Source organism: Chiroxiphia lanceolata, chromosome 4, assembly GCF_009829145.1.
Source record: "Chiroxiphia lanceolata isolate bChiLan1 chromosome 4, bChiLan1.pri, whole genome shotgun sequence".
In the NCBI taxonomy this organism is placed as follows: domain Eukaryota; kingdom Metazoa; phylum Chordata; class Aves; order Passeriformes; family Pipridae; genus Chiroxiphia; species Chiroxiphia lanceolata.
The window spans coordinates 48630188-48702276 of record NC_045640.1 but is presented as its reverse complement, the minus strand read 5'-3'; the positions used below and the strand labels follow the sequence as shown (position 1 = coordinate 48702276).

Sequence of the window (72089 nt, the reverse complement as noted above, 5' to 3'; positions counted from 1 at the left end):
ATGGCAAACTAAATTCACAATAATATTACTTTCTCTTTTGATATTACTTTTCTCTTTTCTTTGTATTTTAAATTTATCCTTACTTGACTTCAGTGTTAAACCAAACTTGAGGTGTACTGCTAGCTTCAGATTGCACGTGAACAGCATTATCCGTGGATATTTTTCCAGAGCATGCTCTCAGATCTTGAGTGACCTGTCCTGGTTTCTCACTGATTGGTTTAAAGAAGAATACTGCTTGGTGTATCTTGTTCTCTAGCATAGAAGTGACATGGTGGAGAGATTTCCTTCTTGGTGAAGTAGGAATGTGAAAACAGGAATCAGAACACTCTTGCTTGTTCTGAGCATCATGCTTCATAGCTGAGGATCAGAGAAAATAATATTCAGAATTTAATTTGCCATGCTCTATAGCTAGCTGCTTGCCATACTCTTATATTATCCTCTTTCTCCTTCTGTGATTTAATTTCCACATGAACTTAAGCACTGCATCTTGCAATTGTGGTGTTTGCCATTGTCTCTAGATTGCATCAGTATCCCCAAAGCTCTCAATTCTTGGAGTTCTATGTCAATCATTCTGAGTTCAGCCAAAAATCTGAGCATAGCATTTTTCAGTAGAGAAGATTGTGCAAAATTACTTCTCAGCATTAGGAGAGGAACTCTCTAGAATGGCAGAGGCATATTTTCATGCACAAAAGTGCTACTTATTTGTTCCTTAGCTTACTTGAGCATTCTTTACTCTTTGACAGAGGAGCAGACATTCCCTTTGGATCGGGTAATCAGGAGCAGAAACAATGCAAACAACGTTTTTCTCAAGCCAGAAAAATAACGGTCTTTGTTCTTGTCAGGCACAGTGATTGAATAGACATTATGTCCAGTAGCTATATGAACTATTTCTTTCAAACTGTAACAGGGACTTCATGAGGAGAGGTAACTAATAAAGTCCCTTGTTTATTGATAGATAAAAGTGACATTTTTCTCATGTCTTTGTCAATGACTTAACTCTAGAGTTTGTCTGAATGTGAATTGATATAGACAAAAGTTTGGCCTGTCACAAGATGATTAAGTTTTCAATTTCTCAGTACTGGAGATTCATGTAGAAATGAAATCTGAATCAAATGACATGAGAGAAAAAATGGTCATTCGTAGAGCTCATTGACCATCATAAGGAAACTAGAAGAATGGTAATGAAAGTTCTTTTAAGGGGTGATCAGCCAAAAAATATGCCAAAAAAAGAAATAATGGTTAAACAATTGCTCTTTTTAAAATAAAAGACTGGAGAAGCCCAGAATCAGCAGATGAACATTTACAAAGGTGGTTGCTACAAGCAGAACATAAATGATAATTTGGTGGTTGGAACAAGAAAGAATAAATTTTAGTGTAACTATCTGTGTGCAAGTCTGCTTTGAAAGAGAGCACTAACTTGGCACCTGATCAAACACAGATTCTAAACTAAGGAAAAGGCTGTGGTGGAGGGGAATGCAGGAGTAACAAAGAAGAAATTCCTGCAGAAAACCTGCAAATAAGATTAAGTAAAACTTTCCTGAACAGTGCACAGTTCCGTGAGTGGAAGGAACTCATTCACTATCCTTGGGCTTATAAAATCATGGGTAAGAACTGCAAGCAGAAAGAATAGTGACAATTGCCCTGTTCCAATAATGGATCCAGGAAAGATCTTCAGTAGAGTTTAGAGAAATCTAGTCTGGGGGACAAAAGACTGTATTGTTGTACATGATTTTTTCCATTATATTTGATATTAATTCAGAAGGTGAGGTAACTGCTTTGCAACAAGATGGGATGGGAAAAAACTAGACTTAGGCTGAAGGAAGGAAAAAGATCGGCTTTCTGAGTCTGATGAGTCTACACAGGAAAGAAGCCACTGGATTGACACCTTTGCCATTAACGGATGCTAACTGAACTGTAAAAGTTAGATGGGCCACATATTAAATGGGAAAAGCTAGAACAGAATTTGATGACAGGTGCCAACTAGAAATGTAGTTGGAGTGAACTTGGACAGCACTGCCTAAATGATTTTCAGTCTTACTGAGTAGAACACTGAAACAGAAGAGAGAAATAAGATGTGTAGGTGATGTACTTTTATTGGATCTGTTATACTCAAAACATATCCTTGCATGTCTTTCTGATTCTTCCCAGTTATAGTAAGCTCTGGGCAGAATGAGTTGACAAAACTTTCGCTATAGGAAGCCCATTACAGTACAAATAACTTGTGATTCACCAAAAGGGCAGGGGGACAGGCCTGGAGGAAGTTGAAGTCAAATGTCACCACCTAAAAATATAACTGAAATGATGAGATTTCTTCCTCTGAATGTCTGGAGTAAATTCCACAAAAGGCCATGCTCTTTATGAACTGCATGATGCCAACCTTGTGTGGGCTGGGGATAAAAACATAGGAATAGGTTCTGAAAAGATGCTCTAAAAGATTTATTGACCACATCTTGGGAACTGACATTTGACAGTGTTTCTGAGCCCACAGCCATTTCAGCAAATGCCAATAGCTCAAGGTTTAGTGGGGTAGTACTCCAGTTACAGTGAGATGAATCCTGTCACACGTTGTTTCAGGCAGTGTTCAGACACCAAGAATAAGTTTGCATAAATAGCGAGAGTGTCTGGTGAGAGGTTGGGAATGCAAGAGATTCAGAAGATGCTTCCACATCTTGATAATTTCAGCAGTGTGACAGGTAGATCATAAGCCACTTGTGGTATTGAGAAAATAGTAATAGACAAAGTGCCCTTTATTAATGTTTTGAATCTATCCCAAAAAATATTATACCAGAAAAGTCTGTAAGGCTGACTGACTGTCTTCAGAAAACCATAGATGACTGAGATTTTCAGCATAGTAAAGGAGCCTCTGGAGATGCAACTGAATGGTCTCCTTTTGTCACTGTACGAATCAGGTGTGTATAAGTAACCACTGATGACCACAGACAAATGAAAACTATCCATGAATTTTTTGAATTGGCCTCAGTAGCCATCAGGGACCTATGTTCTGCCCAGCACTTTTCTGCAAGAGAGAGGAGCTTTTTGTCTATGTGCAGGAGTTTCATAGCAGTTCCACCATCCTCAAAGTTCAGCAGTTTATGAGAAACAGCCCTGCCAGCTGCCATAAAGTCTCCAGTCACAGAACTTAACATATACACTGCCTAAGTAATGATGCTGCAGAAAGCAAAAGTGACTGTCATTCACAAGGTAGCATAACAATTCCTTCTTTGGTGCTGGCTGACTCCTTTTTCTAGTTGTGTAGAAATACTGCTTCTTGGTAACTCTGCAATTCAACTGGTCACAGAAAATTGCTTTGGGTCCAGCGCTCCAATCTCAAGAGTGTTACTTCAAGCCCTAACCACATTGTCTGAGTACTGACTTCCAAGAGCTTTGCTGTATCAAAAAGATTTTTTTTTTCCCCCTAAGCTACTGAATAGTGACATTACTCATATGAAAACTTCAGTGGGTCAGTTGGGAGAAATCTGGACAACTTTGGAGGTAAGTTCTCATGGTAAATTAATCTATATTAAACACATGAAGCTAAGATATGGCAGTATTTTCCTGCTTGCGTGTTTGTCTGAATTAAACAGTATGTTTAAGCTGATGGATCCTGGTAAAACCAGAGTGATGTGAAAGGAGAATGTTGTCATTTATTTGTAGTGGGTGCAGCTGTAGCAAAAATTCTCAATAGCCATGCAGCAGTATAGGCAAACCATTCAGCCTTAAATGCTTATAACACTTTCCTCTCTCGAATTGTTCTGCACTTAATAGATTGTTTTTCATCTTATTACAAGAGCATTAGTAGTAGCTGAATTCTTGATCCACAGAACATTATGACTTGAAGAATCTTTAGTAACTGAATATTTTTGAAGGTATAATTTCTTTGTTGATACTAGTGGACAGATGCCTGTTCTTGGCAGCAGCAGAGAAGGAAAGCTAATGTCAATTGCTAGTTAATGTTTGCTGCTGGAACCTCTTGTAGACTTTAGATTGAGAAAAGAAATGTCCATGTCATATGCTCACGCAGTGGCAACTTATGTTTGGGACAGGTGTAGAAGTGCACGGCATGAAAACCATATCCTGAAGCCTTAATCAGATTGTCCTCTTATTTTGCTGTTGCGTTTACTAATGTTTTCTGAGATCTTAGAAATATTTTTTATTTTTTCTCTTATTTCTTAGTATCAGACCTAATTTAAATTATATATGTTTTAAAAAAATACTTAAGTAGGCCCTGGAGAGCCTATGATAGAGATATTCTTTTACCAAAGGACCTAATCTCTTTTGATTTCTGTGGGATAAAAAAGAAATATACTTATTTAAGCTGTGTTGATTGTTAAGACAAGAATCTGTCATTTCCTTAAGATAGGCCTAGTCCAATGTTTTTCATGTAGTCAACGGAGTTTGATACTGACTTCAGTGAGTTCAGGATCAGTTCCTCCTTCATGTATGGAAGCAAAGAGTTGTTACTCTGGGTATTTCATCCTGGAATGTGAAGATAAGCCTGTGATGCAGCAACATTTCAGGAGAGTCCCTGCCCTTGGTTTTGCAGCAATTAATGTCTGTGAGCATTGAGAAGATATGCAGGAATGAGTGTCTTTGACTTCTGTGCCAACATACATGAGATAGGTTCTTCTGTAAGTCTCTCTAGAGATATATAGATTGTATTAGAATTTTACTGTTTGCCCCAGATATTTTAGATAGTTAGGTTTATTCTTATGACATGTTCTGCCTTGCTTGCCAGCCCAGTTCTAAATAAGGCAGTCAAACGCAAACATGCAAATGGAGAAGTCTCTTTACCATTGGGAAACACATGCAGACTCTCAGAATAGATTTCCTGTGCCCCTCTCCGCTTACTAGAGTCTTATTTCATTTTGGAAAACTGGGCACCTCTGGCTAATTTTCAAAGCACTGCCCAGGAGGTACATTAAACCCTCTCCCACGGGCATTGCTGAGGAGGATTTGGGTGGATGCTCCTTTTTAGAATTTTTTCCTAATGCCCAGTTGTAATATTATACAGAATGGCCCTGAAATACTCTATTTTTAAATAAAGATGCTATAATGGGGATGTGTGTGCATCTCATAGATGGTGATTTTGGATTAGCTACTGTGTTCGTTATTATCGTGATTTTAGTTTGGTAACTTGTGAAGTGACGAGAGTGTGAAGCATTTTTTATATAGTGTATCGGTCAGTGAGCCTCAGAAATGCTCTCTTATTACTTTAAGCTAGCTGGTGTATTCCTACTGATGGTGGACTCTAGTTCTAGTAAAGTCACAGAAGCCTTCTCTGTATTTTATCACCTACCACTAATAGGAATTTTATTATAAAAAACTTAGCTTGCACTTTGAAAAATAAAAGTTTCTACAGTATAGTTCAATGAGTTTTGGCATAAAAGCAGTAAAAATATTAACATATCTCCTTTGAAGGAAACATATTTTTACTGTACCTTCCTGTATAGAAATAAACATATGTTTCATTTTGAGAATAACAAATGATACTTAAAAGTTTCCAGTGCTTTGCGACACCACATGGGAAGAAGATTGGGGTTTTATTTCCAATGCAACCAGTGTACACTTCCAGATAATTTTCTTTTTTCCTTCTATTTTGTGACCTAATTTTTTCTCTCTATGTGATCTTAGCAGGAATAAATTAACAATCACTTTGCAATTTTGAATATGACCTTACATCCAAGAGTCTCAGTACACTTTATAACAGCTATTAAATTAAATAACCCTCCTTTATGCAATAGGAACTATTGGCCCTTTTGTGCTGTATGCCAAGGTCATGCAGGAGATCTGTACCAGGGATATAGATGGAATGAAGTAATCTTATAATACACTGTGCATATGGCTACAGCATCCACAGAATTTGTCTATGCATTCGTAAACATTTTATTTTACAAGTCTAATCACTGTTGCTTTTCCTAGCCTAGTGTAAGGCAAAGGCTACGCCAGCCAATACGTGCCGGCAACTCCAAAGGAGGTAGCTATAGTTTCCAGGAATCTGTTCATTCACCCTTCAGCTGGGCAGACATTACTTGCTGCAAGCAGCCAAGGCGACATTTTGTAAGAATGTATGTGAGCATTAGTGAGCACTTTGCTCGCTGTTTGTTTGTTGGTTATACAATCACTTCTGTGCTGCTCTGTTACAAAGTGGTTTTCCCTCGTCTTTAATGCTTAATGCACTTCCCTGATCAGTCCCTGGGAACAACCCTTAGTTAGGTCATTCTGTTTTCTTCGAAACTACCATAGGAATAATACTGTTTCTGACTCCTGCAGGTAATCTCAGGGGATTCCTGTAAAGCAGTAGTGTTTTACAGGGCTGCAGAGGCAAAATGATTGCTGCAAGAAACTGTTTCTCCCCTTTCTGAAATAACCACTGTCAGCTGAATCTGACCTGAGCCTCTGTATTCACCAGCAATATGGGATCAATTTTAAGCTTTGAAGCATTATCTAAAAGCTAAACATAATTTGGGCTATTACTTGTGCTTAGTACGCCTGCCTTTTCCCCTACTGCTCTTCTCTCCTTGTCCCTGTTTACATGGAGAATTGACAGCTGTGGCCTCAAGCAGGGTGTGTTTGGTAGCTGCAAGGTTTGGATGCCAAGTTCTGGGATATCACTCACAGTGGCATTTGGGTCTGTGATAGGCTCTGGCATTGCACTGCCTGCAGCTGTGAGGCTCTCTGAGGTGGTGTCAGGTCAAGCTGCCTCCTCCATGGCAGAACCCCCTGCTGATCACTTACCACTTTCTGTGCCAAATGCTTCCTGATACGGTATAAGAAATCCACACTCAGGATTCTTATGGCCACTGTGGGTGGGGTCTGACCTGCATATATTGTTTTGCTTTAGTTCTGTACTACACCTGTAAAATTGCCTCACACCGGAAATGACATTGCGTCAAAAATCTTGCACTTCCAGTGCAAGCTTACTTTCACAGGGCTCTGAGCAAATTGTTCAGGAGATCCTCAATGCTCAAATATATTTTAATCAGGACAGACTTGCTTCTGGAGATCTCTTGAATCTGTTCTACAAATTGTAGGAAAATGAACATTCCCAGCAGTTTGCCATGTATTTTATTACACCTGCTCTTGGTTGCCCACCAAGTTATTGACGAATCCCTCTGGCACCAACTGCACGGTTACGTACAGGAAAATAACAAACTTCCACAAAGAAAATGTAGCTTACAACGTGCTCAGGAGATCATCACCTCCTTCAGAGTGTTTGAGTCTGGCAGCAACTGGGAGCATCCTGCAGCCTGCTTGCAGGAGCTCAGTACTGGGCACTGAAAACACCTCTGGTAATTCTAGACTTTTGAGTTCACCTCAGGTGATTTTGCTGTGGAAAGCTGACTATAATAATGCCTGTTTCTTCTTCTACTTCTATTTATTGTCCACCTTTTTGATTCTGCCTTTGAGATAAGCTTATGCAGATATGTGTTTCTGTAGGTATGCCATGCTGGTGTAATAGATGCATCAGGTGAAACGTGGTTAACTGGACAAAGTGAATTGAATTGGTAAATGCCGTGATTCTCTTCCATATAGCCAGCAAAACAGCTATAAAACAAAACCATAAAATATTTTTCTTGGTGTTTATTTTCTAAAGAGCATCATGGTCACAAGAAGAATGAAATCTGAAAAGGTCTGTGATGAGGAGAAAAAAGGTGACTGAAAAAGTAATTTTAATTATTCACCTTCCCAGACTAAAACTAACAGGATAAAAAAAGTAAAAATTACAATATCTGTTATAGATGAATTTCAAATAAGAACCCGTGGACTAACAGATAAATTCCTAATCTTTTACTGGTATCTGTGTAAATGGTGACTGCTCAGGAACTCTAAAAAGCAGTGAAATCAGATTTCCCTTTGTTCTGCTAGAGCAGCTGTTCTAGAACATGCACTAGAAATCATTTTGCTGTGAGGGAAACAGAGCTACTCTTGGGATGGAAACAGTGAAAAGAGATAGGGAATATACATTTTTTGGCCCTGATAGTGAAGTAATGTTACTAAGATCCTTTCTTAAATGTTCTCACATAGCAAGCTGCAAAGACCTTATTAATGGTAACAAATGACTAGCTTTATCACCAGTTTTATCTCCACTTCAGAGAACCAACTGACTGTTCCAACATGCTATTTTAGCTACTCCTTTGTGTCTGTTAACATAGAGGCTTAATGTAGTCATCTAACATTGATAAATGTCATAAGTCAGTAATGTGTTATGTGGCTTCCCCAGAATGTTTCGCTCTTGTTCTGGCTATCTGGATACAAGGGAGAGCATATCTAACTTTCTTTCTGGATCTTTCTGTGGATTGCAGTGTGGTCTAGCTGATGAAATAAGTGTTCACTGTATAGCAGCTGGTGAACGGTGCCTGTTAAAATGTTAAATTTAAAACTGCTTAAAAAAGATAGTATCAGGTATGATTAAAAGTATGGTTTAAACATGGATTTTTTTTCTTTTTCTTTTACTTAAGATCAGTTTGCAATAGGAAAAAAAAAGGTAACTGTTGCTGGAAATAATATGGGACTCAGACTACCAAAAAAACCCCCCATGGATGTTTGTTGTAATTGCTGCTGTGAAACAAACAGACAACTGGAAAGAGATTACTTACAATAACACTAGGTTTTCAAAAAGCTTTCATGATTTAAAGCCCCACTCTTTGGTTAATTTTACTAATAAATTAAATTAAAACATTCTGCTAGCCAAGTATCATCTCCAAACTGTTGAAGTGATGAGTCACATCCTTGAGGACAAAGCTAGAATGGCCATCATTCCTCAGGAGGAGATTTCAGGCATTCCTGGCTTTGAGAGACCACTGGAATATGCCACTCTCTCATGCTGTACCTTGCCCTGCTTGGTCTGACAGGCAATTTAGTATTGCATAATGTCTCCTTCATCAGAATTATAAACGATGCAGGCTGAACCTGCTGAAATTATGTTAACAGTACTGAATCAAGCACTGTCCTGTCACAGGAAGTACGGTGATCAGTCAGTTATCCCGACATCAACCCTCAGATCAGGCTTCAGGAAGTAGGTGTAAGGCATGACATTCACCAATGCTGGGGTTTATTTTCCCAAAGGCTGTCAGAAATCCGCAGGATCATCTCAGAAGGTGCTTATGTTGATCAGCTACTGCTCTGGTGGTGACGCTTTTTCTGTCAGAATGACATATACATCAGCATGTAGTCCCAGGGGCTGGCAGATTTTCTTGGGCCATAGGAGAGGTTCTGGAAGCTGTTTTGTGGGATCTGAGTGTTCCTCTCTGTCTGTGCAATTTGCACTAGAGATAGCCACCACACATTTCCTTTGCTATATCAGTGAACTCTCACATTTAATGATTAACCTGTATTGGTGGTAATTGGGATTATGATGACTATAAATATAACTTTAACCAGATTAGAACATGCCTAAGGCCAGAATTAGACTTTCAGAGGCTGACAGAAAAAGGAGTCCAAGTGCTGACAAGCTAGTGTAATGTGTAGTAAACAAGTTTAAAAACAAAAACATGATTTAAAGAATGTGCTAATTAATACAATATAGATACTGAAAACCATGGGAAACTGTGAGAGGGCTCTGTTTCCTTCAAAGTTTAGAAGCAGCCAGAATATACTATCCTTGAACTAGATAACAGCAAGGTAGGGGAGAAGACCCGCTCCATTTGAATCACGAGCTGGTCTTTACCATCTTAGGCAAAGAAAGCCTTCCAAAGCTAGCCTAGATAGTGTTAAATCCAAAAGAAAGGAAGAAAATCTTTATTTGTTGTTAGTTCATCAGTCTCGCAATTCAGCAGGTCAAATTCAACTAAGTTCTTCACATTTGATGAACTGGTATAATTTTTTTGGACTGATTTGGCAGTGAGCCCTACAAATGAGACTGCTGTGCTATTCTTGTCTAATATATCATATGAGTGCTAGACCAATGTAAATTACTGTACTTAATACCTGTAGGTGAGCACAACAGTCTACTTTGTAGAAACACATTTGAACAACTTCTCAAATGCTAAATGACTGGAAATTTAAAGGAATTATTCTGTGTGTTATGCTGAATGACTTGGTGAAAAATAGTTTGAAAAGTGTAGGTGTGGCACAGCCTGATGCATTTCATACTTTATTGAGAACTTCATGGTTTGATGTAAGGGGAGATGACTTCTTCTATCCACTTCCAAATGGATATTTACATCCTTAGTCCTAGATCATGTAATATCATCTTGTGTGTCTGGTAGCTGGTTCTGATCTGAGTTTATTTGGGTTTTGAGGGTAAAAAAAATGTAATCCCACTATTAAGAGATTTTTCTTCCTGTTTTTAGCCATTCTTGTACTTCTAGGGTAGTAAAATGAATGACTTTATTAACTACTCTTTAGCTGACTGAAGTGAAGGGATCTCTTTCAGAAAAGATCACTGTGATATTGATGTCAGACAGTTCTGTATTCACTTTTACTTTAGAGAAAAAAAAGAAAAAGAAATTCTGGGATGTGTCTTTGACCGTATTTTGTGTAAAGCCAAAAAGTGGAAATGGAGTGGGGGGAAGATTGAGGGAGATGTTCAGAAAAGATAATGTGTGTAAATGAGAGGCTAAAAGAAAGTGAGTCAACAGAAATTGTTTCTGGGTTTAAAAGGAAAGGCAGAGCTTTTTCATTTTGTCTCCTTCAGTGAGTTTGTCTGAGTCTGCCCTAGAAGAGGTCAGGGATGTGCTTGGATGGCCACTCTTATGGTCTGACAAACACTCTGCTGGTGGCTGCTCACAAAGAAGTGACACATTCCTTTTAAACTGCTTAGGTTGCCTGCTCCCAGCTTGAACAGTGATGAAAATTGTGTGAGGAGGAACCAATGGCTGCACAATTAGTAAAAGATGTTCATGTGGAACATAACACATTTCTTGGGCAGGGTCCTGTAATCTTAGATGGGATGGCATTATACTGTGCTTTCACATTGTTTGCCCTTTTATATTCCAGGGGACTATTTGGAGAAGCAAATGGTGTTTGGCATGAGTCTGGCTCTGCATAATTTACATCACTGTTATTGTATTTTATAGCATGCGGGTAGAGACAAGGTTCTGAACAGAGTGTATGGAAATGTGACTGCCATTTGTCAGTCTGGATTTAACTAGTTGCATTAGCTGTAGCAGTGAAGACTGAGTGACCTGGATGTGCCTGCATACAGACAGAAACATCAAGAAACAGTTACTTTATTGGAGAGTGGCCCAATTTATAACAGGTTTCATGCTTCCTATTTTCTGACAGTGCAAGTCTGGACTCTTATTGATTCAGATAAGTATGGGGAGAGAAAGGGAGGGAAGGAGAATTCCCACAGATGGAACTTGTACAGCTGTAGGTTACCATCTGATGCTGTTGCTGTACCCAACTGTTGTGTTAGTATTTATTCTAGCACAACGCTGCAGAAATAAAATTTAAAAAATCAAAGGAAAGAAAAAAGTGACAAACCTAGAATGCCTCACAGCAGTTAGCTCGACAAAGGCTGGCTCAATCAACCATTTAAACACCTGCTTAAATCTCAGGACATTCAAAATTCAGCAACTCTTATAAGCACAAACTTATGCTTGTGATCTAGAGCTTTGCTGATCTAGGTTGATGGACTGGGAAAAAGGAGATTTTTTTCAATACTGAAGAATTATGAGCTTAATGCACTGGTAATTTGTCTAGTTTTTATACCTCAGTGGAACAGGTGTAAAAGAGCATTGCATCCCAACAGTAGAGTTGTCATACAAATGACTGCAACATCCGTGAGACATGCAGGGTCAGAACACGTTGCCCTGGTCTCTGACAGCAGGTATTTCCCTGGAAATACACAAAGGCCAAACTGAGACCTGAGAGAGATGGTTTCAACTTTGGAATTACAAACACATACCCTAGATTTGAACTTGACCTTAAGCTGATTTGAGTTTCCAGTTGAAATATATCAGAGAAACCAGAGGGGTTCTTCCCCCCCACCTCCTCCTTTTTGCATGAAATATTTTGATGACAAAATTTGTTTCTGGTGGTATAACACATGATGATATTAAAATGAATGCAGCTAATCATGATTGAACAGGAATCATATAAACCTACTCAAAATCCCTGAGGAAAAAAACTTAGCTGAAAGCCAAAGGTACTTCTCAAGCAGGAGGGGCTGCTTTTCTAAAGAGACTGTATTTATAACGGGTGGCTGGATATCTGCATGCTGGCTCAGTTCCCTGTAGTAAGGAACTGACCACATTACTATTTGCAAACACAGGGTTCACTCAAGTGGTACTAAAAAGAGAAGAGGTGGGGCAAGCAGAGCTTTAAAAAGAAAAGAGGAGTCCGTCCAAGTTTGAATGTAAAAAGCAACTGTGTTTCCGAGAAGGACAGTACCTGGAGATCTCGCTGCCTGTACTCCACTGAGAGATGTGGTGAAGAGTTTTCCAATTTTTAGGACTTAAACAGCAGCTTTGCTTGTTGCAAGGAAATTTGCAATGATCCTTGCGAGCATTGCTTTTAAGCTGTGTTAAATTTGTGGCAGGAGGGTCAGGCATTTCATACTTGGCTTCCAAAAGAGAAAAAAAAAAGAAACGAAAGAGAGAGAGAAAAAAAGCCCTGATGTGTGCAGGGAAGAAATCTCCCAGGAATTTATTCAAGGTTGTAGTCAGACGCAGTAAGGTCTAAAGTGACAAGAAAAGCAAGGCAAAGATAAAACTTGGAATTGTGATAAGATGTCTGAGTGTAAAGTGGGAGATTGCAGAAACCTTTTAGGATTGCACATGTTCATCTTGTCCTGGATATGACTGAATACAAGCTAGTTTTTCTCTAGTGACAGCTCAAAGAAACCCTCAAGATTATGTTTCCCTTCCTTGTTGCTTTTTTGCCGGTGGTTTTTAAAATTGGTTTTGTCAGCCTCTCAGCTCTGCAGCACTGGAACTGTCCTAATGGATACAGATTAAAGCCTGAAAACTCTGTTTGTATAGGTAAGTTGCTGAACATTCTCAGATAAAGAAAACTGCATTTGTATTCTCTCAATTTAGCTTTATAATTTTCAAGGAGTTTTTTTACAGATTGCTTGTGTGTTGTACTGGCAGAACTGATAAATCAGCTTCTCAATATCTGTTGCTTCTCAAAATGAACAGAGCTCATTTTTTTTCCCCCAGAAATCAGCACTTGTCTGTCAGTTTAAGTATTAGGAAGCAGGATACATTTTCATATGATCATTAAGAAATCTGAACTGTTCTCTAGTGCACAAAACTTGCTATAGCTTTCAGTGTCTCTGTAGTTTCAGTACATGTGCATGCATGTATTCATGCTTCTATATATGTAAAATTTGTGTACAGATGTGGTTTTTTATTTCTATATGCGTATAGAAAGAGTATTTTATTGATTATGCATTAGTATACACTTAGATGTGGGTTAGATAACTTCAAAAACTATTCTTCCTATGCTGATTGGTGCATGTAGATGTGTTCATATTAGTACATCTCATACAATACATGAATTGCAGATGTGCTTGATACTGTAGTACTGAAGTCTGGGTGAAATGTATGACACTGATATTACTATAATCACCTCCAGCGATTTGGAGCACGTAAAATGCAGGTTCCTATTCTTTACAAAGTTCAAGACAAAAAAATGACAGAACCCTTCTCCCTCCCCTGCTACCCTGAGGTCCAATTTTTTTTAAGAAATCCAGAGCCAATGAAGTTGTGGGTTTTGCAGTAAGGAGATAAGGAAATGCTCTGTAAGGATTCAAGCAAACAGACATAATACTTGGATTTAATGCTTTTGCCTTAGATTCCTTGGGCTTCTCTTGGCTCTTGGGCTCTGACTCAGTTCTTGTCGTGATTCTAGTGATGTAATAACAGGTGCCTCCTCTGTGCATTCTGCCAAGAAATACCATCTTGTAAGCAGAAAATAGAAGTATGCATGTTAAATGATGTCATATTGAGAGAGGAGGAGCTAGGAATTTTTTGTGTACAAATTATAAACCTGACTGAAGGTTTATCTCAGAGCCAAACGCACCTAGGGTGCTTCCACACTGATGCTTCAATTTAAATAAGAAGCATACTTCTGAAATTGATCTCCATATTACCACCTCTTACTATGCTTGTTTCACATTGAAAAGCACTCAAAATACACAAACTGGATTCCCTTTAGGCAAACTTAAACCAGGGGGTGTTCCTGTAAAAGAGCATCTACCCTCTCTGCTGTTAATGGCTGTTCAGTCTGTGGGACCAGACTAGACCTGGTTGTCTGAAACCTCAGTCTGAAATATATGCAGTGTATACAACATATCCTTAGCAGCTGTTGCACTTTACACAGCCTCTCCTACAGATGATACTATTCATTAATAGGTACAAGGTACCTATTAACACAAGATACTAATTACCACAAGGTAATTAGGATGTTCATTAGTTATGACTTCTATATTACGGAATTGCCCAATTAAGAGCTCACATATAACGGGAGAATCCTGCTGAGATGAAGGGTATTGATTGGCTATTGTTTAGAGCCAAAAAAGGGCTCTAAATATTAGCATGCAAAGTGCTGCAAAGACATATTTTTTTATTTCATGAACATATTTCGCATATTGATGCACATTGCTATTTCATTAATCAAGACATAACCTGCCCTGCATGTCTTTTCTGTTGAAAATTAGCTGCTGTATGAATGGAGGACTCTAGGTAAAGCACCAAAACAGTAGCTCAGCAAACTCTCAAAAAAATGGTAATAGAAGAAATCTTCTGCATAAAAGCTAACATTACTATGACATACTCTGAGCAATTCCATGACATAGAATAAGTGAAAAATGAGATTTGTTAGGGTAATTTTTCAATTACAGACCACTGCATTACAGGGGATTAAGCAAAGGTGAAATTCTGACATGAACTGTAAGACTGAAGGATGCTTTGGTGTAAGGGGTTTCCCTGGCTCTTTCCTCTGTGTACTGGATACACAACTGGTGTTCTGACCAGAAGACTGGACGTATGACATTCTGGTTCAATAACTATGTGAGACAGAGGGTGCAGTGAAAGCAAGTGGGAGGAAGCTGGAGGCAGGCTTTGAAGGTAATACTGGGGATAAAAGTGGTGAGTGGGAGATGTGACTCATACCACTGACTTCTGAACAATGACAGCAAGCTGATGGTGGCTTGGCCACCGTTCTGGGTGAGCTGTAATAGATACACCAATTGTAAAATATTCTTAATCATCTGTGACTGGTGGCAACCTGCCAGCCATAAGTACTACCCTGAATTGAGGAGGTGTCTGCTCTCTGTTACCGGTGATTTACCAGAAAGTGTGTAGGCTTTTCTAGATTTGTTTTCCACACTGCCACTACAGACAAAGGTCTGGGCTGTGCTCTTCTTACACTGCTAAATAGCTCACTTCTTAATTAGTTCCTTTTATTTCTCTGGATATTCAAAGATCAAAGACCTGCTCATCCTGTGGAAGTATAATGAAATCTAACCCTAAATGTCACACAATTTTATGCAGTTATTTTAAGAGAGATTATTTGAATCCTGACTTTGTATGTCAAGAGAGGAGAGACTTTTCAGAGGGGCTGTGTCCTACAACAGCAAGGTTTACAGGAGAGAAAGTATGAGGCAAGAGATCACAAGGTCAGAACAACACTAGTCTGGTGAATGAATGCATGAATTTACTGACAAGTTATGGTAGAATTGGAAGCATTTCTACATTTTTTGACATTGCCACTTTGAATTAATAATTTATTTTAAGCTGATATCAGGACTGGGGACTCAGTCACCTTTAAATAACTCGCCTCATTAGACCCCAGTAAAAACATAGAATCTTCTACCGCTGAAGAAAAATGGTCTGACCTACAAAGGAGCCTACAAAGAAAAAACCATATGCATAGTTGATCCCAGGAGAGCTTTGATTTCCAGCATATTTGACAATGTAAGCGTACATGGTACACCAGGGGATGGGCCTGTACCTGTTGGAATCTGTTGCCTGTGTCCTCCTGAAATACCACTTTAACAACAGTATTTTTTATTCTGTCACATTGTATAGACTCTTTCTTTACTCAAAACCAAAAAAGTTTTCCACATGGCACTGTTTATCTGAAGAAGACCCTAGAACAGCCCGTTGCATTATCAATTTTAGAGCAGACACTAACGCCTTTTAGTCTTGGGCTACCCTAGGTAAGTATATTGTCTTCTGGATACTGCAACACTGGAGGTGTACTTTGGTTTCAGGGCTGACATTAAATACTCACTATGTAAGTTTTAAAAGTGAAGAAAGATAGTTATTTTTAAAAAACCCAACAGTATTGTAAAAAAGTCTTGGAAGAAGGCAAACCAAAACCCACAGTACTGAAGTTTTGCCTAATCATAGGTTCTTAAACTCTGCACATCTCTACCAGATCCTGACATTAACTGCTCAGTCCTTGTCACTTCTTCAGGACTAACATGCTGCACATTCCAACAGAGCTAGAGCCTGCAATTGAAGGTGACAACTGCAGCTATCTAGGTCAGCTCTTTTGGTCAGATACTTCTTTCTGTGTCTCAAGTTTTCCTCTTTTCTTTCTTACTGTTCACCTCTCTCCTGCCGTGGAGCACTGGAGATGAGTAATATTAAGTTATTACTCTTTGTTTTACATCTTTAAATTTACCCTAATTAGCTAAATCCTGGCTTCACTTTGCTCCATACAGCCTTCTGACGATATGCTGTTAAAACTTCTTGGCTGTATTCTGAGAAATATGAAATGCCAAAACCTTATTAGTTCACAGCTCTCCTTTCTTTGCAAGCATCTCATAAGGAGCAGTAAGAGCCGATGAAATGGGGAACTACTTTTTCTCCCCTTGTTGTGTCAGGGATAAACCTGATAAGTTGCCACCGTTTCCCTCTGTGTCTCAGAAGAGCTGCAGTCAAGGCATATTTGTTTCCTTGTTTTCAGTAGTTGTCTTCCAGCTAGCTCACGTCACATAGTGCTGCCTTGGGGAAGATGCTGGTATTTTTACCAAATAGTATTCAGAAATTCTTGAGCATGGGTCTGAACCCAGAGACCAATTCATGAGAGGATTCACATTGAATTATCTGGAAATTGGATCCAGCTGAATGCGGAAAAATACTGTCTTCAGCTGTGAAAACTCAGATCAAAATAGGAAAGAGGCAAATATATTACAAGAAAGGACAGAAATGGCATCACACATCACATGATGTTTAATACTGAAAAGGGCTAAGGGGCAGACTCCAGGGCCAGTAACTAATACTACAAGACTCATTGTTTTCTTCAGTGGAAAATAGCAGTTATTCTCTTTAAAAACAAACTGATTACTTTCTAGTATCTAATTTGAAATCTGATTTTAAAGGGAGCTGGATGACAGCGTTTGATGGATGCCTCATGAACTTGGTCTTTGAAAGGCAAGCCAATAATAGTCTGTTGAAAGTTGCATGATCCGGGAAGTAGAGATCCATACTGTAGTTACTAATTTACACATGGAATTTATTTTGAAGATAAAACTTTTTTTTTTTTTTCATTCTAGTGAGCAAACACTTGAGATTGGAGTCCAGAAGTAAAAAAAAAAAGATATTGTAGTTCCTGGAGATCTTTTTTGCCCTTTCTCTTTGAGATATCTATGAGTGGTTTCTAAATTCTGTTTAAATTCTAAATTTGATTCTATTTTATACTTGATAAATAATGAGCTTACTCTTGCTGTCATATCTGTGATATGATCATCTCTGTGGCTCTGGGCTGAAAGAGTCCAGGAGTTGATAACCACCTTATTGTATTCATATTGTATTTTTTACCATAGTATGGGAGCACTTCACTACCTCTCTCCTCTCAAAAATTGTGTGATAAGGTTGTATTTTAAGACTCATTTAAAAGCGGAGAGAAAAGATACTGAGCTACGCATCATCTATTTTATTGTGGTCTGCTGATAGCTGGAATATCTTTTTCCATTTCTAGCTATTTTCTGTTCTTTGAGCTGTATGCTTTAAACAAAATACATAAAAGGGATGGGCTACTTTTTTTGTCACCCAGATAAAATTTCATTTTCAACTTTGTTGAAAAGATTATGGTGGTGCTAGATATAGTGGATTGAATTAATCTCCAGTACAATTTGACAGGAACTAAATTTGTGTGAGGTTATTTGAGTGAATGTATCTGCACATATATATGTATATAATGTAAGTGTTTGGGGCCATAATGAAATGCAAGTTCTAGCTCACTGTGGTTTCTCTGTATCCCTGACAGGCATACTAATGGTTCAACCTTCTGCAACCAGAGCCTTTCTCAGGACTCTCAATAAAGTAGTACATTTGTATGCAAAGTCATTGAGAGCTGCCAACATCGTGATGACATGATTCATCGTTTTTGCTGATTCTCAAGGCATTTTTTGCATAAAGAAGCCTTTGAGAACTAAGCAGAACCTCATTCTTTCTTTCAGGGCTGGCTGTCAGGGCACTGCAGACAGCTTTTGTGTTCACTAAGCCGATTTCTTTCACAGGGTAAAGTTCCCACTGGGGGATGTGGTTGCCAGGACACGTAAAACAACTACAGCAGGATGCAACTCCATGCTTTCCTTTGGCACTAAAAGTGCAGATGAAAGTACTGCTAGTTACACCTGATGGATGGTTTTGTGATTGAGTTCTCTTAAATCTTAAGAAACAGCTTTGTTCTGTTTCTTTTTTCCGTTTATTTTGGGGTTGGTGTTTTTGGTTGATTGGGTTGGGTTTTGTTTGTTTGTTTGTACTTTAAGCAAAGAAGAGAGTGTGTTAAGCATAGGATCCCCTTCTGTTGTAGATTCCATAAAAACCAAACATTCACAGTGCTGCTGTGTATTTCACAATAGCACTGTGTCTCTTGTGTCTCTTGGTTCCTCCTGTTTACCACTGGAAGTGGCATTCTCTGGTGGCTGACCTGCCACTGTGTCCCTGGCCTTTTATTGGGCAGTTATTATTCCTCCATGATAGCTGTTCTTCAGCTAGAGGGATGGCTTTTCAGTATGTGTGGGATTTGCTTGATTATGTGAGTTTTGGTGATGATGAAAATGGACAGGTCAATAACCCTGAAATCTTCTCTTCAAGTACAGTTACTGGGGAGATAGTGTAAATTCTTGTAGCCTGATCAATGAGTAGGCTCTTTCCTGTTTTGTACACTCATATAAAGCTGGAAAATCCATCCTGTAAATAAAAGGTCGTTGTCCTCTTACCTTGGTATGTAGCTCAGTAACCTGTGCTTGGTTAAAGCATGTCTTCCCAGTCTGATCCTGACTTTAGAGTATTCTGTGATGTTTTTCATGCCTTCAGGGTTTTTCTGGATAGCTAGTTCCCTTAGCGAATTCCCTTCCTGTTAAAATTTGAATTTAATGTCTGAATTTGAATTTCCTGGCTTCAGTTCTGAGCCATCAGTCATTGTTTAATGGTTCCTGATTAGAGTATCTTTTAGAAAATATGCTACTTTTTCTTTGTAAACGTATTTACAAAGAGCATTCTGAGCTCTTTAAGTGTCTCACAGAAAAGCACTTTTCCATACATTCAAATCTGGCTTTTTATCCTTGTTGTATACACCTTCTAATTTTCTGAGTTCCTTTAACAACCTATATCTGAGAAATACAAAAAGCATACCAATATAATCTGACCACTGCCATTTACAGAAGTAGTTTTTTTTCCCCACGTCAGTATTTTTTCCTGTGTTTATAGGTGTTTTGATTTGAATTTTCATGCCCACTAACATGGTAAGAGGTCAGCTTTCTATGCAGTATGAACACAAATCCTTCTCAGAGAAAGCAGTTCCATATACAATCTGTAGGTCAGGCCTATCTTTTTTTATTCTTATTTAATGTGCTCTTTTTTGTGTTTGATTAATAGCTTGGCAGTGTTTCACATAGCTTAATCAAACAACTTCTCTCTTTAGCAATCTTACATCTTCACAGTTGCCTTTGTCACCCGTACTTGTGATTTCCACAGAGGAATAACATCAAGTTCATTTAAAAGCTACTACTGTCATAAAAGTATTTTGACTAACACAAACTACATTATAGCCTTTATCAACACAGTCTTGCACCTGCTGTGGCACTGGTGACTAGATCAGGTTAACTCTATGGCTTAATCAGTCAGGTACGTGAGTTGAAAACCAGTGCTCAGCAAGAGAGACACAACCAGTCTTTGTGTCTAGCACCTACAGCAGCTGGACAATGATCTGAGCTCACCAAAGTCCCCCCATATGGGCTATCAGAGAGGCCTTTAGTTTTAATGCCATCCAGACAATGTTTGCTAGGAATATCTAGTTTTAAAATGGTGACCTGGAGCTTGTGGTTTCTGTAGCCCATTAACACTTCTAAGCCAGTCAAACCTTTTTAGAGAGGATTTGGAGGAGTTACTCCTTTAATGCTGTGGAGAATGGAATGTACAATCCTAATACATGAGGGAAAATATTCTCCTGAAAGCTGATTGTTTGAAGAAAATTGTGGGTTAGAATTAGAGTACTTCGTGGAATTACATTGCTGAAAATATTTCTGCTTTACCTTCGTAATCCGTTAAACAGAAATCGGTTGCATGTGCTCTGACTACATTTCATGCATTGCCAAATTAGTTCCTCTGCTATTTGGAACATAAAGTTGTGGGAAAACTCTAAAAACAATATGAAACTTTCCCTAGTCTGTACAGACACATTAGGTGACTGTAAAGCATTTACATTATTTTTTAACAACTTTGATACTTGACAGAGAAGAAACCCCAAAACACTTCAGATACATGTAGTTTCTTAAAGCAGTTAAAGGATACAGGACCCAGAACCATGGTATATCAGAGATCTAGTTGGTTAGCTCTCCCTAAGCTACTGAGAAAGTTTCTTTTAAAGTTTGGTGAGTTGATTAAATTGCTGTTCCTTGTAGTTAAGGTGCCATTTCTGCCCTTCTTTAAACTAAGAGAATTCTCACATGACACTCACAGTCCTAGTTTTGGTTATAAATCAATGTCCTTTAGTGACTTAATCAAATGTGTCTCGTTAAAACAAAATTTGTTGATTCTTTTATTCCTGCATATGCAAAGTCAGCTGATAAAACCCAGAACAAAAGCCACTGACATCTAATAGTACTTGGGCAAGGAAGCAGCTGCTCCTTATAGCAGCCCTCACAACAGTTGAAGAAAGTATATAAGAAATATGCCAGCATATGGTACTGCCAGACGTCAAGTACCTTGGAAAGCTGCATCTGTTTTTTCAGTAGGCACTAAAATTTATCTCAGTTTTGTGGGACAATTTTCCGTGGTATTGCCAAAGGGATTAATTTCTTTTCCCCTTACTGTAAACAATGCTCCTCAGTAGTAATATTTTTTTTGAAAAATAAATTCCTTAATTTAGGACTTAATTAACAGTTACTGCCTCAACGCTGATAAAACACCATAAATACATCAAATATCTTTTAATTTCTGAAGGCTCTAGCTTAATCTGCCAGTTGAAAGTCCAGTTTCTAATTAGTTGCTTCTTGCCTTGGTTTGGGCTTGTTGCTGTCAGAATATAGTGGGAGTTTTAGTGTTTTGTATGTGTGTTTGAGATTTGACTCAAACCAAAATGAGCTCAACATTGAACTCAGTGCTGTGGCAGTCTGCTGCTTTGCTGTTTTGCAAAGTCTGTTAATTTGTTGGCAAAATTATTATTGTTGATAAAGGGATAAAGATTGACGGAAGCAGCTGCGAGCGGCATTTGCATAGCAAATACTAACACAAATCAAGACAAGTCTGTTCCCTGTGTTTGGGCAATTAGAGACCAGAGTGCCCAAACACAAGGGAGAAGGGTAATTTCCCTAGACGTCAAAGAAAGCTCAAAAAAACCCCAACGCTCTCCAGAATCAGTGTGAGCATGACAATGGACAAAACAATAATTCAGAAACCAATGCATGAAGGAATACAGCCATCCTCATCTTGCTTTTTTAATGACGGGATATTAAATTTTGTGACCAATTTATTATTAGATAACTATGTCAAAGGTACTCTTTCTCCTTGCTCATGCTGCTCTTCCAAGCTGAATTTTCCTGATCTTTTTCAAATGCCTGTTTCAGATATTGATGAGTGCCTTGAAGGTGGTTTGGGAACCTGTGGCCAAACCTGTATCAATATTCCAGGATCCTACGTCTGCTCTTGTTTGCCTGGCTACTCTTTGGATATTGACAAACGGTCTTGCTATGTGAATGGTAAGGTCACTTTCTTTTTTGATGACTGAAAAAGAGCTTTAGAGATTTAGTTAGCTTTATTTTTCAAAGTGAACCATGCCTGCTGGTCCCTGCTGGACAGCGACTGGGGTGCTCTGGTTCACTGATAAAAAACCCTGTCTCTTCTACTCTGTGGGTAAGTGGCAAGGCCAAAAGTGGGTGCCACAGAAGAGTGATGGTGAAGAATGAAAAGTATGGTGGTGAAAAGATGAATGAAAATATGAAAATATGGAAACAAATAAAACTAAACAATTAATTCCTGTTTAGCCTTCTCTGCGTGCTCAGAACTGTAAACTCCCTTATCCCATTTTAACTACTTCCAAGAAGACATGACAGTACAAAAGATTTTGCTACCTTAGCCTCTTTCAGTCTAGTGGTGTTGATGTCTTTCCAGTGTGTCTAGGTTTTAGGGACAGTGCTGTGAAACTGTAAGCAGGAAGCCCTTATTTTTGGTTTCATCCATCAGCAGTGTCTTAAAAAACATGAGTGCTACTGTAAGTTATTTCTCTCCCTTGCTCTGTCCTTAGCTATTTAAAAATAAATTGATTTTTAAATGTGGAAGATGCATTTAAATTTAACAGGTTTTAGCTCTTCTAAGAGAAAAATATTCACAGTTGTGGCCTTTGAATAACTTTCATTTTGCCCTCAACTAATGCTACCCTAGGAAAAAAATCAAGTTGGATTTTACTGATTGATTTAACCCTATATTTGCATCTAGAGTATGAGGTGGGAGTGCTCTGGAGTACACCTCTCACCTCTCCACTTTGATTTCCCAAATGCCTGGCTTTGATTCATGTCTGGGATATGCCACAGCTCCTTCCTGATGCAAAATCTCAGGTTTTCTTTTTTTTACTAATATTTACCTGAGACTCTTGCTAATGCAGAGATGGGATGTGATAAGGCATTTTTCTGACCCAAGAAGTAGGAGATAGACTTGAGTGCCTATGCACGTAGCCTTTGGGACCATGAACATAACCAAAAATATTCCATATAGCTCCCAAACTGCCACCAACACAATTACTTCAGTTACCCCTAGAATTTCATAATTATCAGCTACATGTGACTCATAAAACCCAAACTGGATTTTTTATAGTCCTACCTAAACATCTCTGGTCCCTTAAATAGAACATTCCTATTTTTAAAAATCAGATCTTTTGTGAACTCTTCACTTCTGAACTGAAGTGAAAACAAACATACTACTTAACTGCACCATTTGTGCACAGGTATCTTTCAAAGAACAATCCTATCTTCATATTGGAGGACTTTAACTTTTTAGCACGTTATTACTAATATTTATAGCAACAGTAGAAAGTGACTGATGGAAATACTGTGATGGATAAGGAGCCTTTATGCTAGGTATAAACCCTTCTGGGGGATGCACCAAGTGAAATACCGTTGTGTTTTAAAGATAGGAAGCTCTTTGGTGCAGATATTGTTTACCTGATCATTAAACCGCAAATCTGCAATAAAAAAATTTTGTTTCAGTTCCTGTTCCACTGACAGCCCTCATTCATAGTCACCTGATAGGAAATTCAGAGAATGTAAAGGACAAAACCAAAGTGTATAAATGCTCTTGATCAACTAATTGGCAAAAATGCAGGCACTGCAGCTGCCAAATTCCTTAGATAAATCAATCTCACTACACTTTACTATTCATTTACCATTTATGTGAAGCAAATCTTCATAATTCAAATATGGTCACATGGGGTTGCTCAGTGTAAATAACAGCAGAAAAAAGGGAGTCATTAAAATCCTAGAAGTAGCTGCTATAATTGGGTGATAGCTTTAAACTTGAGATGCAAACCACTCTGTTAGTATAGAAACAATGTGCTGATCATCTTCACTGGGTTCCCCTCTGGGAACAAAAGAAAATTACATCTTGGGTGCTTGTCAGAACTTTGTTCACTTGCAGAAATCAAAATTGGTCTCAGTCCTCTACTTTGAAAGGAGTTGAGTCAAACAACTTTGCAACTATGATGAAGGCAGAGCATCTGTCTAATATTTGTAAAGTGCTACTTGTTGAGTTTAAAGCATTGGGTTTCATGCTAACAGTAAAGATATTTAGTTAAAAAAGATATGAACCTGGTCAATAAAACCAATTTAATTTTCAAAAATTTATGTGCAAGAAAACTGGTGATAGGGAACTCTTGGTGATATGGTACTCTATGGTGATACCCTAAAAATAACAAAGGATTTGACAAAACTTGGAGTGGTGTAATCAGCAGCCCCAATCATTATGTCACACTAATTGTATTTCTATACATATCACCTGGTTTAAGGATGCGTCAAGGGTATTGGGACCATCCTAGTTGCTCATAATTTTCAACCTTAGTTGCTTTTCTAGAATTTGGGGCATAGTTGGAGCACTTTTTATTTTAATGTATTTTAAGTTACCCTTCACTCAGTATGAATACAGTTTTTGTCTGGAAGGAGTTGATGCTGTTGAGTTTTAAGTACAAGTCTTTTGTTTTCTTTCAACCCTCTGTATGCATAAGAAACATCTACAATGTTTAGCTTCTTCCTTTGCCCTGTATTAGAATCTTTAATTTTCCTTTTTAAATAGTTAAAGTGAGACTCCAGGCCACCTCTATGCGATAAATTCTTGCTATAGCACAACAATTTGAAGTGGTCTTCTACCTGGAGACACATCCATGACAAAACTCTTCCAGCCTCAGCTGGAAAGCATGTTCTGACCTCTGACTAGGCTGTAGGATTTGGGATTAGTGGTAACAACCATTGCAGTCTCAGTTTCCTAACTCAGATTTTTGACCTAATTTTCAATATTACATATGAAAGGATCATTACATTTATATCTTATTGCTTCTCTGTGATACACCTATCTCTGTAATGGAAAAATATTGTTAAAATATGAGATAGGTAGATCCTGAAGTTTCTCTTTGACTAGTATATTACTGATGAGAACTTAATGCAGCAAAAATGCAATTCTTATCAATTAATTGGTCTCTTTTTGTTTTCTCCACACCAGACCCTGCACCATTCCTGCTTTTTAGCCATGGAAATGCCATCTTTAGAATTGACACTGAAGGGACCAATCATGAAAGATTGGTTGCTGATACTGGTCCATCAACACTTATGGATTTTCATTATGTAGAAGAGAAAGTGTATTGGGTAGACTCTGAAAGGAGACTACTTCAAAGAATTCACCTGAATGGCACAAAACAAGAGGTAGAGTACTCAGTTCTCTGGAATTCTTCAAGTGTGTAAAACCCTCTGTGGAAACCACCTGCTCCTTAGGTACAATTCTACCTTTACTGTTCATTGATTAGCATTTTATTTTTGCTGTTGTAATACTTCTGATCCTGAATCTAGGCTGTTTTACTGGCATTCACATTTAGTACATTCAGTATTTTCCGTGGATCAAGTGAAGGAGAGTTAAAAATGAAGGAAAGACAATTCAGACAAACTAAGGCTTTGTAGACATTAATGTTTATATGAGTTTTAAATTAATCTCTGGCATTATGGAACTTTGTCCTCCAGATTATTGTAACAAAATCTGACACAAATGCTATGAGAAGAATGTGCTTCAATTCCTACTCATTTTTTTCTCAAACCTTTCATTGGTTTCTATGGTTGCATAAATGCTTCTTTTGGCACTTCATCCTTTGTTCAGAAAAAACTATGCAGTTCACTGCATCTGATTAAGAAGGGCAGACAGGCTGTTGTGGCTGAACTTTAATGGTGTAAGGGCCTTCTTTTGTTTGAGAGAGATTGCCTGTGTTCGTGTACTCATGCGGAGTCTTCACTGATGTATTTTCACCGACTTTTAAGGATCAGAGACCAGCAACAGTGTGTTAGGAAGTCTTCCATATGTAATAGTACAAGTCTGGGTGCTTCATAGTGTGTGAAATGCAAAAAGTTGTAACGAAAAGATTACTTCAGTGTATTTCTTGAACAGAACAGTTTCTCCTTTTGCAGGGTGTCTCTCTGTTCAGGGGGGGTATGTGTAAGTACCAAGACCAAATGAAAGTGATGAAAGAATAAGAAATAGCTACAGATCTGAAAGAAAATGAAGCAAGCAAAGGAATGAAATAGAAAGTTTCAGTCTGGCATTTTATTCCCTATAATGAAAGCCAAGTTTGGAGTAGTCATCAGGATACCTCTTGTCAACTCTTTTTTTTTTTTGTTTGCAGAGACTATGCTACATAGACAAAGGCATTTCAGGATTTGCTATTGACTGGATAAATCAAGACATCCTCTGGGCCAATAGACAGAAAGGAACCATAGAAGTGACAGACATGAATGGGAAGAAACGTCGAGTTCTTCTAAGAGATGTTGGTCATCCCACAAGGATTATCATTGATGCTGAACAAAGGTAATTTTAAATGGATTAGTAATTTCGTTGAAATGGACTCCAAATATGCAAGGTACTATGATTGCAGTTTCATGGAATCACAGAAATGGATTGTAAGGGGACAAAAGGATCATCTAGTTCAATCCCTCTGCCATGGGCAGGGAAACCCTTCACTAGACCAGGTCACTCAAAGTCCCATACAATCTGGTTTTGGAACACTTCCAGGGATGAGCATCCACAACTTCTCTGGACAATGTGTTCCAGTGTCTCACCACCCTCTCAATAAAGAATTTCTTCCTAATATTCAATCTAAACCCACCCTTTTTCAGTTTAAAGCCATTCTTCCTTGTCTTGTCACAACATGTCCTTGCAAAAAGTCCCTCTCCATCTTTCCTGTAAGCCCCCTTTAGCTACTGGAAGGATGCTATAAGGTTTCCCTTGAGCCTTCTCTTTTCTGGGCTGAGCAACCCGATATCTCTTAGCCTTTCTTCATAAGAGACCTCTGATCATCCCTCTGATCATCTCTGTGGCCCTCCTCTGGGATCAGTCCAATAAGTCTATGCTCTTCTTAGGTGGGGTCTCAAAAGAGCAGAGAGGGAGAATCATGTCCCTTGACCTCCTGGTCACACTTCTTTTCCTGCAACCGAGGACATGGTTGGCTTTCAGGGCTGTAAGTGTACATTGCTGAGTCTCGTCGAGCTTCTTATTCACCAACATCCGAAGTCCTTCTCCTCAGGGCTGCTCTCTACCCACTCTCTGCCCAGACTGTATTTGTGCTTGGGATTGCCCTGACTCAGGTGTAAGACCTTGCACTTGGCCTTGTTGAACTGCATCAGGTTCACACAAGCCCACCTCTCAAGACTGTCAAGGTCCCTCTGGATGGTATCCCTTCCCTACAGTGCATTGACTGCACCACACAGCTTGGTGTTTGTTGTTGGCAAGTTATCTGAGGGTGCACTCAATCCCACTGTCCATTACACTGACAAAGAGGGTCCCAATACCAATCCCTGAGAAATGCCACTTGCCACTGGTCTCCTCTTGGAGACTGAGCTATTGACTACAGCTCTCTGAGTGTAACCATTCAGCCAATTCCTTATCAACTGAGTGTTCCATCTGTTAAATCCACGTCTCTCCAGTTTAGAGAGAAGGATGTCTTGCTGGATAGTGTCAAAAGCTTTGCACAAATCCAGGTAGATGACATAGAACACTCTTCCTCCTCCTCTGTCCCTTGGAGTAGGAAGTTATCATCAACACATTCCAGGAACCTCCTTGATTGCTTATGCCCTGCTGTGTTGTCCCTCCAACAGATATCAGGGTGCCTGAAGTCCCCCGTGAAGACCGGGGCTTGTGGATGTGAGGCTGCTCCTATTTGCCTATAGAGGACCACATCCACTCAGTCTTCCCAGTCAGGTAGCTTGTAGCTATAATGTAACCTGACCCTCTATGCCTTTTAATCCTGACCCATAAACTCTGCATTGGCTCCTCATCCATCCCCAATTTGAGCTCCATGCACTCCAGCTGGTTGCTGACACAGAGTCAGTCTCCCCTGTCTGTCCTTCCTAAAGATCCTGTATCCTTACATTCCAACACTCCAGTCATAGGAGCCATCCTACCATATCTCCATGATGCCAATATCACAGCCCTTCAGGCATATGCCCATGGTGATAGCATTGCTAATATTCTTCAGACTCTTGCCATTTGAGTGGGATTTAAGGCCTGGACATCAGCCTGTGTACTTTTTTTTCCTGATTTACTTTTCAATGTAGCGTTTATCTATCTTGGAAATATTCACAGTCCTCACACCCACTCTCAAACGCCATTGAAACACATGTTACAAATGGCATTATAGGGATGTATTTGCTGAATGTATGTAAAAGTTTGGGGAGACTCAAGTGTGGATATTCACCTAGGTGTGATTCACTGTGCATCAAAGTTGTACTCATGTGCTAACAGGGAGACCACTAAGACATTAATAAACTGTAAAGAAAGTAGAGTCCAAGAAATCTAACATCATTTTTATGGCCTATGGCAACTTGCTTGTATGAAAACTATTGAGGGCTCTATTTTTATTGTGACGTGAAAGAGAATCCCCAGTATGTTTACATGCACAGGCCTAAACATGGACTAAATCTGACATTAGCAATGTCTTTCTCCAAACATGTGCAACTCTCAAGTAATGGAGGTCAATGTGATACACTAATAACAGAGTTTTTCTTAGAATATGTGTCTGGCTATTACCAGTGATAGGATTTTTGTTTTAGGAGCAATAATATAATTATTGCTATAGATTGTTTTACATTTTTAATGGTGTTTAGAAATGCCAAAAAATAAGGATTAAGTCTAAAGATGACAAATACAATAAAGGTTGGGAATTACTCAAGCTGTTTTCTAATCTTAATTTTTCTTCTGTCTTTCTATTTATTCTTAACATATCCTATTCCTACACTGATTTGCAAAAGCTGTGCACAGAGACTGTAGCTTCCTTTGTTTCTTAGTTTTCTTATCTGTAAAAAGTGAATCCTTACATTTGTCCAAACTTTCAGAGTAGTGATATTTCTTAAATAACAGGTGCTAGAGAAATGCAAGTAAAAAACTGTTTAAAAATGGCAGAATAAAATTGGACTGACCTTCTGGAAACATGTTTTCACTTATACATTAATACCTGTCACTACTATAGACTTTGTAACAGTGAGGAAAAGCTGTGAGGCAGAGGCTGATTCTTTCTACTGGTTTAATACAGTCCTTTGCCAGATCTAGTATATTTGGGGCCCTTAAAAAAATTATAAACGTAAACACAGTAAAGGTGGTTTTATGCTACATTGTTTTGTGCATATAAATCCAGCAATTTTATGATGATAGGTCAAAACAATGATGTTTCTCAGAATTTTTGTCCACAAGAAACCCAAGGAAAGAATCTAAACCCAAACATTAAAAAATAAAATACACATGAATTAGGGATAAGTTGCTATTTTGGAAGAACTGCTGTTACCCTTAATCACATCAGTAAATCTGAGTTCTGATCTACGAAAATCTTGACATACAATTAGCTGCAGTGCATAACTGGTTTGAGTACTGGAGCTGTATTTTGACTGTGTTATAATTTAATAACAGCATAGACTGGCTGCTATTAGCAGCAGAAAGATAGAAATGAGAACAATAGAAATTGTTTTTAAGTTAAGTACTTAAGTGGTGTGTTCAACTAGAAATTCCAGAGGTAGATTCCTCCCCTGGGGCAGAGGGCAATGCAGATCTGCCTCAAAGACCTCCCTCTCCTCAAGTTTGCAGGTGTTCCCCATAGACTTGAGAGGTTATTCCAGTTTCCCTGTCTGACTGCATGGCTGAACAAAGCAGAGACAGACAATAGTGGTTAAGCTGGGCTGATTCCTGCTTGACCTACATGAGAGAATTCTAGTATCTCTAGTAGTACTAGTAGTTCTAGGACCACACCGAGAAATTTTGTACACAGGAGCAACTAAACAAGGAGTGCGTAGAAGCGATGTGGTTGTACAAAGGTAAGTTTTGTGGTTTTGTGTTTTGTTTTCTTAACATGCCTCTCTTGCCTGCAGGCTGTTATTTTGGTCTTCAGATGGTACAGTTTCCAGCATACACCGGGTGTCCCTCAGTGGAAGTGATACGATAAATGTTTTAAGAACCACAGAAAAAATAAAGGCCATCTCACTAGATTTGGTTGACACAAGGCTCTACTGGATCCAACATGACCACCGGAAAGAGATTTCCCATATTGGATCATGTGACTATGATGGCAGAGATGTTCGTTTGCTCAAAAGCTCTGTTCGGTGAGTTTTCCTCAGCTTGTCAGAAATAAAACACTCATTTCAGGGGTGCTGTTAAGTTCTCTTCCTCATTCTTCCTTTTATTGTGTCAGTTCATAACATGAGGAGTATGAAGTGTAGTGCAAATGGCATGTAACTGCAAATCTAAAATTAATCATAGGAAAATGAAAAAAGTCACAGTTGTAAGGATAACACTGCCACTCAATACTTTCCATCTTCCAAGCTTTTAGCAAATGATAACAACTTAATCCTTAGAAATCCTCTCTGAGTGTTTATTAGTGGCCTTTTTCTGCAGATAGAAGAGCCAAAAGGAGAGATTAAATGATTTAGCCAAGGTCACAGTGGGTGAGCTCAGGTGTCTGAGCTGTGCTGAAGAGACTGAACTAGATCAGGTCTTTCTCTTCCTCCTCTGAGTCTGTTGTCATCCTTAGCTGCTGGGTGGGGAGGCTCAGCTCTGTGCTCAGACTCTCCAGCAAGCATCAGCAGATGTGTTGGAAACTGTCCTGTGTAAGAGAATTGTCCCCCTCTGATCCCCAATGCCGGGGCTAAGCACAGCTGAGGGGGCTGTTAGACCTTGTGCTTTTGACATCCATGCTGTGCAGGGCTACAGGTGCTCTGTGCTGGTCATGTGTTCAGTGAGGTGCTCGGGAAAGGTTACCTTGTGTCACTGTGGTGTCTGTTGGTAGGGCTGGATTGGCACATGTGTAATAGGGATTGCCAACAGCAGAATGAGAAAAATATGTGGTTTCGCTGGCCTGCTGATTTAAATATGCAGCACTCCATTTGCATATGATGAGTGCAAAGCTGGTTTCTCCCTACGTTGGCAGCAATCACACTGGATTTTTCCTTATCCTCTTCCCCTTTCTCCCTTGAATTGGCTGTTGTTCACTAGGGCATCAACACTTTCCCTTTAGCCTGGGAAAACTAGATTCTCAGTTTTCCACCTGGATTATGTGCTGGAAAGAGGAAGACAGAATTACTTCTTTCAGTATTTTTCTGCTCTCTCTCTTATTTAAAACTGGGCCTTCTTGTGGTTTCTGCTAGCTGCTATAACTGACCCGTGAATGGAAACTACATTCCTGCAAAAGGAGAAGCAGCAGAAGATGGATTTCAGAACACCCTGCTCTTACTTCTCCATCTCCACCTTGATTTCCTTGGACAGTCAGAGCAGGCATTGCGTATTGGGAAGAGGTGGAACTTATCTGATCTACATCCTTCAACAAAGCAAGTGTCTATTTTAGTTGCTGGGTTCACCAGAAGTGGGGTGATACCTGAGCTTTCTCTTCCAACTGAGTCAGTCCTGAACAATAGCTCATAAAACCTGTGAGAAATGCAGGTTATCCATTTTGTGTTTATTTTTTACAAATTTGCAGGGTTATGAGTGATGCATTATTTTGGGAATGTCTCTGCACCTCATCTGATTCTCATATATAGAAGATAATACTATATATATATATATATATAAGAATACAAAGAAAGGTTATTTACAGTGAATTTGACTGAACTAGATGCTCAGAAAATGTTTGAGTGAGTAAATATATAGTAATGTGCCACTTTGCGTTATCTTCTCTTGTTATAGACATCAATTGCTTGGTATGTCTCTCTTCGCTGAGCACCTGTACTACTCAGAGTTGAGATCTGGCATGATATGGAGAGCCAACAAATATACTGGAAAAATTGTAGTCACAATTAGCCTGAAGCCATCATTTTTTCCACCAGTGGAGATAAAAATAGTACATCCTTTTAAACAGCCAGGTGCAAGAACTGATTCTCAGGATTTGGGTATGTAAAATGAAAAGGTACAGTTGTATGTGTGAGAATAACTATGTCATACACTCTGATTCTCTAAAGTAATAATTTTCTTTAGCAAAATTCCATGCTTAATTGAAGTAAAGGAAAAAGTTTCCTTTAACTTCAGTGATCCACAGTTCCATTTGGTGTGTGTAAATCCAGCTGAGTATCAGGCTGGAGGTGTACCAAACATAAACCACTGATTTCATTATTCTATATACATGTGGCTTTCTCCTTCTCATCCTTCTGTTTATACAAAGGTACTTTTATGCTGTCCTGCTAAATGCAAAAAGCACACAGCTTTTTAATCCTCCGCCTATATTGTCTTTATCAAATGTCTGCTTAATTCTGAAAGTTTTAATCTAATATGCATTTAAACACCTCTGATTATTTGGGCATTGAAGGATTTTAAGCATGAAGTATGTCCTACAAGTGATACTGTGGATGTCTCACCTTTGCTGTGAAATGGCTCAATTAAGAGTCAGTCTGTCTTAGAAAGACTTGAAGTTGCTATAATAGCTATGGAATAAGAGCCTCAAGTCTCTTTAACTGATATAAATTCCAATATGAGTTGGTCATCTGGCTGCCTTTCGCTGTGGATCCAAAAATGAAGGTAGTTGACTATCAAGAGCTCACCTCCCTTGAGGATTCCTGTTGAGACAGTAAGAAGTGAGGGATGTCCAGGGGAAATAATGTCTTATTCTCTGCTCTCTGGAAAGCAGACAGAGCACTCTTACTTTGGTGGAATAGCTTTTGTCACCAGTTTTGCTTGGATAAGAAAGACAGGAAAACAGCATAGAGGCATTTCTTTGTTGAGCAATGGTTGCAGAACTCCCAAGGGAAGATGTCCAGGGGTTCCCAGAGGTTGAAGTGATATAAAGACATGAGGACAATGTAGTGTTCATTTTTGTTTGTAATGAAAATGAAACTGTAAATATCTCTCTTGAACTATTTTAAAATATCTACTATAAAACAGGCTTTGTCTTTTTGCATGCCAGCCAACAGCTTCATATGGTACCATGCCATCTCTCATTTTGAAGACTGATCTGAGTGGAAAAATCAAAATTTCAAGGAAATTTTCCCTTTTAAATACTTTGTTTTCAGTGCAAAGAGCTGTTGAGATGCAGAAGATAAAGTGTTCCTGGAAATCAAGTTTACACTTATAAGGACAGGGAGCATCAATTCAGAGGCAATATCTGTTGTGTGCTTACTTTGAGGAAAATGGTCATCCTGGCAAACAGAAGCACTGACAAATCTGGTGCTCTCATACAGAGTAACTAGGGTAGGATATGTTTGTGGTGCAGACAGCAGCATCTCCACACATCACAGGGTTGTTACACTGAGATTCAGAAGGTCTTATGAGGTCTCCTTGGGTGTCTGTCAAAATGTTTACCTATGCAGGAAGATAGAGAGGAAGAGACCATGACCAAGAAAGGTAGTCTCTTGAACCTCAGGGACTGTCGGTTGTGTTACGTGTCCTCTCCACAAGAATGTGCAGCATTTCATCGAAAATTTTCATTGACTGTGGGCACTTAGCTTTTATTCTTCTCTCCAAAGATTAACTCCACTTTTTCCACCAGAGCATTCTGCGCTCTGGTGTTTATCTTTCCACTGCAAAAAGGCTTTCCCCACTTTTATTTATATATAAACCACACACAGATATATATATATACATATATATATAATATATATACCAGCATTTTCAAATGCCTTGCAGTATATACCCCTATATTTCCAATGTTCAGCAAATTTTTGTATGACAGTAAGTGTTGTCAACAGTAGGCCTTTCTTTAAATTCCAAATAACTTCTTGTAAAAATGTCTGGGAAGTGATGGAGTAGAAAGAAGCTTAACAGGCTGAATCCAGATGAACTTTTGGATTTTACATGTATGTTGCTTAGCTTATCCAGTGTAAGAACGGGGATGAAAGGAGGACTAATGAGCCTGGAGTTCAAATGAGATTTATAGCTGATCTTACAACAGAGAAACGTGGAGATAAAAGCATACCTAGACTAATTGGATGCTCTGTACAAGCTAAGAAAACGTATGTTGCAGTGTAGCGTCTACTGTGAATTATCAAGCCTTCTTTAAAACAGATAACTAGTGCATTCCTTCAGATGAAAAGGGAACTAATGAGAAGTGTGCAAGTGAGATGATTTGATTTTTTTACTGCAATTTGAATTATTTACTTTGCTACTGAAATTCCTCATGTACCCTCTTCCCTTTCTCTTTCAAACGATTTCCCTGGATTGATCAGTGCCCATAAGTACAGAGAAGAGCTTTAATTCAGCTATGGGTTTGCTGTAACCCCACTGAACAACTTTGGTATGGCAGCATCACACTTTTATTAATTGCTAATAAAATATCTTAATTGCCTCAAAATCTCAAAGACTGCCTCTGGAATTCTTTAAAGTATATTTTCTAACAGATCAATGATATTCAGTACACCTCCTTCCCATGATAAAGGATACTTGAGCAGCTTTTTCTGTGAAGCAGAAGTAGGAAGGCTTACAGGGATCTGTTGGGCACTTTTTTCTGCTTTCTTTGAAGAAACTTTGAGAATATCTTCTTAGAAATCAGAAAGATTCTGTGTTTTAAATCTGAGTTTGGCATTTATAACACCTGTATTTCTCACAGATCCATTCCAGTACAAAGATTCTCTAGACCGTGCTACTATTTTTTGTCCAAATGAAACATATGATCATTATCATCTGTCCAGCTCTTCTTTTTGTTAAATAATGTGAGTAATAATGTGGTAATACTTCTCAGTCTTCATATGCTATCTGTCTTTTAAAAATCTCTCTCGTCTCTCTTTCTGTTTTTTTTGCATGTGTGCTCTCTCTGTCATTCTCTTATTTCTGAGCATTTTATGGAGCAATATATACTACTGTGCAGGTCTGGTGGCACACGAAACCTGCTACACAGTTTTCCCTTTCATAGTCACTATAGGTATGCACCCAAATCAAACCATCCCTTACTTCAGGTTCTCTCTAGATCTGCTTGTGCTGATGTAGAGCTGGAAATGATCGTTTGCACAGACCTACTCTTAGTCTTCCAAGGACTTTCATTTTTACAGTGATTTTTTTGGCCCGATTTTAGCAACAGAAAATAATAGAAGTTATTTTCTGTTGATAAGAAGTTCCTCAGGCTGAGCAAGCAGATGTTGAGAAGAAAATACATCTGTGATCATCATTCTACTTGAAGGTTGATATGGTAAGAAGTCCATTATGCTTACACTCTATTTGTTCTTTCAGAAAAAGGAATCTGTGATTTGAGTAAAGAAAAATGCAGAAGAAGAATCTACAGGCCAGACTCAAGGACTCATCGGTGTAAATGTCCTACTGGCTTTATTTTAAGTAGAAATAAACAGTTTTGTGAAGGTAATATGTGAATCTCTCATCAGCTTTATTCCACCAGATGAAAGAAAATTCTTCTGTTCTTTTACTTATTGAGTATGAAAAAACACAACGAGATTTTAAAAATTCCAGTTGTGCCATTTAAGTTTTGTGTCCTTCCATGTTGTGAAATAGTCTAAAAGAGACTTATGAATGTGTCACCAGTGCCATTCTTTCAAGAAATTTTGATCTTAACCTGAGTAGGTAAAGCAGCTTCAGATAAGTAGACATGCTTCTATACGCTAATTTAATTTTTAAATAAAAATGAAAACAGATATATCACCAAAGGTGAAACATTGAGCAATCCTGCAACAAGAATATTACCACTTTGAAAAAGGGCAGAAATTCTTAACATGCTTCTAATTGTTTTAATCTGGATTGTATTATTAAAAATCTAAAATTACTATTGATAATAGACAATACTTTTGGAAACATCTTTTTCACTACATGACCAGATTTTATAAGATGTAAAGGCATCAAAATTCCTAGCTTACAGGATTTACAAACCTACCTGAGCAGCAGCATTCTAATTCTCAGGAAATTCTCAAGGATTGCTTTCTGAATTTTGACTTCTAATACACTTCTGTGTTTTGAGATTTCTACTTAAGTCATGTCTAAGCCCAATTTTTAAAAAGAATTTTTGTCTGAAGAAGGTGTCTAATGTAATTTTTTTGGATGCAGGATTTAAATGGCATTAAAATCTGTACAGAAAGGCAGAACTTTCGAAAGTTATTTAGGCACCTATGCTGGACACATGCAGCCTGAGTAAGTTTTACTAGAAGTTTTTAAATGCTGATTTGAAGGAGGTCAGCAAACTTGCATTTTTGCAATATATTAGTAAAAACATATTTTTGTAAAATGAATGCAAAAAAAGGGGTACTTCTTGCAGAGTGTTTCTTTGTTTCATTAATCTACTCCCTGACACAGGTTGATGTTATTCAGATGCAACAAGTGTTTCTTTTGGCAGATATTAATGAATGCGGCTTTTGGAATCATGGTTGTACTTTGGGCTGTGTGAACATCCCTGGTTCCTATTACTGCACCTGCCCAAGAGGTTTTGTTCTGCTGCCTGATAGGAAAACCTGTCACGGTAAGGAGCCATAATACATAAACATTGAAGCATCACATTGGAGGGAGTCCTCATTTAACACTGGAACTGCTGAAAATTTTGTATGTTGTGTTGCTCACTCCTGATCCCTTATTATGTAAGTAGGATCAGCTTAAACTGGGTGAACCAATTTCAGATGTCATGTTTAAGGAAGTGTAAGTTACACATGAGTAATCATATAGGCCTCTTCAGGGTGGTGGTGGGGGGAAATTCAGATCTCCAGAGAGACCTCTTCGCTCACGTTAGGCTCTGTGACACGTTCCAGGTGGATAAGCAGTTATGGCTTTTTAAATATGATCTCTGAATTTGACTCACTTTGGTTATCCTGCACAAGAATTTTCGCACTCTCTGAATGAGCAGCTTATAGCATCATCTTTTTTCTTTTCAGCTCAGGGCTGATAGCATTGCTAATGTGTATGACATTAATGGAATTAAATGTGTATACTCAACCTACAAATTAGGCTTTCTAAATTAAGTCTAGAACACCGAGTGTGAAAAGGATCCAAGTTTTGAGGTCTTGGGATATTCCCACTTTTGAAGCAAAACTTATGTGTAGACAAAGGTCCTTCTACCTTGTTTCCTTGGAAATAAAATACTGGTATAAGCTCCAAGTAGGAGTGCCAGTGCACACCAGTGAGTTCGGTCTGGATCATGGCAGGATCAGGACCTAGGGTATATTAAATATCCCTGCTCTAGTAGTCAGTCAGTCTATCTCTTTTAGACTTCCAAGAATCACTTCTTCCTCTCTACTAAGTGGGAACCAGGAGCAGTTTTCAGTGACCCAAATGTGGGGGTCCAGGGTGTGTGTGGCAGCTGCAGAAGGCAGCAAGCTGTGACAGACGACTTGTGAGTGCTGCAGCCAGAGGCTATTGGGAGGTGGGATATCCTTTTGTGTCCAAAACAACACTTAGACAACATGTAACTCTGTCCTACTTTGGATGACCATCTTGAACTATATGCCTACATTAGACAGTTTTTCTAACAGGGGTTAGGGATGCAGCACAGACAGTGTAACTTCTTAACTACTGCAGCACAAGGCAGATGTATTGCCAACTACACAACTTGAGAGAGAGATATTTTGATGCTTTTTTCTTCAAGTCCTTTACAAAGCTCTTAATCTAAAGCCACAAGCTCTGGTCAGAAAGAAACTCAAGATAGTTTCTTGACTGTATTCTCTGTGCTTAAGCAGTTACAACAGTCCAGTCCAGATTGGAGTTGCCCTGGAGAAGCAATATTTGCAACAGCTATGCACCATTCAAGCCAGTGTATGCAGCTGATTCAAAGAAGCAGCTGTGGGAAACTTTCATTAGTTCCAGTCTTCCAGTGGGTGTTGCCATATGGCACCAGAACTGGGATAATGAGATGGAGCACTGCAATATGAAAGGTGGAAGGAGCATATCCTGTGAAATTGCATGAAAGAAATACTCAAAAAAATGTTGACACTGCAACAATTCTAATGGAAAGTAAAGGAAAGTTATTGCCAGGTCCTCAGATGGTTTTGCCCTTACAGCTTCTAAAATTGACACTAAGGAATACAGTTTTGTTTCAGGAAGGTTCATCTCCTGGTTTCATTGATTCTAGCTCTGTTACACCTGGAGTAGTGGGAAAGTAGTTTTTCCTCATTCACTTTGTGTTTTATACTTATTCTTTCAGTATAAATTCCTTGTAGTTTTCAAAACCCGATCTATTTTTTATAAACTGTAAGAAAGAAGGTTTTCGAAATTACCTCTATTTTGATAACGCCTCTTCATAGAATTTTGGAAAATTTAAGTCTGATAAGTATAATGGCTTCAGGACTCAGCAATTTTGGCTTTCTCCTGTGCTATAATTAGGAGAGGGTGTGGAAAATACTTGGAAAAAAAGAGAAACAAAGGAAAACAAACCTCAGAAACATTGCAGAGGTCTTTTATTTATGTATTTCATTTATTTATTCATTGTTTTATTTATTTCATTTTTTCCCCCTTCTTTTGCTATTTAGGAAAGTGTTAATATCTCTTTCTGGGGGCTTAGTAAAAATTTTTATCATCATTTTATATTTTTTTCCCCTCTTTAAATTACTGTAGAGCTAATTTCCTGTACAAGTAATGACACCGAATGTAGCCATGGTTGCCTTCAAACATCTAAAGGCCCTGTTTGCTTTTGTCCAGAAGGATCTATACTCAAAGTAGATGGCAAAGCATGCACGGGTAAGTAACATTTTTTTCTAGCTGTGGTGACTGCCAAACTCTGTTTATTCTTAGCACTGAGAGCCAGAAGTGAATGAAGGCATTTTACATTCATTTTGCACAGCTGTAAATGGTTGTACAGGATAGGAGGCAATAGAACGTCAGGTGCTTTGAGTGCTGAGATGAACAATATTCATCTTCATTTTTTAATAGATTTTTATTAGTGGTAGCATCCAATGTTTGCAGGCCAAATTCCTCTGTTGTCAGCACAGATCAAGGCGTGTTACAGATTATTATTGCAAGAGACATCTAAAGTTTATATTTGAGGGGAAATATATGTACAAAATTAAGGCTTGGTTGAAATCTGAAGACGACTTTTTGACATCATGCAGCCCAGGTTCACAGTCACTTACCCAAAAATGGAATTTTTGTAGTCAGAATACTTGAAGCTGCTATGTTCACTAATATGTCATTCCCCATTCTAGCATTTTTCCAAATTCAGGGGACTGTAATTTTTCAAATATGTCCTTTTAGTCTTAGGGATCAAGATAGCTCTATTACTACCAGCCTCCTGCCTTGAAAAAAAAAAAACTCTTTCCCTTTTAATCCCTTTCATACATGGACTGTACTATATGCAAAGTTTCAGTCATTATTGCTGTTTTGCTAGGGACACTCCATTGAGTAAGCTCAGGTTGGCATTGAGAATATAATAGAAAAAATAAGAAAAGAATAGTTTCTTTTTATATGAAATCTTGGTTTGCTGTATCAGAAAGTATCAATTTTCCATCCTAGCATAATTAAATTCTGGGGAGAGGATTGCATTAATTTGCTGTTTCTTTGCATGGTGTGCACAGTCTGATAAAATTTGTTACTCTGCTGTAGATGGGATGATATTTGTATGGGAGAAAAATGAAACAATGAACACATGGAAGACCTCTCTCTTCATGTGTCCCACCCTTCCATCCCCTATCTTGTGTTGTAAATTTTCAGGAAAAACTCAGTAACAAGTTACTACTAATTTGTTATCTCTTCACTGGACTTCTGCTTTCAGCAGGAGGCCTTTTGGTAAATCTACCAGTCACTGAGATGATTTGGACTGTAGAAATCCTGAGCAGAGTAAATCATTCTCTTATACCTCTGATTATGTTGTATTTTATTTTTTTTTAGAACGGCACAATAAAATTTTACAAATGCTCTGTTTAAGGTTGTACATCTCCAGATAATGGTGGCTGCAGTCAGATATGCTCTTCTTTAAGCCCATCCTCCTGGGAGTGTGCTTGTTTTCCTGGATATAAGCTTCAGCGAGACAGAAAGCACTGCACAGCTATAGGTTGGTGTCTTGGTGTGCCTGTATATTTCTGCCAATAAAAGCAAAATCATTTTTGAGTCCTTTAAAGTGGATGGCAAAACTAGGATCCCTTTTTTCACTGGTTTTAGGTTACTTTGTGAAACTTGTGAAGTATTAGTTGTTAGGAAAGATAACCTGTTTTGGAAATAAACCAGAACAAGCACCACTATATAGTTCAGTCTCCTTCACAGAGGGTTCAATTTATGATCCAACTTCAACATTTCACTCTGGGCTCCCACACTGCAGAGGTCCATCCTGAATATGCAGGTTTTTGTGCCTTCAAATAAACGTGGGCATAGTTTCTGCCCAGTTTTACAGAACTGGGGCTGAGGTCCCTCCATTTGGAAAAGAGGACAGGAAATAGCCTGTTGAAGGACTTTTCCTACAAGGATATTTCTCCTCCACTAGCCCCAGGAAGCCCAGGTATTTGCTATGCACATTTGGGTTTCAGACCCTTCTATTCCTTCTAAGAAAAGGGCAGACCTTGGTGAGCAGCGAGGTATAAGCAATTGCTCAAGAGAGAGGAGGAAAAAGAAGTTTGTGATTTTTTTCAGGAATAAGGGAAAAGCTTTGTTTTTTGGAGGACAACATTTTTCTTGCTTTTAGTGTGAAAGACTTCTCATGTGCAAAAGTCAAGTATTCTGGCATTTATGGTGATGCTGTGAAATGCAGAGAGATAATTTTGAGCCTAAGTCACTCAATGTGAAACATAGTGGGGCTAGTCACTGCCTTTATCAAAAATTTTGAGGCTGATGCTGAAAACTTATATTCACATTTATCTTCAATTTCTGATGCAAGTGGAATGTAGGAAAATTGCCATAATTTCTTTGTGCTTCTGTTCCTTATTTTGTCTTTTACCATTACCTACTTTCAATACTACCTAGGTAGTAATGCAAGTTAGAGATCACTTTGAATCTAGCTCAATTAACATACTGGCAAATTTTAATCAACAGGTCCTAAGCCATTTTTGTTGTTTGCAAATGGCCAAGATATCCGCCAGATCAGTTTTGATGGAACAGATTATACAAGTTTACTTGACTGGCAGATGGGAATAGTCTTAGCACTGGACTCTGATCCAGTGGAAAATAAGGTAAGGCATTAAAAATGAGAGGATTTCGAAGTGTTGCAAGGACAAATGGCTTGAGCTTTCACGTGCCTTAACCTTTCTGCTGTCAGTGATCTGGATTACACGTAGTGCTGCTCGTTGTTCTATTGCCTGTCTAGGAGCACAATAGCTACAAACTGCCAAAAACTAACTGAACAGTTTCATCTTTTACTCACTAATTGAATGTGCTTTGTACATTGACAATGATAATTCACGGAGAATCTGGATTTCTAAATTCACTTTGGGCATGATTTCAATTTCAAAGAACTATTGTGTGATTGATAAATTTTCTCCATTAAGATTGCAGTGTTGTTTTCTGGAAATACATTGTGGGGTTTTTTTGCTGTATAGTGGTAAAAGCAATAGTATCTTTTTTTCTGTACAGCTAAATCCCACAATCCCTACTAAATGTAGGAGTAATCTTAACACAGATTACTTCCCGTGTCCTGACATTATTCAGCAAAACTGCTGAATGCTCACTGAGTTTATTACTCTTACAAAATATATTCCTCATGTGTAAGATATTGCTGTTGGGAAACAAGAGTCTTCTCTGCAGAAAGAACTGTTTGTCTGTGTGGCTGTATCTTTCCACCCTGTTCCTTGCCTTCAGAGTTGGGAATAATAGGAGTTCAGCTGTGCTTTGCTAAACCTTCTCTGGTAGATAGTTATATTTGCCTGTGATGAGATTTATTTACATCTAAAAGTGTTGCAAAGAAATACTGGTTGGGACAGTGAAAGTTGATGATGAGCTCAGTTAAGTTGTTGGAAGCATCTCAAGGCCCAGATGGACACAGCCAAACAAATGTAAATGTTACCAGATCTGCATTTACAGGAGGAGCATTTCAGGCGCTTCTGGAACATTGCCACTTGCTCCTGAAATAGGGCTCTGCTGGAGAACTGGCAGTTGTTCTGTGCTGTGCCAAATGTAAATCAGCTGTGCCAGTGACACTGGGTGTGCACCCGTGTTCTCCTCCTGTGGGGAGCTCAGCGTGGCATTGGGGTGGGCAGTACAGAGGTAAGGGGACATGCAAGAGGGTTGCCAGGCTGCAGCAGCCTGGTCTGGTCAGTGCAGAGCAGAGTAGCAAGGAAGCATCCCTTTGTGCTCCCATGGTATTGAACTAGCTGGTTTAATGCTAGAGGCTCCCCCCTGTTTTGTTTGACCTTGTGGTTAGCATCAAAACAAAGTTATTTGTTTTGCTGTTACCATTTCCAAGGAAAGCCTCAGCATTGTTTTTTCATATGGTTCTGCCATACAGTGTATAGCTCCCTCTGGGTATTGAATACAAGACAAATTTTCTTTCCTCATCCTTGGAAACCACAAGCCTAGTTTCCCCACCAGCAGAGAACTTTTCTTTCAACCCAAAACTGAGAAGCCTCTTCTGAAAATTTTAGAGCATTACAGGATAGACACCTGGTAAAAAATTAAGGTAACCGCAGGCTGAAAGAGAGAAAAAAACAGGAGCAAATTATATAACTCCTTTTCCCCTTCCCAGCTCCTTGACACACATAGGCTGCTACTATCTTCTCTCTGCTTTTCCCTTTTCAGTATGAGCAGCCAGTGAAATAACGTTTCTTTTTGCTTCCTTAGTTGTGCTTCATGTGAGGGAGCTGCTTGCTGAAACAAAACCACAGGATATTCAGAGGGCTGTATATAGGGCAACCAGGATTTACAGCTAAGCACAAGCTGCCTGTAGAAGTCATCTTGGTTGAAGGACAAGTGCCTTTTTATTTGGTCAGGGATCACAGGTTACCTGTGCAGCTTTTTGTAAATAAGCAGTTTAGGAAACTTTCAAGATGAAAAAGTTGGTTTAGAAGTGCAACCATTAGACAAGGGGAGTAGAGTAGACAGTGAGATGGGAACTAATAACACCTCACCTGTTATTTATTTACAGATTTACTTTGCTCACACTGCCTTGAAATGGATAGAACGAGCTAATCTGGATGGCTCAAATCGTGAAAAAGTTGTTCATGAAGCTATAGATACACCCGAAGGCCTCGCTGTGGACTGGATTAACCGTAAATTGTATTGGACAGACAGAGGGTACATGCTCCACAGTGAATTTATGTTGAAGCATGCCATAAAATATTTGGAATAAATGTCTGGTGATACAGAAATAGCTGAGATATCACTCTAATTCAGTAGTGCTTCACGTTCTGATTGGTTAGTTTTAATCTCAAGTATATACAGTTGGAAGGTTCTTCAAAACTGAAATGCTGGAAGTTCCCTTTGAGTCTGCTATTGTATTTTTATCTTTGTCTTTCCAAGAAGCAAGGCTTTGGACTCAGTTGCAAGGAATCTAAAGCATGTACCACATATATACATATACGCATGTGCGCATGTGCATGTGAATATATGTTTACACTCAGTTATATACATACACTCTCTGTGTGTGTGTGCATATATAGGTATATCTTTATATTTACATATAAAAAAGAATATTACTGTATTGAGTACATCTTGGGCAGAAGTCAGTGTTGTTGGCAGCTAGAATCATGCCCCTTTAAACTATTGGAGGGTCTTTGTCAATTATCTCTGCTAAAAGAGGAATGACAATATGACTTTAATTTCAGCTGATCCCTAAAATTACATGCTGAGAGAAACAAAACTGACCTTTGCTGAAAAGGCAGTGCCAGATCAAAACACACAGTGAAGACTCCTTGAAGAGTGGTCATGATGTTTCAGTATGATCCATAATTCATTAGGCAATAGAAAGTAATTTTGAATGTTCAGATCACCCTCCTTCTCCCTTATAAATATGCTGCTAGTCCACTTCCTTGCTAATAGGTGCAATCTTGTCTACATGATCATGCTCCTGTAGAAATATGCCAATGTTTCCTGTGAAATAGAAAATTATGGTGTTTGTCTCTGTAAGACAACAGTCCAGGGGGAATCTGAGAAATGGAATTGGCAACTTTCTTTTCAATCATTGCATTTATCTGTTTGTATTGCATATTTGAAGGAATATATTTCTCCCTCCATCTCTGTGTGGCCTTTGAAGTTTTAGATAGGCATGGAAGGCTGTAGGCTTTCAGGTAGAGGCTGGTTTTTGTTTGGCAAAGTGAAGATTGCAGCAATAAAATCAGTTTTCTGGAAAAAAGTTGAATTTGAAGACTGGCAAACTAGATTCTATACTTGATTTGGCCACATATTTTATGAGTGATCTTAAGAACTTTAGCCTCATTCTTTCCTGAAAAATAGACGTAAAATGATTGGGGATTTCTGGATGAAAAATGCTGCATAAAAGTACTATTTAGAAAAATTCTTTATACGTTTGATAATGGCATTTGGTTAGGAGCTGGTTTTCCTCCTGAATCCCTTTAGAGCTAACATTTATCTGTTAGTGATCATACTTCCAACTCATTATTTGCCCAGAGAAGGAGAACTTAATGTCTTCTGCAGAGCAGCAGGTATTTTATCATCATGCCTTGGACCAAATAATGAGGCTGTAACTTGAATTACTTGTTGATAAAACAACTGGACTCCCCACATCAGCGGGATTATTTTCTGTCATTGTAAATTTATTTATTACAGCTAAACTAAAGTGATGTAAAATCTTAGTACATTCTGCCTGAGAAGGTAATTAAAAAGATAGCAGGGAGGACTTAACTGTGCCCTGTGTATTGCAGGAAGGCGTGTATCGAAAGGAGCAATCTGAATGGAATGCAAAGAAAAATGATCATCTGGGAGGATATCTCCCAGCCCCGAGGGATTGCCATTCACCCATTTGCTAAGTAAGGAGTGAAAAATGCAGTTAATCATGAAATACTTAGGGAGGTTTTTTAAAAATGACCATGCCAGCCTTGCCCTTTTGAGAGTCAAAATGTGCATTAGTCTCCTGGTAGGTTAGTCATTGCATTGTAGAGCTGTGTGAACTTTGTTGTTTCATTGCTGGATTTCTCTTTTGAGTTGAGACATGTTCATTTCTCATACAGGTTTAAAAGAAAATACCAGAAGCATTAATGATATTGTATGCAGTTTAAGCTAAAGCTGCATGAGCAACTAAAGTCACTCTGAGAGTTTGTAAGCACCACACTACAAACTTCGATGGTTCCATATCTATTAGTGTAAAGAAGGTAGTCACTTTTAACCAATAGTACTTACAAAGTAGTTTTTTGGCCATGGTTCAGTTTCTTAGGAAACTAAACCTAATCTACTGTTGTGGAGATTTGTTGATTTAAATGCACCTTATAACTTCTTAACTAGTGTTGAGATGATTACAGGAGATTTGAGTGTTTAAACTCTTGATGCAATTCTGTCCATCTTAATCAATGGCAAAGTCCATGGATTTCAGTCAATATGTCTGCAGTAGGAGCATTTTAAATATGTTGATTTTTTAAATTATTTTTTTGATGTTCATATCCTGCTATAACTAAGTACCCATGAATCAAGGAATGAAGCAAAGTTGGGGACGGTGTTTTGTTAGTTTCCCTTTGGACATAAAAGACCTGAAAGAATTTTTCAATAGAGGCTGAACATGATAGAGACATTTTGCAGGAAAACTTTGTAGAATGAGTAGGTTCTGGGGAATTGTTTATTAGAATTATTGGTAGATGCAAAGGGTACAAGGGAAAAGGGAAGAGAAAACATCACTAAAATCTTCATTTTTAGAAAGTCAATGGTGAAAGGATGAACAGACATTATGGCAATGTCCATAGTTGTAAATATTGAAGAGAGATCTGAAACACAATTAAGACTATTGAAAATACTGATCCCTGCATTGGCTACAGCAAAACTACTTCAGTAAATAAAGCTAAATGAATCTGTGGGTTATTTCAGTAAACCTGACAGAGGCAACTTATGCCTGGGAAGACTAGAGCTAAAACTTCAGAAGTAATTTGTGATTTTGGTATCCTCATTTTTAAGTTGCCATTTAGCACTCTCTGTTTGTTGAAAAACAGTAAGCACCCAGTGAGTAACATGCAGGGCTTTAGAGTGAGATCCTGAAAATCACGATTTTATTAAAATAAGAAAATATACTGGCTTATTTTTTAAAACCAAAATAACCTGTGTACTCTTGCTTGTTTTCCATGGGTAGTGGGTAATTTTGGTTCCATTTGTGTATTTTTACACCATTTTTTAGACAAGGTGCTGGCTAATGCATTGTCTTCTATTGTCTGGGTTTGCTAAACCACTATTGGCTGTCATGTGGAAAATCAAAAAGCAGACATAAAGATCTGGCAATTAGCATAGGCGGGAGTTGTTTTTCAAAGGTTTTGTGAACAGAGGATTCTGCATGAGTCCCAGTGCAATCACCTGAAGTCTTATGGCAAGTGTGAAAAGACCAGAAGCCAATATGTTTGCTTGAAGCATGCACTTTTTCTCCTGTGACTTGGGGCTGTATTGCTCTGATCTGACCTTTCTACTTTGAAAGAACTCCATGGAGAGGAGGACAAACATTTGCTTACTGACTTCCCGTATTCATTTTGTTTTCCAAAGGAGATTATTCTGGACTGACATGGGGGTCAATCCCAGGATTGACAGCTCTTCATTAGAAGGCATCGATCGTCGGGTTATAGCCAGCACTGGTCTGGTGTGGCCCAGTGGAATAGCTCTTGACTACTTAGCAGACAAAGTGTACTGGTGTGATGCTAAGCAGTCAGTGGTTGAGAGCGCAAATCTGGATGGTTCTGGTCGTCAAATTCTTGCACAGAATGATGTAGGTGAGGTTTTGGCATTGATAATTACCTGTCAATGTGTGTGTACCTGCATATGTGCATGCAAATTACTGGCCAGCAGCTGTGCTGTAGATCCCATACAACTCTGTGTTGAGGTTAATGGCCTCACTTTCATTCTTTATTCTGTTACCCAGCTGACCTTTATCCAGTTTAGCAAAAGTATGTCTTTCTAACACTCTCTGCTTTCACTAACCAGTTGCTTTGCATTGCACAGAGGACTTCTCTGCCTTCACAGAAAAATGAAAATAAGGGAAAAATTTAAAAATGTGGTTTGCTTCTTTCATGCATGGCTGCTTAGTTTAATTCAGGTTTTGCTGTGTGTATTATATCAGTGAGTTATTTTGACATAAACTGAAAGACAGTTAATCTTTTTTGTTAAGGTTCTAGAGCAGCAAATCTGCATCTGCAATGCTGAACACTGGAATGATTCTAAACACATTAGATATCAAATGGAAAAATGATTTATACACTTTACTGGTAGTTGTTATGGCTTGAGCAGAGGGAGGTCTTGGAGGAATCATTGTTCTCCAGTTCAGAAGACATCAAAGGGCCTCAGCAGAGTGACTTTCCAGCCTTCCTCTCTTTCCTCTGCTGCGCATATTCTGCTGTGTGCTCTACCTTGCAACTGATCTGCAAAGAAGGACTTTGAAGCCTGAACAAAGTTTCGCTTAGCTCCTCTACAAGGAATGGGACAATGTCTTACAGGGAGAAAACAGAGAAGGAAAGCTAGGAGCACTGTAGAAACATGGGCTATGAGAAAAGAGATGGGCTTGGAGCAGTAATACAGCAGTTTGGAGGTGGGAGAAAAGGACATCAACACTGTATGCAAAGAAGTGAAAGAATTGAAGGCCTATAGGGGTATGAATTTAGAGAAGCAGAGAGACTTGATATCCTGATGTTTTGCTAATGCTTTTAGTGAGATCAGAATTCAGCTTTTTTTCTTGGACAGCTGTACACTGGAGGATGGAAAGGTGGCGCCTCTTCATAGGCGTTCTGCTGTAACATGAATTCTTATTACAGCAGCTCCCTCTAGTGCTCCGGTACTGAGAGCTCATTCAGTTCTGCTGCATGCAAAATAGGTAAATTACTTCTGCTCTTCTGCTAACGCCGTTTTCAGCTGTAAGTAAAACAGCCCGTTAGCACCTGCCCAAGGCAACGAACACAACCACTCCTTTTGTTTATGTAACCATTTAGGTTTGCACTGCTCTGGGAAAGGTTCATGAGATTATTAATTTTTTTTTTTTGTTCTTGCTATCTCCATCGATTGACACTACCTTTCTAATTTTAATCTTTAATGTATTTGTAAATTAAGAGGTTAAGGAATTGCTGATCAAAGCACAGTGCTGTTTGTGGATAGTGCAAGCTATAGATCCTAAAACTATGAGCAAATATTTGGGTGGGGACAGCATCTAGATCTTGGGCTAGTTGCTCAAATTTAATGGAAAGAAAAGCTAAGAACCAAGGCTGGTGATTAAGCATGGTTCAGTGGAGGTAGTGAAGTGTCAACAATATGCTCTTCAACTTAACACATAAGAACACTTAAACAGTGTCTTAGAATTTTTTTTATATAGGAGTGGGTTTTTTCAGTTTATTTGCAAGGTGTATTTTAGATATACCAACACATACTCCTTCTCCAAGGTTCTAATTTATCTGTTGTTTTGTTTGCCTGTTTGCTTAACTTTGATTTTTTTATTTTTATTTTTTTTAAACTAATACATTTTGGGATCCCAATTTCATTACTGAAATTAAACATCACCCAGTTGAGGACTACATCAAAAAGCAAAAACACAGATCATAAAAATCAGGTGCCTACAAAACATACCTTTCAGAGAGGCTCAGACTGCAGCAGTACAGTGTTGTGCACATGCAGGCTGTGAGGAAGGATCAGCACCAAGCAAACCTTCTTAAGCCAGGAAGCACCTAGTGGACATCCACGGAAGAATACTATGTGTTCTCACATTGCCCAAAGTCTAATTTGAAATCAGGAGATTTCTAAGTGTACAGAAAGAATGTTTAGTCCTATATGGACTAATGACAATTTTCTATCATGAGAGAGATATTAAAAAGAGTTTGAATCATTTTGTAAAGATCTTTATGTCTGCCCTTATATATGAAAGTGTCCTTTGGATCCTGAATTGCTGCGCTTATCTCTGGGGATCTGAGTTTTCCTAGCACAGATAATGTGCTACCAAGGACAAGTTCCTGTACTCTGAACTTGGGGTGGAATTTCTCACACCTACTGCTAGTCATGTAAGTGTTAGATGCCTGGTTGAAGCTGTTGTCTAGCATACTGTTGTCATCAGTGAAAAAAGAGGAAGCTACCCGGATGATCCATTGCCTCCTGTGGTTTGTGTTAGCTGTTTCTGTTAGTTAGCTGGCTACATGCACGTGTGGCCCGCTGTATTGCACTTGTGTGTACTTTTGGCGCTTGCAGAGACCACACACTGGGTTTGGGGTCCTACTGTGGATCTGCGGATACAGTGTCTGTAACTCCCAGGCTGCTCTGTATCAGTACAGTTATGCAAGATGACAGATGACATGAGTTCCTCTCTTCCTTGTTGTGTGAAGACTGAAAAAGGAGCTGTGTACCTCAGCAACTCTGTGCTGGGCCACTTACTGGCAGAGGAGGGAGTCACTTCAATTCTGAAAGGCTGGTCCCAATGCTGCCTCAAGAAATAACAGTGTCTGAGGTAGAAGGATTTTGCGAACTTCATCTTTTTGGAGATCACCTGAAGTATACAGACTGTACTGAGCCAGGCAATTGTCGTAACCTCCTTCACTAAGAGCATAAGTAACATGTGCCCATGGTCCATCGTTCACAGACACTTATCCCTGCCCCTGAGCAAACAAAGTGAAGAACTGGCTATGGCTATGCCCAATGTTAGAAGTTGACCTTTATGAAGACAATTCTTTTGTTTACATGGTTTCTTGTGTATGTTCTGCAGATGTGGAAATGATAAATCTAATGTCTTTGTAGGTCACCCTTTTGCTGTAGCGGTGTTTGAGGACCACCTTTGGTTTTCTGACTGGGCTAGGCCATCACTAATGAGGGTGGATAAGAAGACCGGCCAAAACAGGGTACGTCTTCGAGGCAGCATGCTGAGACCCTCATCAATGGTTGTAGTGCATCCCTTGGCGAAACCAGGTATACTGCAAAAACTAAGCAGTCATTCCCTTCCAGCCTCTTCTTGTTCACTGATGTCGGTAGAATAGATGTCCTCGGGGAGATGATTATCTTCTCAGAAATCATCTCTTTTAAAAGCCTTGCATAGTCAGACTGGCATTTATTGAAAGCATCATCTGGGCATGTGTCCCAGGAATGCTGACAGTTTTTGTAAGTTTATGTTCATGCCCAAGAATAGATGCTGGTCAATTGCCATGAGGTCGCAGTCTTTAAATTCCTATTTATCCTAGTTTATTAGCCCTCTTCACACACACAGATAATAACAAATGACATGGAGAAAGATTTTGTAATATCCATTAGTTTTGGATCAAATAATTTGATTTTCTCTTTGGAACAATTCCCCTGTAAGAGAAAAAAGTAATTTAACAGACTAGGATTGAGAGAAGGTAATCACAGGTTCCCTATGCTCTTGTAATGTTCTTTCAGGGAATGTTAGGACTCTAAATATTAAAGGAGAAATAATAAAGTGAATAAAATAATAATAAATGTGGTACATATATTAGATACAGAGTATGCAAATGTGATTTCCTGCCTGAGACTAAGTGATAATATCTATTCTTTACTATATGGATCTGTTGTTAAATAAAGAATTTTAAAAAGTGTTCTAGTTTTTGTCAGTCCTTATTCCTTTTCCCAGCTTTGCACATCTACATGAAGATGTTGACTAAAGAAGTAGCTTGTTAAGTTTCCTATTTTTCTGCATTAGGGGCAAATCCTTGCCTTTATCAGAATGGAGGCTGTGATCAGATCTGTGAAAACAATTTTGGAATTGTACATTGCAAGTGCCATCCAGGATTTGGGAAAACTCAAGATGGAAAAACCTGTCATGCTCTGGATTCTTCTAACTCAACAGAAGGTACAATCTTCCAGTTCCAAAAAAGACCCTCCTCAAACCTTTGAGGATCCTGACAGATAGTATTGAAAAAATTCCCCTTGCTGTAACATAAGGAATGATGGGGTGTTGTCTTGGGACAAGTCTGACCACAGTAATTTTTTCCCTTGGGATTTTAGCAGTGAAAGAGAAGTGTGCAGTGCTGACAACTATTGTGAGCAATATGTCACATTCCTCCTCTTTTGTATTTGGGGAAACCCACCAGTGAGTGGTTTTAGGAATGACTTGACGTCAGAAACAGGCAAGTCTGGGAGGATACTGATGTTTATTTTAAAAGGAAACCACCATGATTATTGGAAAGTAGACAAGGGATAGAAAATCAGAAGGTTAATTCAGTAGATTTAAATAGTCTGTGTCACTTTTTTCTTTTCTTTTTCAGGAAGCGTCTCTATGCACAAGGAGGTAGTGCCAATGCCACTACCAGAGATCGTGCTCCAGAGCACACAGAGCAATGGGATTTTTAAGGATATGGACAGTGGGCAAAAGCAGAAAGTAATTTTTTTGATGGCTGAAATCATGGTATCAGGTAGAGTCTGATGATTGTCTTCCTTATATTTACTGTGAGGCTCTTAACAGGTTTATAGAACAGAAAGAAATTATAGACCTTAAATTAAGAAAAACTCAATGTCAAGACTGGTGGCATTCATGCTCTTAACGTTCTTACAAGAAGTTGGGTCTGTGCAGTTATGCCAGGTAGGACTGCTTTTTTTGTTTGTTTGTCTCCATGTTCCTTTGCTATGTCAAAAAAAATTGATAATATTATCCTGGTCTAGAGAACAAACATTCTGATTTGGAACACTTGGAAAAGTCTCTCCCTTAGATTTTTCAAGTCTATTAAGTACCTCTGAACAAAGCTGAAGTAAAACCATTGAATTCTACCTATGTTTGATGACACTAGATCATTAAATTTTCTAGGTTTTGAATACATTATTCAGAAATCCTTATACTAAATGACATGCCAACTCCATCTAGACAAAGTGAACAACCCTAATGATTGTATTGGCTTGTCATCGATAATCCTGGAGAGCTAAGTTTCAAACTTTGACTGTATGTTCTGGTTTCCTTAGTTTTTTGTTTGTTTAGTTGGGGGGGGGGTGTTTTTGTTTTGGTTTTTTTTTTCTTTGATATATACACAGTACCTCTTTTGATCTTTCCAAATACATCTAGTGGATTGGGTTTTTTTTGCTTTGTCTATGCTACAGATCAAGATGACTGCACTGCACTCGAATGTTACGTCAATGCAGAGTGTGTTTTGCTGGAAGATGGTGCTGTGTGCCAGTGTTTGAAAGGATTTACCAGGAAGGGGAACTCATGCTATGGTAACAAAAGAGATTAATATAACTTTTGGAAAACTGTCGACTGTGGGAGAGGAAGAAAATCTATCTTCTTTCACATTGGCAGCTCTGCTGTGTGAGCCATGACAGAAAGGTCAATAGTATGAAAGGGATGATGAGCAGAGAGCAGTGAGTTGAAATGGCTAATTGTCACATGCCTGATTTGCCCCTGAGTCATGAGAGCTAATCCTAATGATATTAACAAGACATAATGGGGATACTAAGATTAAAAGCATCATGTATTCTTTTTAAAAAATCGCCTAATTATAAAAGCTCGGTCCATAGACATGATAGATGATGTATAATTTAGAAGTTTGTATTAAGGAATCTCTTAAAAAATTAGTATTCCTGATGTAATGTTTATATAAAGGTGCTGCTCTTTTTTCTTTCCGGCATTAGAGACTAACAACCATGCAACACATTGCTTAGGGTGGTCTTTAAATTTTTGGACTTGCATGCAACATAAATGGAAGAACTTTGTCCTCTCATAAGGGGCAGGAGACGAAGGTGTTAGAAAGAGAAAAAAATACCATTTGATGGATAAGCATGAAGACTAGAGGAGTTTATGTTGCAATAGAAAGGGAAAAAACTTGTAAGCTTATGTGTTCTTTCACAAAACAAACTTTCTCAATGGTCTTAAAGGTCTATTCCATCCTGAAGGATTTTATGATTCTTTAACGTAAGGCTTTGTTTTGAATTTCTTTCAAGCAGATTTTTTTTTTAAAAGAAGGTGGTATTTGTGGAGCCTCTAGGTCTCCAGTTGACTCTCTTAGGTTCTTTAGAACATCCCCCTTGAATTTCATACCAAAAAAAACCCACAAAGTCCTTCTCTTTTGATTTGCTTCAGATGCAAAAATGACAAGTGACAGCACAGTCTGAGGGAGATTCACAATATAGGTGTTTCTTTTAAATGATTTCCTTGATGGTTTCATGACCCATGTGTCCTGTCTCCTTGTTTTATCTCACAGATGTTGATGAGTGTGCTGTAAATATGGATCACTGTGATCGAAATGTGTCAGGCTGCATCAATACGGAAGGGAGCTATGTCTGTAAATGCCTGGAGGGCTACACTGGGGATGGAGTCCATTGCTATGGTATGGGCATGTGTGAGGGCTATGCTGTGTCTAGAAGGCTGGGACAGGATGAATGAGCAAGAGACATATCTTATGATTTGTGCTAGCCTTCCAACAAGCTGTGAAGCTGTCATCTGAGCTGTTCTGGTTCATTTTGAATAATCTGGTAGGGGCATGGATACTAACAGTGGCTTCTCCAGACAGCTGACATCTATCATTTATGCCTTTTTGATTTTTTCCTCCCTTTTTGAAGTGTGGTAACCTCAGGAACTGATCAATATGCAAAGCCTGTAGTTGTCAGTGAATATCTTCTCTCATTGTTTGCGCTCCTTTTAGTAGTTATAGAAAGAGAGAGAAGAAGAGTGAAGGGGAGGAGGGAAGTGGAGGTGAAGCAGTAGAGCTTTATTGGAAATCGTTGCCATGAATATAAACGAAAGCAGGTATTGAGTGTGTCATAATACTCATCAAATAATTCCAGGTCTGTTTAATAGGCATGAGGCTCAAGGTGTGACACTGACAACTTGAGTACATTTAGAGTCCTGTTAATAATCAGACCCACTGATTTTCCCATCCAGCTCTAATGCCAGGTCTCTAGTTCATTCCTTTACATCTCTTAAATTCTTAATCCATTTTAGCGGTAAATATGAACAGGAAGCCTTATCTCTCCAGTATTTGATTAGCACACAGTTTGTTCAGAGCTTTATGAGAGTCTTGGCTTCTCTTCTGTCCTTTTCTTTTTCCTTTTTTCCTTTTTTCCTTTTTTCCCTTATGGCCTAATTCAGAACCATTAAATTTGAACCAATTCTTATGTACTCTTTGCTGGACTTTGGTTCTTCAACACTGGTTAGGATGGCTAAAAAATTAAGAACAATATCATTATTATTGACAGGATTTGGAAAGTATCAGAGGCAGAAGATTCAAGAAAGCCTTTTGCCTACAATGGTCAGAGACAGAGGTCATGTCTTTGAGAATGTTTGGAAGTGGAGATGAAAGTGCACACAGAAGTGACAAACTCCTCTTTCTTTCCCAGCACCCTACAGAAGGCATGCCCTCAGGCAGCCCTGGAATCTTTCTGTCTGTGGTATAGTTGCACAGCTAGAAGGATTGTGTTACCTTCCACTATTTTTGAAAAACAATCTATTATCTTCCTGAAGTCTTGAAATCCAGAAAATAGTAAGATTCACAACATTTTATAAAAACTACAATATTATTATGATGTAAACAGAACTGGAACTTATTTTGTGTTTGATGACTTGAAATGTATTATGAAACCCAGAAACGGTAAGTGCCTTGGTACTTCAAGTTTAGATACCTTCCTGCATTCACAATGCATTCCTGCATTCCATTTCTATACTGTTTTGAGCCATATCATGTTAATTTTACTGTAGAAAAAGTCCCAGTGATTTAAGCAATCATTTCACAAAAACTGGGGTAGTAGATCTGTGATTCCTCAAAGTAGATCTGGCACATATATTCTGCTGACAGTTCATAAAATGAATCAGAGGCTGACAAACTCTGGTATGCGAACCCTTTCAAAGGTCCCACCTTTGAGGGGTGTGCTTAGGCACCTAGGAACATGCAGGTGCCAGCCTGGCAGGAGCTACTGCCGTGGGCTTTGCTAGAGAAGGTGTGGAGGCAGGGTGAGGCTCTGCAGTAGGATGGAGGTGAGAGGTATATATGAGCCTAACACTGGCTCTGAGTCTGGAAACTCTTGTAATCAGGGAGCCTCTTCACAGTAATTCAGATCCTCACTCACTGAAGTGTTCACACAAACTGAACAAATCTGTAGCTTTCTAGACCCTTTCCTTCTGCGTAAACTTTTTGTTTAGGCTGAACTAAGTGGATAGTACAGGGGGCAGCTCCCCACCCCCAAAGCCTTCTGCTGCCCTTTTAACTGATGCTCTGAGTCATTTCATTCTTCTAACTGCAGACTGTTTGGGTGACAGATATTGATGAGTGCAAGATGGGGTCCCACACCTGTGGAGAGAACATGACCTGCACAAATACAGAAGGAAACTTCACTTGCTCGTGTGCTGATCATGCTTCTGGAACTGGCATCAACTGTAGTGAGTAAATGGAGTGAGCAAATAAAATGAAGTGGTCCTTCATTAAGAACAGTGTTCTTGGATAAATCGTTATACTTGGAAACCAAGATATCCCTGTACAGTGACGTACCGACCAGATTGTGGACGCATCTAGCATTGCTTTAGGAGGCTGTTTTGAGGTGGACTGAGACTAGATCTGAGTTTAGCTTGGAAATATCTACATTAAGGTTCAGCGTCTGAATGTAGCAACCAATCTATCTAATGGCCTTTACAATCAAAAGCAGAAGTAAATGCTCCTTGGAAGTAATATTTTTGGAGGTAATTTCAGTCTGTGTCATTTTTCAAATGCTCTGTGCCTTCCTTCCCACTGCAGAAGTCTAGCACAGAAACTGCACATTATTTAAGTCTCACTTGATTCTTCAGAAAAAATTTGTCTTTCAGGTCCAGTTACTAATTTTTCAAAAGGGCTCTGAAACTCTTTAGAAAATCTGATTACCTGTTTGCTGAAGGGAGCTGCAGAAGGTTCAGCGCTAGTGACTATCTGACCCTCATTTCAGTGCCTCAATGTGGCAGCAGCATTCTTGGAAAATGTGGAGCTAAGCGACTCATTGTCTTACTCTGTGTCATCCCCCCTAGTCAGGGTGAATTTTACTCCAAATCAGGTGGCTGTCTGATGATGGAGGGACACTGCATGATTGCCACAGATCTATTTCTGCAGAAAAACAGAAGGAAATTATGGCTTTCCTAAACAGAACATCTTTTCAGTTACTTAAGCTTTCAGTAGTTTCAGATGTCACTCAGAAAATGATGATTTTAAATGATGCATGACTTGGAAGTAATGCTTTCTAGGTCCCTCATCTGTCAACCTGATTGCATGTCTTCCTAGGTGTTAACACACTGGTTTTACTCTTTTAGCAATTTTAGCAAGATGCAATTTTCTTTGCAGAATGCACACACACCTGGGGTTCATTCACCCCTTTCCACTCATGCTCTTTGCCACGGCAGTTCTCCCGCAAATGAAATTTTAAAAAACAAATGTCATTGAAGGTCATGTTGCAATACAAACGGTGTGCGGCATAAAACCGATCCCATAATAGTATGAAAGCAATTAGGTGTGTTTCTTCTAAGCCATAGTGCCAGAAATTCTTTGCCATGTATCTGTTTTGTTCTGACCTATAGATTTGATACAGCATCAGTGTAGGCAAGAAAACACTCCTTTTCTGCAAGAGTATGTCTGCACTGTAGGTCATGCTGTGCAGAGGTATTAGTGCTACTTTTAAAACCAGCTAGTTTGGATAGCTGTGTAGATGACAGCGTGTGCGATTTAGAGCAGGCTACAGAATCCTTTAGAGAACTGGGTCCATAGGGTTCCCTGCTTCCCCAGTTATGTTTCTATCTGTATGTGAGCTAACCCTCTGACTGGTACTTTATGCATGGTAGAGATTTACCATACCCCACAGCTGCATAAGTAGCAAAAATCATTTGCGTGTGAGCACCCGGACAATTAATGCTGTTTCTCCTCAGAGCTGGACCCACACATCTAAATAGACAGAACTCAGCCTGTGGCTCTTTCATTGCAAATCTAAAATCAAGCGTATTTAGTAATTTGATCTCAATTTGTATGTGTCTAAGTTTGATAACAACATAAGCAAATAGTTAAAACACAAGTAATTAATTGAAATTAGATATTTTTACCTACTTTTGTACCTTGAAATTCTGGAACTCTTTTGTAAGATCACATTGCCAATGGGGCCAAAAGCTTGAGATGTCCTTGTGAAATCCTCTGTTTCAGAAACTACTGTTCCCCCAACTGTTGTCAGCAATGAATACTCTACACATGCTGTGCAAGGTGATATTGTGGGATGCCCTCCTTCATACGAGTCATATTGCCTTCATGGTGGAGTGTGTAATTATGTTTCTGATCTACAAGACTATGCCTGCAAGTAAGTACAGAAGTTTGTAGTTTTTGTTCTAATGAATTGTGCCCTTATGGTGCTACCCTTAATTAAGTGCAGGCAGTGAAGAGTATGTCCATTTTATCTGTTCATACTAGCAAATAGAATTAGACTTTCCTCTTTTCTATAAGTGATCACTGTAAGTTTCAGTATGTGGCCATTCTGTTCACACCCATTGCAACTAATAGTAGGATTGGATTTGTTCCCTAAGGACTTGATTCTTTGCTTTGGAAATGGGAGGTAAGCTGTTAAGTGATTAGTGCTCATGGCATTATAAAAGAGGTGCTTGCTGTCTCTCCTGTACGTATTTTGCTGTTGGTCTTGCTGTTCATGTGTAGCATTCAGTGGGGTGAAAGAGGACATCTCTGACTTGTCTTCTCTGATTGAGACGGGGGACCAGAAGTGGTGTCAGATTCTGCCATTACAGTTTGAAGAGTCATGGTCCTCAGCAGAAAGGATACAACATAACAACCTTCTTAAAATGAGACCTACTTCTCCCCTCAATATTTTTGTGAGGCCTAAGTCTAGGTTCCCCAACTGCAGGCACTGATAAAAGGAAGGAGAATCATCTCAATTCTCTGGAAATCAGCCTTAGCCTGTTCAATGTGGCAGCCTAGTCCTACGGGCTAATCATTTCTTCAAAACCTTTAATGCTGCCGTTCAAGTCTGTAACTTGACTATATTTGAATCTGTGCTGTACCTTTCTTCAAAATCAAGCATAAATGTGTTTACAGGGGGACAAATCCAACGCCTGCCTCCTCCCCTCAGGTCTCATCTGGTAAATGAGGACCTGTGCAGGGGATGGATGCTGTTCCATAGTAGGCAAATCTCCCTCTGTGTCTCAGTAATTCAGGTGGTCCTGGTATAACTCTGGAGTGAGGAGAGCAAGCTTTGTGCTGAAGGGTTTCTTTGATCCACCATTCCCCCAGGTCTTCCTTGTACTGCACTGCAGGAACCCCTGTGCCAGTCCATTCCTGCAAGCAATGTCACATCCTAGGCTTTCTTATTTTTAAATATGAGTGCTCTCCACTGCCTACAGACCTCCGTACCTGCAAAAATATGAAAAGAATGTATCTCATGTACATACAAGGGAATGAAGTAGGTGCTTTGTGCCATGGATTTCCTAAGCTCACCAAAGACATTACATGAGATGGACTCATGGTCATCCCAAGTGTCTGTTGTGAATTTTTACTGTAAATTTTAGAGGCATTGAAAACTATCTCCTTTTTTTTCCACCTCATTTCTTCTATTGAAACTAAAGAGTACAAAACTGCAGGACTTTCAAATTGGATCACATATTCTTTTCTTTTATTTGTTAGGTGTTAGTGCATAATAAGAATACAAATGTACATATTATTCAGTTCTAGAAGTGGAAGCAGTTAAAAAAATTAAGGAGTGACCATACTTAGCCATGCTCTTGGGGGCCAGGCTTTGTATGTGGACCTTGCTGGCTTCTGACCTTGCTGAATTCTCACTAGATGGCAGCATTCATTCATGTAGGCTCTCATATACTAACTAGCAAAAGGAAGTAATGGAAAAATGTTATTTAGCAAAAATATCTAACAGAAATCACATACCAAATGTGATTTGTATTTTTATTAATAAAAGATCTTACAGTAGAAAGTAGATCTTCCATCATATTTGGAATTCATTGTGATCTAATGTTAAAAACTTAGTATTTTTTCTACCTTCCAGCACGTATGCATTCTAAATTGTGACAGAATGAGAGTACTTGTGCCTGATTTAATAATGAATGCAGACATAATAATTTCAGAATATTAGGTAAAAGCTGCTGCTGGTTAAATCCTGTTTCTCTTGCTTGTTTGACTAGCCCCTGAACTTAAGTAAAACTAGACCAATAAGAATTGGGAGGAATTGATCCCATGTTGCTGAGAGATTGTTACAAATTTAGTAGACTTTTAATTTTTTTCCATTTATTATTTATGTGTCTCGTCTTGCACAGTAAAACTAGGCTGGAATTCTTTTTGATGTATTTCTCACTTTCTAGTAGTTTTGATTTGAGGGTTTCATGCATTGATAAGATATTTCTATGTTGTGTTTTACAATGGTAAAATCAAACAGATAAACAAAAACTACCTACAGAAGAACCTTGTAATAAAACTAAATTTCAAGGATATTTCTAACCCATAGGAGGGATTTTTAGAAACACTTTAATTTATCTTTCATTTTAAAGATTAAGATTAAAATTCAATTCCTTTAACCAAATCACTCTGAAAATATGAGTAAGTCCTATATTGCCTACTTGAAAGAAAAGAGAGCTTGCTGCTGGAAGCAGTTAAATGGAAAATCTTAGGGAAACACTAACCACACAGTAGGATTTAAGAGAAAATTATTTTTTCCTATTTTTTACCCATTGGAATCTGAAAATTGTAATCTCTCTGTATAATTCTGTAGGTGATTCAATAACAGTAAAAAAAATACTTGTAATACTGAATCATACTGGTTTTGACAGCATTCCTTCAAAGTCTTTTTGTCTTCACAGCTACTAAATTCAACCAGATATTTCTATAGCAGTTGCCAGTGGTAAATCAATATGCAAGGTCACTGAAGTGATGATGTGGGGTTTTTTCCACTGCCACCAGTTACAAAGTGTGCTCATTTCCTTTGGCAGCTGTGTGACAGGCTACGTTGGGGAGCGGTGCCAGTTCAGTGACCTGGAGTGGTGGGAGCAGCAGCATGCCGAGCGGGTGAAGATGCGGAATATCACCATCACAGTGTGTGTAGCCGTGCTGGTCCTTCTGCTGCTGCTGGGGTTCCTGGCTGCCTACTGCCACAGGTAGTGCTTCCAAACACGTGCTGTGATCCTGCGGCACAGGGGCTGAGTTGCTGCTGACTTTCACAGAGTGCTCATGGTGAAGAACGTGAGCTGTTCCTCAGCTGATGGAAAGCACCATATCAAGCTCGCTATTATTTTGCTTTGCAGTTATTGGTTGTATGAACAATGCAGAAAGTTCTGGCACGTCCTTGCCTGCAGAACCCACATTGGTGTTAGTGAGCCACATGGGTCTAGAGGGAAGAGGAATAGACCTTTTTAGGTTTGCAGAAGAGCCATAATTTGTGTTGATGAGAGAGTTCAGGAACATACTATCTGCTTCTTCCTTGGTTTCCCTTAAGAGCTCTAGATGTCTGAAACTATCATGATAGGGTTTGGCTCTTAACTGCCACCTATCCCAATAGTTTGCTTTTGTTTCCCTTTCAGTGGCACCTGAAAGTTTCCTTGCCATTGAGAAAAGTAGCTTATTAACCTTCCAAAGCAAACTTCCACACTGATTATTCCACCAATGAACATGAAAACAGTTTTCCTGGCAGTAGAAAGAGTAAAATCGGGGATGTGAGCCTAAGCACATCTGTTGTAAAAGTACTCCCTGGCATTTTCCATGGCTGTTATGAATTGTGCAGGTTTGGGTTTCTTCTTGTGATAAAAGAATCCCTACAGTCACTATTTAAGAACCCGCTCTGATGTGAAATTAAATGTCATCGATGTCCCTTAGACTGGAAAGTATTAAGCATTTAATAAGTTACAGTCTTTTGGCCATGACCTTGGCAGACAGCTGTTCTCTGAGGCTTGCTTAAATGCATATTTATATTTAAAAGTAAACACTAAAAAAGCCAGACAGCAACCAAATCAAGAGTCTCCTGCTGCATGCTGACCCGCCATCTGCGGCAGGATTTTTGTTTGTGGTTTAGATCAATTTTAAAATTAGACTTTCCTAGACATAAAAAGTTAAGTGACAAAAGAAGTTAACTATGGAAGCTAACGCTTTTCATTCTTAATTAATGGTTCTTGACATATTTAGTCCATAAAAGTAGAGAAGCTGCCAGTGTTTCTTATTTTCTATTAACTAGTGATAGAGGTTCAGAATTAAAGCTAAATGCAGCCTGGTTTGTTTTCATAACCTGGAATTCACGTTTGAATCAGTGGATACATATAGAACAGAAAAATTGTGAGATTCTTATATTTCCCATATATTTCATATATTCCATCATGACAAATGGCCAGAATATGACTCATTTTAAGGTGTGAAGATATAAAATTTCTTCCTTCCTCTCTCTTCCTGATTTATGTTTCTTTCTTGCCAAATGCTTTTGATCAATATAACTATTTACCACAACAACAACTTCTTAATTACACGCTCGACTGGATTTGAACTGCAGCTTTTACTAGCATAACAAGATCAAAATTAAACCACTGATCTAAAATCCCTATTTATCTGGAGTCTGGAAGCCAGTATTTGGGTTGAAATTGCTATATCACCTTTTCACACAATCTACTATATTTTGAAATGTAGTGATTAAGTCTGTAATAGTCCTATTCTTTCCCCTGTAAAATGGAGATGACTATCTCTGATTGAAGGAAATGAAGCTGGAGGTCCGCACCTGCCAATTTGAAAAATGTGTGAACTGAAGGCTGAGTATTACTGAATTCTTGTGTTGGTTTGTTCAATGACTATTGTCTGCGGAACAGCATCGAGTTTTTCTTAATATTAGATTTATGTAGTCTGACTGCATAGTACGTCAAGTTTCTTATCTTCCTTGGGAAGCAAGGAAATAACACTTCCCCCCCCAAAAAAAAGTAAATCTGAATCACAGATTTAACACTGACAATTCTTCCACCTCAATTGGCCAAGGCTACACAGAAATAGACAGTAGGACTGGGATTAGGACTGAGAAATTCTCTGCCTCTTGCCCATGCTGTTAACTAGATTTCACTGCCCCATCTGCTTGTGCTCAGTTGAACCCGAAGACACCCATGCCCACCAAGTCTATCTGGCATCTGTTACTCTGGGCACTCTACAGTAAGATGCAGAATTAGTGATCCTCTTGAGCTGAGCACCCTGTCAAGACTGTGCCTGTGTGTGAGCTCTGTGCAATGGATTTTACCATTTTTGAGTAACAAATTTTGTAAGCACTGCGAGCTGCAATGCAGAATCCAAGCAGCAAAACATGAACAGCAGCCTTGCCATGATGTCAGAAAAAGTCAAAATGGACTAATTTGCCCTATTTCTCAGCATTCTGCTCTGTAGATACACCCTCAGCTCTGACACCTGTTTGGTTTCATATTAACAGTCCCTGTCTTATCCTCTACAGGAGACAATTACCTTTTTTTTAATGTTTGAATATACAGAAATATGTTATAGAGAATCTGGGAGGATATCAAGGCTGGAAACAGGCCTTTCATATTTCCAGTAAAAAAGCAAAATACATTTACATAGTATTTTCATGAAGGGAGCAACATATGATGATTATGATGTATGCCCTTTCCCAGTTAGCATATAAAATTATATAGACAGAAAAGGAAAATTCCTAAAGAAAAGGAAAATTCCTATTTTCTTTGGCGCATGTCTATGAGATTTTATTAAAAATAGATCTAGTAAAAGGGTATTGTAACCTAAGACTTCCAGAGTCTGAAGAGTGTAACATTAATTTTGTTAGCTGATTCTTAGGAGGACAAAAAACATGTTTGCAAACTGAGTAAAGATGTACTGATTTGGATCTCAAGCAGGGTAAAACAAAATTTTATATTTGGGCCTATATGGGTTTTTAATACTGCCTTATAAGTGCTTGCTGTCTAACTGGAAAAATAACAATTTTTGAATTTCTGGAACTAGCCACTGAGAGCTTACTGTTCTCACCTTTGCCATCTCCAAATTGTACTCATGGCTTTTTTCCTTTGCACTAATTCTGTTGGTCATGCATTTTTTCTGGAAGGTCTTAGTTCCAAACTTTTTGAGACTTTCAGTTTGTTTATTTCACAGTAACATCTGAAACTGTTGCTTTTCATGAATGGTGCAGATGAATACAGAAGCGACTTTCGTAACTGTAACTACCAATAGTGTACAGAAATACAGTTCAATTTTTATTTCTGAGCTTCACCCACAAATGGTCTTCATTGTATTGGCTGAAACAAATCTTTATAAGAAGAATGTGTTATAGATAGAATAATATAGGAAAATGGAGGGGTCTAGTTAAAATTATGAGGCCTATTGTTCATTCTAATGAATGATCCTTTACAGATGGCACATTAGAACAAATATTTGTTCACTTCTTACTGACTTTTGTTTTTGACAAACTGTTTGTTTTAACCACTGTGTGGTAATTGAAATTGTGGTAAGAGTGATGCAGCCTTTCAAACTAATAAAAGAAAACAAAATATATGTCCCTTCTGTAAACACTGATAGAATAACATGTGAAAAAAAGCATCTTCTGTTCTTCCCAAAGCAAAATAATTTACTTCATCTTTTGTTCTGTTGCAGAAGTCAAAATTTGTATAAGAAGAATCTCTATGCAGAAGCGATAAGAGATGCCAGCAGCCGTGCTGACAATGAGAACATGACACCTACTAGCAACAAGTCTCTGGTAACTATATTAATGTGGAGTGGAAAGGGAATCAGGAAGGATCAAAGAGTGTTAGGGATCCACTTGAGATTATCCATCAAATAATTCACATCTTAAATACATTAAATAACTGCTAGAGTCATCAAGTGCTTTGCTGTGAACCCTAGTTCATCTTACCTCATTGTTATCCCTCAAAGTTCACAGCTGCCTGGATGTATTGCAACCATTAGCCAGTGTTATTGTTAGCTTTGAATACAACAGTTGGGGAACTGTGTTCTAAATTAAGGAAATGGCAATGTGATGACATGGCATATCACAGAGTTATTTTCACAGGAAAGTATGCCCTCTGTAAAAAAGGCTTCTTGGAAGCCAAGTGTTGTTTGTGCTACATGAGATGTTGAACTTTATTTTGGAGGTTGATGAAATTAAATGTTCTGTATTAGAAGCTGCTGCCTTGTAGAGAGAAACAACAAAGATTTTACTGGATAGTTTGGAAGGATATCTGAAGTACTAATTTTACACTGGTGTAGGTAAAAATGGCACCATGCTCTGGTTGTACGCAACACTTTCTTTTGTCATTTTTTAAGCTGCATTTGGCCCCATAAAATCTGGTCTAAGGACATGATTCTCACTGGCATTAAAATGACATTACACTGCTGGGTGATTGCAATTGGAACTTGAAGTTGACAAGTGACATAACTTGCAACTGTGGCCACTTCTATGCCTGGTCTGAGACTCCTTTCTCAGAATGGCCTCACAAGCAGTTTAGGTAGTTTCTGGCAGGAATTGTGACTGGGTAGCCACTGGAAGACACTGTCAAACATATGTCAGTAGTGCTGAATTGACTTGACTCTGATTATGACATATTGTTCCTTAGCTGGTCAACTGCATACTCTGGTGGATCTTTTATTATCAGTATTTTTCCTCCAGGTACTGGATAGTAAATGTGCTGAATCATGGCAATGTCATCATTTGTTCACAGCAGAGGCAATATCCACAGCTTGCAAAATACCTGAGGTTGGGAAAATCGGAAACATTTGTTGGGTCTGAGAACAGCTTGTTGCCTGGGAGCAGTGCTTTAGGAGGCCTGATGCCCATCAGCTCTGTCCTCACCTGCTGTTGACCCTGTAGTTAATGCAAGTTGCCAGTGACATTTTTGCTGAATATAGGGGTAATTAAACAGCTAAGCAATGGACTGAATCAACAAAAACAAATCTAACCTAGTAATCTATTACACACTCGTGTTTTATTTCAGCATGCACTGGGAGATATCAAATCCATTAATAAAGTAATTTACTGCAAATGGCTTGTGTCAGACTGGAAGAGGAAATCACTGACCCCTTGCTGATTATTGCTGCTTACACAGTAATGGATTCCTCTGGTTTCATGCATGTGATTTTCTCTGTGCTGATATAGCCATTAATTGTGAAGTTCACCAGGGCTTCATGCATGAATGCACTCAGGTTAGAAACTGTAGAGTTGCCAAAAAGCAGTGAAAGCAGGGAAGTTGTCCATTTCTACTGTTCACGTCAAGTGGACTACTGGAGAGCTTTATGCAAAAAAAGAGATTATACTACATCAGGGACAGAAAACTCTATATGTCCTCAACTCCTAAGGTGCTGAAATAGTTTTTGGGTGCTATTGATCTACTCAACATTAATGATCTTAACGAAGGACTTCATATTGGGACTGGATGATATGTATGCAGTAACTGTGAAGAACTCATGAATTTCACTCATTTGGTAGTCCACAGTGCTACTGCTCCTTTGTGAGGCTGGTGAGAGAGAGTGAAAAGACGTTCTTGTCCATCTAGGTTAATGTAGAGCTTTTGTGCTATCACACATATCAAGTGTTAGGTACTGTGATACTGAAACTATACCTATAAATTGTCCAGGTGTCATTCACTTTTCCATTCACTTCTGTTCTGCCAGGTGAGAGTACCTTTAGCTAGGGGTACACCTACATATATTTTCCAGGTTCATATTAAAGTTCCATAAGCCAGGGTAGTCCTACTGATATATAAGCCTCGGTAAACTCCTGCATGTGCCTGGATTTTGGTGCTGTTCACAGGCTTTTCATCCAAGTGTTTTGTGCTGCACAGCCAAAGATATTTTGCAGAGCTCAGTGTAGCTGAATTTCCTCTGGGGTCTGTCATATGCGGGTTAGCAGATGTAAGCCTACAGATTTTATGTAAATGAACCGACACCTAAATAGGCATGCCTGCTACGTCTATACTCTATCCACATAAATCCACCAGTTATCCACCAGGACCCCCAAATTTGTCTTCTGTTGGAAAATCTTATTTACAGATATTTTCTCTTCCTTGTCTCTGCTCTTTAAACATCACCCCTTTACTGGGTTTTCCTCTTTACCCCTGTACAATTTCTGCATAGTGCTTCACATTGCTTTCCTCTACCTCTGTTTTTTCTGTTTTCCCCCTGGTCTTTTCAGCATGTTTCCCCAGAGGGTCTTGTCTTCTGATTTCAGGGTCACTGTGGGATGATGGAACCACACGCCCCCAGGTGGTGTTGAGAGCCAGAAAGGGAGACTCGCTTCTTTCCCTCTGTTTGATGATTTCCTGCTGTCTGGATTCCTGCAGATCTTTTTAATACTTTAAAAATGGCCCTCAGTACTATGGAGAGGGTTGATTTTCATGAGCTTTTGTTCTTGCACCTGGAAGTGTTGATTTGCAAGGCAAGAGAATTGGTAGTTCTTTACTGGACTGGGACTGTGTGCTTTCCAAAGAAAGACTGAGGTTGTCATCAACTCAAATGTTTAATTATCTGCAGGGGAAGGGCCATCCCAGAAACCAGGATGACCTTTTTCCCTGTTCTGTGATTGGGTGTGTGGTCCTTCCAGTTTGCCTCTTGGGTTTCAGAAAACCAATGCATTTTATATTAATTTGGGCTCTGCATATTTTGTGCATATTGTATGTATTTGCAGTTTGCGGTTGTTAAGGAGTGTAACAGTTCTCTGGAGACTAAAGTGGTTGATCTAATTGAGTGTGAGACAGCAGATCCTCATCCTGCCTGTCCTTCAGAATCTGGTGAGTAGGATTACCTACCTTATTAGGTCTCTCCTCACCTTGTACCAGCAGGACCAATGGCAGATAAAGGAGATGGAGAAATTTTATTTCTGACCTGTTTAAAGCTGCTGTGCACAGCAGGTGCTATGTTTGTATTGCTGTTAAGGACTATTCAGTCCTTCACTTTGCAGATTAGTCATGAGAAACTACACTACAATAGTGCTTTCACACTCAGAAGAAGCCAGATGCCTCTTGTGATAGAATAATACTGGATTTTTGCATCCATATAGACCTTCACAGGTTTGCAAGTGAAGTTAAGCCCATTTTACTGTTGGGTAATGTATATCTGCGAAACAGTATACTTTGACAGCCCTTATTAATTCAGGCAGGATAACTGAAAATGTATGAGCAGTCCAGGACGACTCCTGCGGCAGCAACTGCAGTTCTGCTTTTTGTGTTAAACAGATGTTTGACTGCTTGGGGTGTGTTTGGTGCTTAAACAAACATGAGATGAATGAACAAGATGTACCTCCCATCCCTCATCCAGAGACAGCAGGTAGCATGAAGCACACAACAGGCTTCCATGGCCCACAAGATACCAGGTGGACCATTCTGAATTTTAGGAAATATTGCCTTATAGGTGGCACCTGAATCACTTAATGCTCAAATGGTGAGAACTGATGGAGAAAGACTGATATCCTTAACCCTTTATCTTATTTACCATATATATCTCCTAAGTGCAGAAGTTACTGGAGAAGCCAGTTTGCCTCAGTCACTTAGAAATACACAAAGACAAATGTTTGAGGATACTTGAATGGGCAGACGTCTTGCAAGATTTTCAAAATTCCCAATCCTGTCCTTAAACATTGGATAGTCCCTTTATTCATCAGTAGAAAATATGCCTCACATTTACTTAGTTGGACTAATATTGGGAACATGTTTAGAACTGTACTGTCCAGCACAGGAAGACTGATGTTTCCTGTTGGGAGACTCTGTTTTCATTTATAGTTTTATCAGATGCAGCTATTAGAACAGAAATTTCCCATGATAAGTGTCTGATTTTTACCTGAAAATTTTAACAAAAGTGGTTCAACCACCTTAGACAAAAAGACTGGTGAATAATCTGGATTTTTTGGTAACATGTTAAAGGAAGTTCTTATACCATGCCAGAGAATAATTCCAAGATCTTTTGACTTTGAAGTGAGGACTTTAATTGTGCCAGGTGGGTAGTCTTCCTGTTATGGGCATACCTTTCCCTGTTACGAATTAAAAGGGAAAACCATGAAAACCTAGGACAAGTAATTTCTTAAAATCAGAAGCAAGTTCTTGACTTTGCCTGTTTTTATGTTCTTTGACATGAGTTGGTATTGCAATTTTCTGATTCTGTGCTTTCTTTCATAGCTTTCTTCTCTCAAAGCTGTCATTACTTTTCTTTTAGCTTAATTGTGGTGAATCTTCTCAAATGGCTTTCAGTAATACATATCCATCTTTTTTCCAGCGGAAGAACAGCCTATAACATACGACAAAGCAGCAGAGACTTTGACCGAAGAGAAGAGAGAACAAGGACATCAGAAAGAGGTTCCTGTTGGTGAGAAATCATGCCAGCCCCTGGGAGTGGCGAAGGGCCCTCCCCAGGTACCCTGGAGCATCCATCCTAAGCCCCTGATGGAAAGGGAGCCCTGCACTCTTGCCCCAGCCAGCCTGCTGATGCAACCAGACTAGAAGCAGCCTGGGTTTGAGCGGGAAAAGAAGGAAGTCAGCAGAGAATGGGAACTCACAGAACACTGAAACAATAGTCATTTTTTCACTAAAATTTGCTTTTGAAAAAAACCCCACAAATCAAAACCAACTAGAGAAGTCCTTGCCACTCCTTCCCTGTCATCTCTGCTTGGAAGAGTTACTATGAGCAACGTGTTGGCAATGACTGCTCTATAAATATCACTGCTGCTAACTTCATTAACTGCCTGCTACAAGGACACTGAGGGGAAAATAGACAAGTGGGTGATTTATGAGTGATAAATATTTTCTTAATGGAGCTCGTTGTGAGTAGTGGTCTTCACACACACACACAGAGTCTAGAAACTACCTAGAAAATGGGTCACAAGGACAGCTGCAGAGAAACAGGAATGGAAGATGATGCAGAAAAATTAGTTCAAAATTAATGTTTTTATTAAAATACTGTTCATGGACACTATATTCCTTTCCCCAGTGCTGCTGACAGGCCAGTGTAACTTCTTGGACTTCACCTGAGATGTTCTTGTATCTGCTTCCGTGAGCAAGCACCAAATAGGATCTGGCATTTCTCGGGTTTGGTGTGCTGTAGGATGATTTGTGGGCATATGTTATTAATGGTGGGCGACATTTGAGGGAAAAGGTGATTCTTCCATTTTATTTCCCAGTATACGCTGGTCCCTCAGAGCGTAACAGGATTGTCTCTGGACCGAGGAGGTGGGTCTCTGTCTGCTTTCAGCCCTGTGAAGAGGAAGGTGCTGGAGCTGTCCTGGCCTTACAGGAGTGTGTCTGGCATCAAAACCTGGTCCATTATGTAGGACAGTGCGAGGACGGAAGTGCAGCCAGTTGCTGTTCCAAAAGAACAGGAGGAGTGGGTCAAAAAACCAAAAAAGCCACCTCAGTTTGGACTGAACTTCCACTCAGCTGATTTTTGCTGCCTGTTAAATTCAAGGGAACAACTGGAAAACTAAACCAATTTTTCTTGTAACTGTCTTTCTAACAGCTACTGTTCCCTTCCAGTTATTTACTAAAAACTAACTCTCTTATAAAGCTCTGTTGTATACAGAGTTGTAGCTTAACTGTTTAACATAAGATTAGCTCAGTTGGTCAGAGCATGGTGCTAAGAATGCCAAGGTTGTGGTTTTGATCCCCGTACGGGCCATTCACGTAATAGTTGGACTCTATGATCATTGTGGGTCCTTTCCAACTCAATATTCTGTGATGTTAAGTGATTTTCAGCACTTGTCTTGAATTCCTGTGCCATTTTCAGAATATTTTGGAAGACATCTGGAAATCAGCTAAATTACTAATAATGTTTTTATTATTTGTATGGTACCTCTCAGTTCTCTGTCTTTGAAGCCTACTGCTGTAACTATTGGACACCTCCTTTAAACTCTGCTACAGTACCTACCACTAGTGTTCCTTGTAATTCACTAACTGGTTAATAGTGGCAAATATTATTAATTTGTGTGTTTGCTATCCTACTTTTCTGGCGTTTTTTGAATCCTGCCAGAAAGGTATGGGATGTTGTTATTTTTATACCAGCTCTATAGGCAAACATGGGAAAGAGTATTGAAAGGTTCTTACCTCTTATCTAAAACAGTTACACACTTGAGTAACTTTATGAATCTAGTTCTGATTTATGTTGGTGTAAACAGTAAGAACATTGAGTCCAAGGTGTCAGAATTACAAAAATTATAATGCTCTGTTGTGTAGATGGTTGTCATTTGTCTTCTAAAGTGATTTTTGCAGGTGGTTTTGAATTGTTGAGTCTGTTTTCTAATCAAATTCGTTCTGAATTCAGAATAAACTTGTAAAATAGGCATTTCCAGAGGTTAGTTGGAATTAACAGCTATGAAGACTCATTCTCCTGTGTGAGTGGCAACAAGGGTATTTCCACGGAAAGAGAAATGGTTTAGAAGTGTTGGCACACTAAACTGTGTTCAGGAGCAGGAAACCACCATGTTGAATCATTAGTATTTGGTAGATTTGATTTTAAGTTCAGTATAGTTTAATTTAATTAACATTGTTAAAAGAATCTAGTTTGGATTCCTGTCCTTCAATTCATTGATCTTGTGTATTTTGATGGGAAGAGAGTCCAGCTGTAAAGGTCCCAGTTCACAAAAGCATTTTGTTTCCATAAGAGTTACACAGTAAAAAGACTTTGATCCCTGCACTTTGAGTTTCTCTGGTGAAGTATGTTTGTGAGCTTAAAATCCAAGTAGTGTGTTGAATGACAGTCAACATTTAGTTGGAAGTTTCCCCAGTCAAAGGAAATAAAGATTCGTAACTTTGAAACCTGACTAAATAAAGATGTTTCAGACTCCTTAAAAATTAGTTTACTATTCTATCCTGGTTTTTTGTTTACTTTGCTTTCCTTCAGTCCAAGGATCTAATTTTAAGTTGATAGTATTCTTTAAAGAATAAGATTGGGAAAACTATTATTTGTAATTATACTGTTTGGACTTTTAAATGTTTCCTAAATTCAGCTCTAAATTCAAAATAATCTTTAATGTAAAACCTTGAAATGATATTTCAACACAAATATAATATATTTGGTTTATTTGTATGTTTATAAAGCTATTGATTTATAAAATAAAACAAACAAACAAACAAAATCCCTGATCTCCCTCTTTCTTTAAGAGAAGAGAATGCACAGTTCTGGTTTCAGTTAACTGATATCATGTGTGTTGATAGATTCACTGGTTTCATGAAGTCACAGTGCATAATGTGTTGGCTCAGCATTTCAGATATGGGGTTCTTGTTCTCCACTCAGAGAATCTGTTCTAATGAGGATTATCTGCTGTAGCTCACAGGTAGATCCAACCTTGAATACAGTAAGTTTTTATGTATTGTTTTAGTTATACATTCCCACAAACCAGTAAAAGCCATGTTCTCCTTTTTGTGCACATTTAAATGACTGTAATGAAGGTTGCTGCTTGTTTGTATAGAAATATTAACCATGGCTTCACTATGTTTTTAAATTGGTTGCCAAGATGTTATTCTCAGGCTTTACATGCAAGTGTGTTGAACTAAAATAGTTGAATCCTTGAGGTTTTTTAGGCTAAACTTTCTTCACCAAAAAAACTTTTTAAATTATTAGAATTTCTGGGTATGTAGCAAACTTAGTATTGACCTTAAATTGGTGTACTCTGACTTTTAAAAATGAAATTAATTTGTGATATATTAAGCTGTAAAAGAGGAACTTAGAAACATAGTGGGAGAAAAGCTTGACAAGTCCAAAGTAAGAAAACTATGGGTAATTTTAAAGATCAAGGGAGAAAATGAATTTGTTTAGTTCAGTAAATCTTGACTTTATTAAAGTTTACATTTCAATTCTCTAAAGCCATATTTTTATTGTAAGCAAGTGAGGAATGATTCATGCTAATTCATAATGGACACAGGCGATGCAATGTTCTCTAGTCATAGAACTGCATGACACATCTAATTTTAAGTCACTTTTGCAGCAACTTGCAGCTTTGCAGAGGTTTATCTTTCAGGTAAAAATTTTTCACTCTTTCAGAATGAAAACATTTTAAAAAATTATGGAAAAAATAAAAAGATATTCAGAATGGGATTAATTAGGGGAAGCCTATGCCTTCTTAACATATATTGTGTTTTTGTCTTATTGAGAGTAATTTTATCTCGTTATTTCAGAGTGATGCCTACACTGTTCC

The 72089-nt window shown here is 38.7% G+C and overlaps 1 protein-coding gene across 2 annotated transcripts; it reads left to right on the top strand.

Annotated features, from left to right (window-relative positions):
• The first annotated feature begins 12297 nt into the window (after window positions 1-12297).
• Window positions 12298-71030, top strand: EGF (epidermal growth factor). Of its 2 annotated transcripts, XM_032686325.1 has the most exons (25): window positions 12298-12926; window positions 21974-22105; window positions 25110-25309; window positions 26275-26456; window positions 30002-30232; window positions 31809-32011; window positions 35274-35399; window positions 36382-36504; window positions 38586-38708; window positions 39892-40017; window positions 40989-41125; window positions 43033-43181; window positions 44768-44872; window positions 46578-46801; window positions 49794-49961; window positions 50707-50856; window positions 51272-51418; window positions 52095-52211; window positions 53195-53320; window positions 55246-55365; window positions 57137-57287; window positions 59932-60096; window positions 63575-63677; window positions 66600-66702; window positions 68180-71030. In XM_032686325.1, the coding sequence occupies exons 1-25, from the start codon at window positions 12800-12802 to the stop codon at window positions 68401-68403; spliced, it is 3762 nt and encodes a 1253-aa protein (XP_032542216.1). In that variant the 5' UTR covers window positions 12298-12799; the 3' UTR covers window positions 68404-71030. The 2 variants fall into 2 exon arrangements, with proteins under 2 accessions (XP_032542216.1, XP_032542217.1); XM_032686326.1 differs by lacking the exon at window positions 66600-66702 and having other exon boundaries at window positions 68180-68318.
• The last annotated feature ends 1059 nt before the right edge of the window (window positions 71031-72089 follow it).

Excerpts from the sequence above, each read along its gene's own strand:
- EGF (XM_032686325.1), top strand. The coding sequence starts at position 12,800 with ATGTTTCCCTTCCTTGTTGCTTTTTTGCCGGTGGTTTTTAAAATTGGT. Across the intron at positions 30,233-31,808 it reads TTGCTCAAAAGCTCTGTTCG|ACATCAATTGCTTGGTATGT; the intron begins GTGAGTTTTCCT and ends CTCTTGTTATAG. Across the intron at positions 60,097-63,574 it reads CTGGCTGCCTACTGCCACAG|AAGTCAAAATTTGTATAAGA; the intron begins GTAGTGCTTCCA and ends GTTCTGTTGCAG.